The 72,089-nt window shown below is 39.2% G+C and overlaps 1 protein-coding gene across 1 annotated transcript; it reads left to right on the top strand.

Moving 5' to 3' along the window:
* The first annotated feature begins 55,565 nt into the window (after positions 1-55,565).
* Atp6v1g3 (ATPase H+ transporting V1 subunit G3) lies at positions 55,566-70,876 on the top strand. The gene is made up of 3 exons (XM_027418106.2): positions 55,566-55,647; positions 66,265-66,365; positions 70,703-70,876. Exons 1-3 carry the CDS (start codon positions 55,566-55,568, stop codon positions 70,874-70,876), a joined length of 357 nt encoding a protein of 118 aa, XP_027273907.1.
* The last annotated feature ends 1,213 nt before the right edge of the window (positions 70,877-72,089 follow it).

Below are 72,089 nucleotides of genomic sequence, written 5' to 3'. Positions count from 1 at the left end.
ATTGTTTCTAATTTAAATAAGATTTATTTAAAAAAGAAACAAAGGAAAAATAATTTTGAAAATTGATTTGCAATTGATGGTATGCAAAAAATTTAAGTAATCTAAAATGTATTTAATCCTCAGAATGGGGCAAGCAAGAAAATACATGAAGAAATAATGGATGCAAAATTTCAAATGTGATAAATGACACAAAGCAGATGTATGCAAGAAGTTTAGTGACACTCCAGCCCACCAAAGCTTGAAGAAAAATACCCTAAGTTATGTAATAATCAAACTGCCCAAAATATTTAATAGAGAAAATATTGAAAACCTCCAAAGAAAAAATAAACTGAATGTCAATGTATAGATGAACAAAAAGTAAGAATTATAGTACATAAACAATGCAAGTGAGAAAATAGCATCTCTGAAAGACAAAGGAAAAACAATGTCAGTCAAGAATTATACACCCAGTCAATATATTCTTCAAAATAAGCACTTTTCAGAAGTGCAGAACCTGAAGATGACATGATTTATCAGCAAACAGATCTGCACTATCATACCTATGTCAAAGAGCCTGATTCCACAGAAATAACATGAGAGGAGGTGAAAATTATGAACCAGCATGAAAGAAAGGAGATTGATAACAACAGATAAGTGTTATCAATAGATAAAATAGATAAAATAGATAAGTGTATGTATATTTTTCTGTTATTTGAAGTTATGTATAAGAAACTGAATAACTGAACAAAAGCAGTAATGTGGGAGTTTATAATGTATGTAAAAGTCAAGGTATGAAAAATAGAATCACACAAAAAATCACAGGTGGCTCGTGGAAGCCAGTAACGTAAGTGTTGGATATATGTATATACATACATCATAGTATTACTTGAAAGCAGAACAACTTTAAAAAACAACGCTATCAATCCTTAAAGCTCCATTACTCACACCTAAGTGGAACAGCCAATAACTTCAAAAGATATTGTATTAGAAGAAAAAATTTACTCAATAGAGAAATTAAAAAGAAACTAAATGAGAAAAGTGATGAAGAAAAAATAACAAGTAAAAAATGACATTTACTCATTCATATATGGATTCTAGACATAGTGGAAAGGGTTACCAGCCTACAATTCACACCTCCAGAGAAGCTAGGAAACAAGGAAGACCATAAAAGAGACATACACGGTCCCCAGTAAAGCAGAAAGAGACAAGAGGTGAACAAATGGGGAGAATCGGGGAGGGGGAAGGGAGGTAGGAGAAAGAGGAGAGAAGAAGAGGAGGAGAACATGGGGCATCAGGAAGATTGAGTGGGAGATGAATAGAGGAGAGCAAGAAAAGAGACACATCAATAGAGGGAACCACTATAGGTTTAAAGAGAAATCTGGCACTAGAGAATTGTACAAAGATCCACAAGGATGACCCCAACTAGGACTCTAAGCAATAGTGGAGAGTCTACCTTAAATGCCCTATCCCTATAATGAGATTGATGACTACCTTAAATGCCATCCTAGAATCTTCATCCAGTAGCTGATGGAAGCAGAAGCACAGATCCACAGCCAAGCACTGAGCCAAACTCCTGAAATCCAGGGATGAACAAAGGGGTCAAGACCATGCTGGGAAAACCCACAGAAACACCTGACCTCAGCAAGTGGGAACTCATGGACCCCAGTCTGACAGCTGGGAAACCAACATAGATCGAAACCAGGCCCCCTGAACATGGGTGTCAGATAGGAGCACTGGGAAGTCTATGGGACCTCTGGCAGTGGAACCAGCATGTATGAAAGGACTTCGGGATCCCATTTTCCATGGAGGGATCTTAGCTTAGATACACAGGGGAGGGCCTAGGCCCTGCCCCAAATGACTTGACAGATATTAATGATCCTTCATGGAAGGCCTCACCCTCCTGGGGGAGTGGATGGAGGGTGGAATGGGGGGGGGCGCTGGGGGGTATGGGAGAATGGGAGGGAGACAGAACTGGGATTGATATGTACAACAACATTACTTCTAATTTATATATAATTTTTTTAAAAAATGACTTTTTGTAATTTTTTATTAGTTCAAATTAGGAACAAGCTTGCTTCACATGTCAATCCCTCCTCCCTCTCCCTCCCCTCCCCCAACCTTTCCCCAAACCTCCCACCTGCCCCCCCATCCACCCTCCACTCCCAGGTTGGATAGGGCCCTTGATGGGGGCTCCCCAAAGTCCACCACATCATCCTGGGCCGGGCCTAGGTCCTCCCCCATGTGTCCAGGCCGAGATGTGGGATGGGCTCTCAAACTCCCTTCTTATACCAGTGAAAAATACTAATCCACTACCAGGGGCCCCCTAGAGTGCAGAGGCCTCCTCATTGACATCCATGTTCAGGGGTCTGGATCAGACCCTTGCTGGCCTCCCAGACAGCAGTCTGGGGTCGATGTGCTCCACCTTGTTCAGGCCAGCTGTTTCTGTGGGTAAAAACTGACATTTAAATCAAACAATATTAATGGTCCCGTTAAATGTAAATATTATCAGCATACAATCCCCCCTAAACAAGTATTGTCATATTGAATATAAAACAAAACACAGTTACTTACAGTCTCTTGTAATTAAACTTTAAAATGATGTACATGGGCTATCGGATGGCTCAGAGAACAAAAAGCTCTGGAGACACAAGTCAAATGACCCTAGTTTAATTCCTGGATCCCACAGTGGAAAGACAGATTAGAATCCCAGTGGTTGCCCTTTGATATCCATGTGTTCATCACACACACACACACACACACACACACACACACACACACACACACACCATATACACACATAAGTATATTTAAAAGAGGAAAATAGCTTAAAAGTAATAGACTTAAATAAGTGATACTATAGTCATGTTGATTAAGAGAAAGCTGCAATGGTTATATTAAAACCAGCAGAATTTGATTTTACAACAGGAAACAGTGCTTCAAGGAAAATGGAGATTTTGCAATGACAAAGGAGTTAATTGTTTAACATGACACAGTGTATGCATATTTGATTAGGACTTCAAAATGTATGTAGCAAAACTGATAGGATGGCAACGAGAAAGGGAAATGAGAATGTGCCCTGGAAGACTACTGTAGCACTATTTCTCAATAATGGACAGAAAATGCAGCTAGGAATCACTAAGTATACAGAATACATTTACAACATTATCATTTAATTTGATCTAAATGACAGTAGAGCGACGCTCCACCAAATAGTAGAACAGAACATGTATTCTCAAGCACAAAGAAGATACATCAAGATAAACCATAAGCTGTAAACCAAGTCTTACTGAGTTTAAGTGAACGCAACATCTACAAAGTATGTATTAAAATTACAATTAAAATAAAACAAATCATGAATGAATTACAGAAATGTACTTAGAGGATTCCTATTTAAAAAAAGCAAAATACTAAGCACAAAAGCTCATTAGTCAAAGAAAAAAAACAGCAAACAAACAAAACTGAGATGATATTAAGCCATTGAATGAGAAAAACAAACAAACAAAACAAAACAAAAAAAACCCCAACAACCTATCAAAGTCTTGTGGATTCCTTGTCTATGTGGACTCTTGAAGGTTGTAGAATTAAATACCTGCATTGAAGAAAACAGTCTCAAGCTAATAACTTCAACTTTAAATCTTCAAAAGGAGAAGCAAATCAAACCCAACATACACAAGTATTTTAATGTCAAAACAGAAATATCTACACAAGGAGAAAGGAAAACAATATAGATGGCAAGGAAGCTAGGAGCACTTTCAGCAGAGCAATACAATTTAAAAGTCAAGAAAGTATTCCTGAACAAAGAAGCAATCAAAATGAATTGCTATAAATAAAATAATATCCAATAACTGAAATTAAAAGTCATTAAATGGATGTAATGAAAACCTGCCTCTGATCAGATTTTACAAAATGCTGGAAAACTAGGAAAGAGGAAAACAAAAACAATTAAATCTGAAAAAAATATTTGTCTTAAAAGCGAATGGACCCTCAAGGACCCATGAAACACCATAATGTAATTGTATATAAATACCATGCCAGTGCCAACATGGCAAGAAATAGTGTGGACAAAAGGATGTTTAAGAAATAAGCCCACATTACCAAAAATAATGAAAGACACTAAAGTAAACATTCATGAAACTCAATGAACTCAAGTAAGGTAACCTAAAGTAGACACATATGAAATACACAACAATTTCTAAAGTTTCATACAAATAATATGCAATCAGCAAGACAGAAATGATTGTCACATACATGGAATTCTCAATATTATTACAACAGATTTCTTACAGAAACCACGAGGCAGTGGTGATAGGAAAATAATTGCCAATTAAATGTTTTATAACCAGCAGAACTGTCTTTCAAAAGAAAGTATGACACTCCCAGATTTAAAAAAAATCTGAAATTAAACCTGCAAGAAATGTGCAAGTGCTTTCCTCAGCTTGAAATGAAAGGGCACCCGATGATAACCTACAGGGATAAAGTCAACTAAGAGTCCAATAAAAGTAAATGCAAGAGGAATTAGAAAACAAAATTGTGTGTAGATTCACTTTTTGTTTTCCAGTTGATTTTTAAAAGAGTAATGCATTTAAAGGAAAATAATTATTAGCCTAAAACCTATTATTATAAGTTTGATGTATAATTTTATATCTTGTTTAATACATGACTTAAGAGCCTAATGAATTAAAACTGAAAGGTACCTAATTTATAATGATGCAATTTGTCACATGAAGAGCTTGAAAGGGTAGAAGTGGAGCTGATAATGGGGAGGAATGATAATACATTGTTTAACTCAAGGTGATAGAATATCAAATTGCAGTGCTGAAACTTTAGATTATCAACTGAAATCCTCATGGTAATTACAAAGGTAATATCCAGAGAGTACACACAGACAAAATGAAAATTAGGTTTAAAGATTTTACTTAAAAGAAAGAACTTAATATTGCAATAAATAAGGAACAAATCAGTTTTTAAAACATAGAAAACCAAAAAAACAAAAATAATAAAAGACACTTTGCCCGTAATTATTAGTTTAATAGTCGATTTATCAAACTCTGTAACCAAAAGACATTTACTGTACAATGTATAAAAGAAGCTCACTTTAGATTCTGAACTATAAATTACTGAGAAAATTTATGACAGGTGTCTTGAAAGTGAAAGGGTGGAAAAAAGATATTTCAGGTAAATAGTCACCAAAGTAGAAGTTGGGTAGTTTAACTAATCTTAGAGTCTTAATTCTAAAAACTTATGAGCAACATAAAAGAGATTACATATTATTATAAACCAAAACAGTAAGAAAGTATAACAATGCCAAATATTATAAATGGTCCTAAAAATAAATACCAAAATATATGATGCAAAGAAAGACAGATAAAGAAGGAATATAGTGCCTAATAACCATTGGAGGTTTCACCAGCCCATTCAAATTAATGTTCAGAACATCCCGGCAGAAGTTAAGCAAGGAAATGTACGCCAGAAGGAACACAAGAAACCTGTAAGACCAAACACATGCACCCAATATTCAACCAACCATGAGCATTCTTTCTACAGGCACATGGGGTGTATTTCAAAGATGACCTGTAGCTGAAGTACTAGCTTCTAGGAAGAGCATTGGGAGGAAGAATTGGAGCTGGGAGAGGGAAGAAGGAAAGAGAGGACAAAAAGAGTAAATGGACATGCTGCATGTGTGCATGGAAAAGACAAGAAACACCCATTCATCTGTATAACTGCCATGAGTTGATGATTTTAATCAATTCTGGTGTTGGTGGCACACACCTTTAATCCCAGTACTCTGGAGGAGGAGGCAGGAGGATCTCTGAGTTCCAGGCCAGCCTGGTCTATAGAGTGATTTCTGGGAGATCCAGGGTTACACAGAGAAACCCTGCCTCAAAAACACCACCACAAACAACACACAAATTTACTAAAAAGCTACTATTCAAGGTATTTCCTCCAATCATATGAGATTTCTCATCACAAAAGGAAAACTGAAAAATCACAGGTCTTGCTGAAATTAAACAATATGCTTTTAAACAATGTGTTAAAATAGAAAGAACATAAGAAATTAGAAAATAATTAGAGAAAATGAAAAATTAGCATACTAGTTGGGTGTAGTGTTGGTGCATAACTTTAATCCCAGCACTTAGGTGGCAGACACAGGCAAATCTCTGTGAATTCAAGGCTAAGTGTAGTCTACAGAACAAGATCAAGGCCAGCCAGGACTACATCATGATACCCTGTCTCATGAAACAAAAACAGACACAACAAATATAAACAGTAACAACAAACAAAAAAGCCAAATCAAAATAATGATAATAATCTGCATGAAACAAATAAAAACAAGTCTAAGAAAGAAATTATAGTTATTTACAAGTATATTAATATATCCAGAATTTTCAAAGAATTGTGCAAATTAAACATCAATTTTTAATGCTATTTAACTTTTCTGTGTCCAAAAGCCACTGTTACGATACTGAAATTAGACTAGAAGAAAGCATTTTCAACTGAGATACAGTTGTGCTTGTGCTTGTTAACATACAGATGCTTAAATCCCGAGAATATGAGCTTCCCTTGTTAAAATGTGAAGCATATGTGAAGGGACTATTGGACAGACTTTTTTGGATTGCAGAGAAACACCTTAGCACAGGTTCAGTTTAATTTGTCACTTAGAAATGCACATTAAGAAGACAGAATAAGAGTATATTCCTGTAATAATGCCCAAAATTAAATATCCTGACCATACCTGGGGTTCTTAAGAATGGAGAGACTCTGGAATTCCCATATACTAAGGATGGAAGTGTAAGAAAGTGCAGTTACTTTGCAAAATTACCTGTAACCTTTTCTAAATATAAATGTGCTAACAAATCAGCTCTTGGTTACTCAAGATAATGCAAAAGGAGTCTCTATAGCAAGGGTATTTATAGTAACACCAAATGAAAACAACACAGACATCCATCATCTGTCCAGATAAATGGACACATTTGGTCCACATCATCATGAAATACTATTGGGGAAAAATAGAAATAAGTGATATTAAATGCAACATGTGTGGACCTCAAAATACTAGACTGACTAATGAGAACTGACAAATAGGGATTGGTCATATGTCTCCACAGTTAAAGACACTTTCTGCTTTTGCAGAGGACCTACCTATGTTAGAATTCTACCTCTCACATGGGAGCTCTCAACCATCTGTAACTTCAGTTCCATGGCATCTGATACTCTCTTCTAGATTCCCTGGGCACTATATATACATGGTGCACATAAATACATGCAGGCAAAACACATAAAATATGTATGTATGGATGGATGGATGGATGGATGGATGGATGGATGGATGGATGAGAGAGAAATGGAAACATACTGAGCATTCCATTAGTATAAAACTCATGAAAATTGCTGTCTTCAGTAATGGGAGAGAGATCAATGACTTCCACTAGGTGGAATGAGATAGCATCATTCATAAGAGAGTGAAAGATGGGAGAAACTTTAGAGATGGTGGACAAATGCATTATATTGGAGGTGATAATGGTGTCACAGATATATATATATATATATATATATATATATATATATATATATGCCAGAATTTATTGAATTACACACTTTAATATGTATGATTTCTTATGTGGCAATTTTACCTCCAGAAAAAAATCTGTTCTCAGGCAGGGTTCTACAGAATCCAGGTTGTAGTTAGAGAAGTATTATGTGTAGCCACCACTTTAATGGTGAAAGTTCAGAAAATCCTGAAGAGGGATTCAAGAAGCCATGATTGCCAAAACAGTGTAAATTAGAGATTGAGTACCACAGCATATTTATCATCAACAGCTGGCATTTTACACTCTGAGTATATTAGTAAGCTTCATGTTACTATATACAATTATATGAGGCAATTAACTTAGAGAGAGGCAAAGTTTGCGCTGCTCACAATTTGAAAGTTCGAATCCAAGAACTGGCAGCTTCCTGGTGTGTCCTCTGAGTACAGTCATAGATGGAAATGGCAGAAGCACATTTGGGAAAGAGCATTTACTACATCTTGAGACACAATTCTGAGAGGAGGGGAGACGGGGAGACAGGACATGATGGACCAGATTCCCAAGAGACTCAAGAGACCCAAGCACTTTCATAAGGCCTCAGTTCTGCTTTTTTTTTTTTTAATATTTATTTATTTCTTATGTATGTAGTGTTTTGCCTGCATGTATGCCTGCTGGCCAAAAGAGGGCAACAGATCTCATTATGGATGGTTGGGAACCACCATGTGGTTCCTGGGAATTGAACTCAAGACCTCTGGAAGAGCAGCCAGTGCTCGTAACCACTGAGCCAAGGTATCAGTTCGTAAAGATTTACAACATTTCTTAACATTGTAGCCTGGACTACAGTATCTAAACTGTACATACAGTATTTTGGGAGCAGGGCCACTCACCCAAAACATAATAGGAATTATGGAACTCTGGCAACCTTTCTTATCCAATTCCATGAATTGTTGAAAAGATGTAATAGACCACATATCAATAAATGTCAGCTGATATGTTGTTTTTTAAAAAAGTATCTGAGGCCAGGTGGTGGTAGTGGCAGTTCACATCTTTAATCTCAGCATTTGGGAGGCAGAGACAGGTGGATCTCTGGGTTCGAGGTCAGCCTGGTGTACATAGTGAGTTCCAGGACAGCCAAGATTACATAGAGAAAACTTGTCTTGAAAAAATAGATAAATAAAAAGCACTTGATTGGGTCAAATTAGATTTAATCATCCAATCAAGGACGTATTTGAGTCAGACAACCAAAAACTTTGATAACTGAAGCTATAGAAGAGGACAAGATGACTCAAATGTAGAATGTAGAAGCAGAGAAAATGAAGACAGACCACTTAATGCACTTAATAGGAAAGATATGGAAGAGGAACCAGATAAGAAAACTGAGAAGTACTACAGAGGTGGGAGGACTCCAGGAAGTGACAGGGTCATGGAATGTAAAAGAAGAAGCATTTTCAAGAAAACCATTTCAGATGTTGTAGCAATGGGCTGGAAGCTTCAGTACAGGAATAGACTATAGCAGATGTGGGTTCTCTATAGAAAGAACACCTTTCCCATTAGGTGAGGAAGCTAGGCATTCGGGTTTGGGAGTGGGTGGTTCAGAAGTGTAGGCAGTCATTTCCGTTAACCTTTCTAGACCATTAGAGACGTATAGAAAAAAAAAAAGAATCATTATTAATAACTCTAACCAGAGCTCAGGAGTTTTTTCTGTATTGGAAAACACTGGAGTATGTGCTATGGGGCAGGAAACAGTGGCTATCAGTGATAGGAAACAACAGATCCCATGTGGACTGTTTAAATCCATGCTCTTCATCCATTTCAGAACCCTAAATTCTTTGACAATACTGTAAAACCACAGTAGCATGTGCTAGAAACCCAGGGGCAAACACCTTGGACAGAGTGTTTTGTCTTGTGGAGCTTCAGGGTCTATTGTGAATTTCAATCTAGCCCCAACAAGGCGTAAATTAAATATTCCTGTCACATACCCAATTGCTTGCATGTTGAATGGCTGATACTTTCTTCATCCTTAGTCTAAGGAGGCCTGAAAAGTTGTTTTAATCCAAGAAAATACTTCCCGCTCATATCAGTAGATGAGAAAAATAATTAATGTACCTGTAGTGTACATGCATGCATATTCACGTATATACAGGTACAGGTGTGTGCATGAGTACATAGGTGTGGAGGCCAATGGTTGACAGGAGGTATCCTTCTCTGTGGGTCACTCTTCACTCAGTTTTCTGAGTCAGGTTCTAGCCTGCCTTAGCTCGTCTCAGGGATCCCATTGCCACCTGCCTAGTACTGAGATCACATTTGAGCTGCCATATACTCCAGCATTTACATGGTTGCTCGGTATCTAAACTTCGGTCCTCAGGTTTGCACAGCAAAAACTTTTTCCATTGAGTCATATACCCTAGGAATTCAAACTTTCTGTAAATTACCAACATATAAATGTACCAAGGCCACTCAGCTGGCTACATGGGCCTCCTGCATTGCAGAAGCCAGAACTGTTCGGGTTTTCTGTGTCACTGCAAATGTTATGCAGAGCTTTCCTTTAAAAATAAAGTTATATCAGTTCTTTGATGGTAGTTTTCAGAGATCTTGACCCTGCATCAAGAAAACTGGGACTTTATGTAATAACAACTAGAACATGGTAATGGCATCTGAAGGTTCTGGAAGCAGAGCCTGAGTTTGAATTCTGGACCCACTGCCTATGTGACACACAGCCTAATCCTCCCCAGCTACTCTTCCTGTCATCAGCATAGCACTAGTAGACATTCTAATATGTATTTACATAAACTATGTGGTGAACAATGTCTTGGAATAGTAAGCAATAAGTTATCCTTGATAAAAGTATATTTCATTCACAGTAACTTTTTTTTCACCAATGAGCATTACTTCTGTTTGGATACTACTTTATAATGTCTTAGTCCTTAACATGAAGCACTCTAATGGTGTTCAGAGTAATAGTAGATTATACTTTTCACAGAGGGAAATCACCACTTCCCTAGTCTTGTCTTTAAAGGCATGGGGCTCTGACAGGCAAAGGAGTAACTGATGGTGCACAGCTGGCAGCCCAGCCTGAATAGCATTTGCCTATAGTAATTCCTTGTTGTTTATAAACAATCATTATATCCAGTCATATAATTTGGGGGCTTAAAGTGTTGCTCTTCTGTATCTTGAATATTTAAACAAGATACTAAAAGGTAAAACAGTTGGATGATATTCAAATTTGTCTATAAAATTGACGAGAATGATTGTTTTAAAAATAAACTTCATTTTAACTTTTAATGTAATTTTTAATGCTAAAGAGAAATCTTTACATGAAAGTAGAATCTCTAATTAGTTAGTAAACCAGTGCTTAAAATATAGTTTACATGTATATATTCCCTTTTAGTGACATGATGGTAAATAAACTTTTTTCAATTAGTTCATCAAACACAACCGGAATATCCACTATATGATAACCACTTTCCTAGATTTGCTAAAACAAAATTGACTAATGGAGAGAAAATGAAAGTGATGTCATTAGGCACTGGAAGTTAAAATGAGCTTTCATGGATCATAGAAAAGAAATGCCTTAACCTGTGAGTCTGAGGCTAAGCTAATGGGGGCTTCAGTGAGGTCCATGGGGACTGTGAAGAGTTAGTCCAGGGGACACATTAAAAAGGATACCCATAAGAGGACTTACACAGTCACAGAGGTCAGAGAAACACAGGAGGGTCAATATGTCCAGGAAAACAGTTCTCAAGACGAAAAAGTTTAGGAAAAGCACTGAGAACTCATAGGTAAATTCTCTGATTACATATGCCTCTCTCATTTAATACAGTCCTCCAAGAGGCCAGTGTCAGGAAAAGAATTTTGTGCTTCTTCCCATTTCATATATTGAAAGCATACCACACTTTGATGACATTTTAAGTTGGGAATAGCTGAGTATGGGTTGGCTTTATGTGAAGGTAAGACATTCATGATGAACTGAGTGCTCTTTTAAGAGGGATGAGGGTGGAGCTTGTTCAGTGAGCCGATACGTAAAGGCAAGCCAGCATGGTGGTTTCACCAGACATAGAATCTGTCAGCACCTTGGCCTTAGACTTTCAGCCTCCTGACATTTGAGAAATCAAAGTGTGTTGTTTAGGTGCCCAGCCCATGAAATCTTGTAATAGCACCCCAAGCTATAGGGTGGTGTTTGGAAAAAATCTCCTGAATAAAATGTGCTCTACCTTCCATTTGTGTTTCTCCCACCCAGCTTCTCTTCTCCACTCTGTGTGGGAATCAAGTTTCTAAGTATCTGCTCATGTGGAAAGATTCATGGAGAGAAAAAAAGAAGTAGACAAGGCTCTCCCAACAATTTGATACACCATGTTTGACAGCTCAGAGGTTAACTTGCAACAGTAGAATGCTACCTACAAAGGAGTTGTCAAGAAAACAAGCAGAGTGCACATGGTCTATGATTGGGGCACAGCTGTAAGATGGGAACCATAAAACTTGTCCTTCAAGTGGTCAGGTGGTCAGTGTTTTAGCTTTGGTGGGATCATTAGTTATCTACTGCAGCTACTCAATCCTGCTGCTATATCACAAAGGAACAAGTGAAGGTCCTGACTTGAAGGACAGTGCATGTAAGACTCACTACTGCATGGTGAGAAGCCTCCACAAACCTAACTAAAGTCCCTTCAGAGGCAGCCACATACCCTACAGGACCCAGCATCAAAAAACATGCAGGATTCCTTGTATACTGTTGGTAATCTTGAGACAATGAATCAGAGTCCTATGCAAGCATCAAGTTTTCCTAAATGTTGGACTTTCTTGAACTCTGTCACAAGATTGTGAGTGAGACTGTGGCTCTATCTCCACTTAGCTTGCTTTGGAGGTTGGCTAATTGCTCTTATTCTAGATACATGGTAACCATATAACGTTTAAACTTTAATCATGTTTCTTTATCCTTGTGGAAATCCAGAAAGTTTTTTTCCACCAATAATAACTTACTATGCCCCAATCTAAGAGCCTTTTAAAATGGTAGTTGTATGATCTTAACATGTGTCCACAGACAGACAACTTTTTGCTAGTATTCAAATCTGCCATTGAAAATCAATAGCAGCAAGTCAATGATTTTGGTGTATAGAACACTTGGTCTCTCCTCTCCCAACTCACATTTAAAAGGACCATATACACTCAGGGTGGGCCTTTCAACTTCTCTATATGTCATCTGACAAGAGATTTGGGGGCCCTTCTTGAAAACAATCAATACATATTGCTAGTTGTGGTAAAACAGGTCTTTAATCCCAACAACTCTGAGGCTGAGGCAAGAGGATCCAGTGTTCAAGTACAGCCTCAGCTACACAGCAATTTTAAAGCTAGCCTGTGCTATATCATAGGAGGATCCCACTGATAACGATTCATTAGAGATCTTGTCTGGGTATGTCCTAGAAGACTAACCCTATTAGGAATCTTGGATGATATTTTAGGATCAGTGAGTAGCTTCTCTGACCAGAAGTCCAGTAACACACGCTCTCTAGCTTGGCTACCAGCAGTTTGTGTCTTTCCTCAATTTACCTGACACTGTTTAGTTTATCTTGCACACTAGTGACACTGTAGGCTTGACTCTTCATCATCTAAAATTCACCTTCTATAGTTCTTTTGACGTTCTTTGGGATCTTACAGCATCTTCTAGCCTCTGCAGGCACCTGTACACATGTGTTACACATGAACTCACATATACACATGAATTCCAAAAATGAATAATTCTTAATAATGGCAATTCTTTAAAATAAAGTTAAAGGAGCTAAAAAGAAAATGAGCATTCTAAACAAAACAAGTCAAAATTAAAATTTTATCTTAGTCCCTTTCAGTGTCAATATACATGTGTCTCCATTTTCAAAGAGCGTTAGACTCTGTCTAAAGAAACATTTCTTTCTATTCAGAAAAGCAAAAGCTGGTTACTTGCATGCTGGAAATTCTTCAGAAATGTCACCTAGGATGACCATATAAAAGTGAGTATGCTGTGCGTGTTTTCAAAAATCTGGGGAACACACACACACACACACACACACACACACACACACACGTGTGTGTGTGTGTGTGTGTGTGTGTGTGTGTGTGTGTGTGTGTGTGTGTTCCTTATTTGAAACTTGAATTTCATTGGGTGCCTTGTTTGTTTAATTTGCTTAGGCTAGCAGCCTTATGCCTATATTAACTGAGTGTCTGAGGGATAAAATTTATAGACTTCGTGTTAGCCCTGAAATTATCTGAATAAACAAAGGGGGCTGAAGAGATAGATGCCTCAGGAATTAAGAGCACTGACAGCTCTTCCATAGAGCTCTTGTTCCATTCCCAGCACACATACAAAGGTTCAAAACCATCTGTAACTCCAGTTCTGGGGAATCCTTTTCTTGCCTCTGAGAGCACTGCATCCACATTGTGAACAGATACACATTCAGAAAAACACCTGTGCACATAAAATAATAAATGAATATGAAGAAAACTAAGAGCAAAGACTAGCATTTTGAGAAGAACAGTAATTTATTTGAAGAAATTTGCTAACCAAGCAGAAGGGTGAACTGCATACTCCATTGTCATACACTTACATCTCTCCATCACGAGACTAGCAGACTCAACCATGTAGCATCTGGACTCATCGTCTACAGGGCAGAGTACAATCTGCATAGGGAATCAATGCAACAGAAGGAAAGTGACAACAGGTAATAAATATGTGAAGAGAGGGAGCCAATAGCCAGCCATGAATTAATCTGAGAATGAGTCTGACCTTCTGTCTGTCAAGGAGAGGAGGGTGTCATGAGGGACCTGTGCATTTTCACAACACCAGGGGTTTGCAGAGAAGTGTGTGCATTTATTCTCTTCACTCTTAAAGAGGATGGATGATGTAAACACGTGCCTGTATGTATTTCTTGGACTTACAACAAACTGAAAAGATTCTTCTTTGCAAAGGAAGAAAAAGACCATTTACCAGACTGGAGAAAATACTGCTAACTATGCATATGAAAAGGAGTTAATATCCAGAATATGTGAGGAACTCCAAAAACTTAGTAGAAGAGCATGACCCAATTTAAAATGAAGGATTGGTGTAACTGATATAATTAACCAAAAGAAGACTTATCAATGGTCACCAGATAAATGAAGAAAATGCTCAACATGATCAAAGATCTAGAAAAAGCAGTTCACAGCTATGATGATGTCACCTCACTCTTGAAGTACCGTCCAAAAGATGAAAGATGAAATGTTTTGTTGGAGATATGAAAGGAAGCTACTATGAGATGAGATGTGAGGAAAGGAATATATTATGGAAAACGGAAAGAATGTTCCTCTAAAAAATTAAAAGTAGAACTTTAAACAATCAAGAAATCTCAATCAGTCAGATATGGAACTCTGTTCACAATAGCAAAGAAGTCAAAATAAGTTAATATCCATCAGCTGAAGAATGCATAAAGAAAATGTCATGCATATACTATAAAATAATATTGAAGAATAAGAAGAAAAGCTTGCTATTTTTAAAGAAGTTATCACTTTGTTTATGGTGATTAGTATTATTAAGTGAAATACTCCATGCACAAAAAGATAAAAATCTATTAACTTCTTTCATGGAATCTAAATAAATTGATCTTATGTAACCTGGGAGGAGAGCTGCCATTTGGAGAGGGTGGAGGAGAGAGAAAAGAGGAATGGGTACTAAGTTACACTGAAGTGGGAACCAGAAGTTCTGGTGTCTATTGCACAGTATTGCTGTTAATAATGGCTACAGCTATAAATAATGTTATTGTGCATTTCAGAAAATTAGGGGAATGCTTTCACCAAAAAGAAATTATTTGAGAAAATACCAATACTTAGCCTGATATAATTAATGCATGATATATGCATGTGTTGAAACATATGTGAGGGCTAGAATGATAGCTCAGTGTTTCAGAACATGCACTGTTCTTATAGAGGACCAGTGTTCAGTTCCCAGCACCCACATTTGACTGCTCAGAACCACCTATAACTCCAGCTCCAATGGGTTTGAAACTTCTGGCCTCTGTGTCACTTGCTTCCATGTGCACATACTCCCCACAGGAACAGAAACATACATATGATTTAAACTAATAAAAACCAATCTTTTTAAAAAAAATGGCATGATACTCCACTAATGTGTATGACCCTGCATCTGTATGTATCAGTACAGAACTAAATTTAACAAATTAAATCATAACGTTGAAAAGAAAATGGATGATTTGGTTTTAGAATGTGAAATGCCTGCGCCCCCCCCCCCTGTCCCCAGCCATAGGCTTGTCTGTTTGAACACTTGGTCCCCAGTTGGTGCATTGTTTGGGAAAGTTGTGGAATCTTCATGGTGATTTACTGGAGAAATAACAAATGTGAACAGGAGATGGAAACTGGCTATGTAGGACAAGGACACTAGAGCAGCAGTTCTGAGACCATCCTTTCTAGAGGCCAGAAATTCCAGAAGAGATCTCTGCTTCCCATCTCTTTGATGTCTCCTAAATGAGGACCTTTGTATAAAGGTCACACCTGCCTATACAGCTGAAATGGAGGGAGAGGTCTGAATACCTAGATGTGCCAACTGGACTGAACAACTGACCCACCTCCATACTCAAGCCAATGTCTTTCATAATTACCTCAAAAAGCTCTCAGAATAGCAGCTTCATGCTCCTTGTGCATCATCTGTCTGCCTATCTATCATCTATCTGTCTTACCTATCATTTATCTATCATCTGTCTATTCATCCATCTTTCTATCTCTGTTTCTTTTTGTTTCTTTTCCCCCTTAAGTTCCCGCCTTCCTACACATGAATCTATATAATAAATTATTGCTAAAACCCACCATCTGTGGTCTGTGAATTTCATTCTTTGGCTTCACAAGACAGAAACTGAAAGTCACGAGCTGGTTCTGGGCAGCTTTGGTGGCCTTTGAGTTTCCGGATTCCTGAGAAAGACTGTCATTTTCAGACACCCCAGTATTCCATTTCCAGTAGGTTACTGTTTGCAGACCTTGTGGTTTTATAGTTTAACCCCACATCCTTTTCTCTCTGTGGCCCTGACTACTAAAGCAATGTGACCAGTTGGTCTCTTGTCACTCTGCCTTCCCTCTCATGATGGACAGTATCCTCGTGGAAGTGTGTAAGCCAAAATAGACCTTTTCACTTGTAAGATGTCTTGGATATCAGGACCATAATGAGTCCATGTTAATAGAAATGCATGCTTGGTTAGTGGATGGGATTGGCAATGACTTTACCAAGCACATCTTTGTTTATATCTACAGACCTGTAGATATAACTGTGTAACTGTGAGGAGTCAAGCAAATGTCCACATCTTGCAATTACTCTTTGGGGCTTCAGCCTTGTCTGTAGACTCCTGCCCTGCCCTGCACTTGAGTAACTGATAAATCATCACCAGCTCTGTGGTTACTAAACCACTCCGAGGAATATAAAAAAGAAAAAGGGAGAGGGAATGAAGAAAATAGAGGTCCATGTGAAAGGCCTGAAAAGCATAAGCATGTTGTTTCCAATGGTCCTTTTAGACCTTACATCATATTCTGAGTCACCAAGAAACCATTCTGAGCGAGGTAACCCAATTACAGAAAGACAAATGTGGTATGTACTCACTCATACGTGGATTTTAGAAATAGAGTAAAAAATACCAGCCTATAATCCACAGTGCCAGAGAAGCTAGTAAACAAGGAGAACCCTAAGAGAGACATACATGGTCCCCTGGAGAAGGGAAAAGGGACAAGATCTCCTGAGCAAAATTGGGAGCAAGAGAGGAACACGAGGGAGCTAGGAGAATGAGAAGGGGAGAAGTGGAGGGGTGAGGAGGACATGAGGGAGCAGAAAGGTTGAGTCTGGAAAAGAATAGAAGAAAACAAGAAAGGAGATACCATAATAGAGGGAGACATTTTAGGTTTACCAAGAAATCAGGCACTAGGGAAAGGTCTGGAGATCTACAAAGATGACACCAACTAACAATCTAAGCAACAGAGGAGATGCTACCCTAAATGCCCTCCCCTGATTATGAGATTGATGACAATCTAAGCAAGAGGAGAGGCTACCCTAAATGCCCTCCCCTGATTATGAGATTGATGACTAACTTATATGCCATCCTATAGCCTTCATCCAGCAGCTGATGGAAGTAGAAGCAGACACCCACAACTAATCACTGAACTGAACTGGAATCCAGTTGCAGAGAAGGACGAGTGAAGAGCAAAGGGGTCCAGACCAGGCTGGTAAAATCCATAGAAACAGCTGGCCTGAACAACAGGGAGCTCTTAGTCCCCAGACCAAGACCAGCATGGGACTGATCCAGACCCCAGGAACATGGGTTTCAGTGAGGAGACCTCGGAAATCTATGGGACCTCCTGTAGTAGTTCAGTACTTATCCCTAGCATAGGTATGGACTTTGGGAGCCTAATCCACATAGAGGGATACTCCCTGAACCAAGACACACGAGGGTGGGCATAGGCCCTATCCCAAAGGATATGATAGACTCTGATGACCCCCTATGGAAGGCCTCACTCTCCCTGGGTAGCAGAAAGGATATGGGATAGGTAGGGTTTTAGTTGTGGGGAGGGTGGTAGGAGAGGAGAGGGGGGAGTGGGGACTGGGATTGACATGTAAAACAATCTTGTTTCTAATTCAAATAAAAAATAATAGCAAAAATAAAGAAATATTCTTTGCTCTTGCAACAGATCAAGTCTCCTGGTGGTCTTTGGGGGTCCAGACACTGGACACAACAAAACCATGTTTTGAGGAAATTTTATGATACTAAAAAATACATCAAAAAACAAGAAAGCATGAAAATTAATGACAGGTTTCATTAGCCTAAGAATCCATTGAAAAAGAACAAGTTAACACAATAAAAGTTGAACAAAATAAATAATAACAGTAAAATTGGAATGGAAATAAATACAAGATAAATGATCAAGCTTAAATATTTCCTTAAGAAAAGACTTTAAAGCCACATGAAACTATGACAACTAAAATTAATGATATTAAGATTTTAAAATATCAGAATGGGCTTCATAGGGAAAGACCAAAACAGTTCACCCCATATTAAAGAAAAACGTTATGTGAGCATTTCAGTAGAAAATACACATTGGATAAAACTCAACATCTGCGCTTCACAATCTGGAGCTGAGAGGAATTCCTAATTTCATTTTAATTTGAGTAGAGTAAAATTAAGAATTATACAGGAACAGGGACATAGTCCACATTGTAGAGTATTCACCTACTATGCGTGAAGCCCTAGCTTCAGCCCCCCAGGACCACATACATCAGTTCTCAGGAGGTGGTGGCATAAAGATCAGAAGTTATCCTTGGCTACATGTTATTCATGTATATTATATAATTACAATTATATATAAAATAACATTTAAATATTTCCACATATATTATACAAGAATGTTATGCAGTTCTTTTCAAATTAGAGTAGTGTGATCATTCATTGTTTCTCAACAGAAACTAGAGTTTTCTGGGAAGAAGGAAATTCAACTAAGAGAATGTCTCCATCAGATTGGCCTACAGGTAGGTTAGTCAATGGGGATTTTCTTGATTAATGATTGATAAACAAGCCAGAAGGATCAAGCCAATAAGCATCATCCCCTCATGGTCTCTGCTTCAATTCCTGAATCCAGGTTCCTGCATTGAGTTCCTGCTCTGATTTCCCTTCATGATGGACTGTAACCATACGATGAAATAACCCTTTTCTTCCTCCAGTTGGTTTTGGCCATGATGTTTATCACAGTATCAGAAAGTAAGTTAACACAAGCTAGAAAGTCAGAATCACACAATGTGAGCATCGTATGTCGATCTCACATGTCTGGACCTGTCTTTTCCAAGGAGGGTGGAAGAAAGGAAAGAGGGAGAAAAGGAAAGTAATCACACCTCTCCCAGCTTTCCTTATCCTCCCCACTTTCTTAGGAAAAGACATTTAAAAGACAGCAAATCTAGGTAGCAGCAGTATTAAAATACACATGCTGCTGGTGTGAAAGAAAGAAAGAGAACATGGCAGAAAGCCAAGGCACTTGGGCAATTTAAAGGAAGAAAAGCAGTCTAGAGCCTGGGAAATGAAACACTTGCAGACTGAAGAAGCCGAGTGGTGGAATGCTCCTGTGTTTTATGTCTTACTTCTGCTTCATTATTTTGTTGTTGTTGCACTGCAATAAATGTCCCCAAATACTAGTACAAATTAGATTATTTGCATTTTACTGACACAGAAATTATCTCTTTTGACTAGTAAGGGGAAAGTTATTAAATAAGTAAATAAAATGGTATCCTAAGATCTTGATTGCTTTCAAAGCTCTCCTGAAATAAAATCCAAACTTCCCTTCTTTTATGGCCCCAAAAGAGACTCAGTCATACCCGAAATTTAGTAGAGGTCTATACCAGTAATTACAAAGTACACCAGTAGCAAAAGCTAACTGTTCAGTGACAATCTGCAAAGTCCCATTTTCAACTCTAACAACCCATATGGTAATAAGCAGTAATGAAACTCTTATTCCACATAAACATAATACTCTGGTTTCAAATAAAGGAGATGAATATTATTCCCTGTAGTATTTCTTACATGTTAAGTATTCCTTAAATAGAACCCGCACACTGGACAGCTGTTATCTATGTTCAGTCTCTGTGCTAAACCAATAGACTTCCTTTTAGAATGAACCAACTCCATAATTTTTCATACAGACAAAATAGCAAGTGTATCACATGTTCACTTGGACATGTAATTATCATTTGGACATGACTAGATAAGCTTGATTAATGCCCTGAGGTACAAAACAGGCCAGTAGTATAAGACTCTGAAATTTTGCACTCAATCATAAAATGGGCCATTAAAGACTAGCTTTATAGAATTAAATAAATTATAAATAAAATCACCGGAATCTGTTGGCTGAGTTTTGCCAGCACACGGAGGACTGAACTGCAGCAGCCCTGTGTAATCAGGACTGTAAACTGCTTGCTATTGAATTGTTTTTCCTCTGGTAAGCAAACAAAGATACAATGAGGCCAGTCAGGTAACCGCATTAGCTCCTGATTTACTCTGCAGACTTCATGGAGCCAAATTGTATGTTGCCAATCAATATGGAGCCGCACAGTTGTTTTTAGATGTCTTGCCATGGAGTTGGCTGGCAGCCATGCAGCAGGGTGGTATGAAGAAGCTGATATGGAAGAAACTAGCAAACACCTTTTCCTTTCTAGAGTCTGTGCATTTGTAGGTTTTTCCTATGCAATCAGTGTTTTTTTGTTTTGTTTTGTTTTGTTTTGTTTTTTAAAGAAAGCTATAAATTTGGAGCCCTTAAGGTCAGGATGCCTAGAATACCATTTTATTCTCCAAGGCAATTCCAATAAATCCTTTAATGAAGTCCTCACACCCCCTACTTGTACATCACAAGCTTTAAAGTCCTACAGTCCCTATTGTGACTTTTTAGATTTGATTCATGGACTTTAATATTTTCATTGTATTCTATATTTTTGAATTCCTGCACTTTGATAACTTTCCAGCATGTGCAATAAGAATAGCTAAAAGGGTCCAGGGGTTAGATATCAGTAGTCCAGAAAAAATGAAGATAATGCAACCGAGATGATAATGAAAAAAAATAGTTCGCAGCCTCTGAAGGAGTCCCTCCTTTGTCTGTCTTCTGCTCCTGCTATTTTCCCAAGAATGTTCTCATTATTTTACAATGCTGTTTGCTATAAACAAGTTCAACCGTGTTACACAGATATCTTTTAGTAATGGGAAACTGGATTTATCCAGAAGGCCATTCCAGGTAGCAGTAGGAAGTAAAATGTTTATATATGATAATTACATTTGGAGATAAGTTCATAAAACAGAAAGCCAGTGTCCTGAGAACTCTATCCCCTATAAATAATATGCCATTTCCTGTCTGACTCTTGCTGTATGTAATAGAAATCCCTCAGTAGTGCAATCAAAAAATGCATCGATAGTTCCTATTGTGTTTTTATGCCTTTGTTATAACTCAGTCTGCTGCAAGGTTGAGCAGGTGTATCTAGGAGTCAAGTAACATGAAACTTTGCCTTCCTCCCTTACCTTTTCTCATTTCAGTTATGCAAGCACTTATTATTTTTCCTCCTCTAGGGAATATTATGTGTTCCAAGTATTTTCCATAAATCTCATAGCCTTACACAGGAGGTCCATTAGTTACCAAGGAGAGGAGAGAATGGGTTATGGCTACATATCCAGTTGCATTAGGAAAAGGTTTTTGCCTTCTAAGATGTAAAATGTCTTTAAAGCATATGAAGACATCATCATAAGACATCAGAACCCAGGGAGCTGCAATGCTGATCAGTTCGTGCACAATGGAAATAGGGGATGCTTAGTGAAGCTTGAGCTGCTCACTCCACTCATTGATATGCAAACAGCATCACTGTCATATCCTTCCTTCTGGAGATGGTTGAGTGCCCCAGCAGGTCATGCTTCTGTAGAGTGTGTTCAATGGCAGATCCCTTACCCTGCAGGGTGGTGATTTCTGACCTCTATATGTGTGCACCTCTACTCATACACATACATTATATACCACACACACAATAATAATGCAAATGAGCTCCCTTTGTCAACTGGAAAGGAAACAAAAGCACACACTTTTAATTTATTCTTTTATTTACCAGACAGTTATTGAAGACTTGCTATGGACAAGGATGTCTTAAGTATGATTCTTTTCTTCACAGACAAAGGAGATGTAAAGGTTTTAATCATTTCTGAACAATTCACAGAAGCCAGTGAGATGTTTGTTGCAAGTCCAATGAAGACCTCTGAGGACATAAAACTGAAGGATCATCAAAAACAGCTCAAGAAAGATCCTGGGGCCAAAGGAAGACTGGAAACACAGAGTTAGGAATATATCTACTTTATCTGAGAAATATCAGGCTCCAAAAGCAGGATTCTAAGCATAGTAATATTTTCCTTTTCTCTAAAAGTGTTTGCCACTTAATGAAACAGTGGCTGGTCACTTAAAGGGGTCCCAAAAGGGGATTTGAATGTAGAAGCAAACAAGTGACTTGATGGAAGGATCATGGACTCTCTGGAATGACTCAAGGAGACCACTGAGAGAGGATGAGTAAGGTGGTGGAGGGAGAATGGAAAATATAGAGCACTACTGAGTACATGCTACAGGATGACGAGGGCTAGACACAGGGAAACAGAAAGAAGAGCAGAGGAGAGCAAAAAGCATCATGTGCAACATCATCCTGGTTTTGTAAAACCAAACACTTGGAAGAACACAGAAAAATGGTAATGTGGTTACTGCAGGTTGACAGACTTATGAGCCCATTTGATTTTATTTTCCTGTCTTCTGTATTTCCTAAGTTTTCTTCATGGAATATATATTGCTTTAGTAATTGACAGAAAATTAAAAACAGATGTGGCAGAAATATGGAAGTAAAACCAAGCAGGTAATTAAAGACAATCATTCCCAGACCTTGAGAATAGAGAGTGATATCCGGCACCCTGGAAGCATCAACAACTGCCTCCAAGGAGGGCTGAATTACCACATCCACAACTCCCTCACTCACAACTCTCTCCCTGCATGGAAACACATATAGAAACTCACACACACAGTGAGAAACCTCCAAAGCAAGAGGGTGCACACACACACACACACACACACACACACACACACACACACACACACACACTTCTGTACTTCCTTTTTGTGACAGGAAGCACTCCATACCACTAACCTCAGGAGCCACACCCATGTGACTCTGACCTTCTGCTCAGCTCTCAATAGCTTTGCCTGTACCCATTGATGTCTGTAGTGGGCAGTGGCATGTGTTGAGATATTGGGAAGAATGATGGAAGCCAAGAACATTCCCTGTTGACTAATTTTAGTGTCTACCTGCTTCTATCATCCACTTCCACTCTTGTTTACAATAAAACACCTAGGAGAGAGACATTCCCAGTCCTATTCTGGAGCTGGAGCTTAACAAACCAGTAACAGGTGATCGATCCCTTAACCAAACTTCCATATGTTTCTCCAAGTAATTGACCAATATCACTATTCAGGTGTGGTGTGACAAAATTTTCTTGGGGAGATGCTATTCATACACACACACACACACACAGAGAGAGAGAGAGAGAGAGAGAGAGAGAGAGAGAGAGAGAGAGAGAGAGGCAGAGACAGAGACAGAGATGCACGCATGCATGCATTCACGCACATGCGCACCTATTTACCCCTTATAAGGAGTCCACAACAGACCAAACTATGAATGCTACCAAAGTCTAACTTGGTGAACCAATGGGTCTTACTGAGAGCAGAAATGATTCACAGATAGCTGTATCACCAAAGCCTACCCCAGCATGGGTGACTGCTCACAAAAGTTGGGAACCTGGAGTATGCTGAACAGCCAGCAGGCACCTCAACAGGTTGGAGAGCATCCTTTCCAACTGATTCATTTATCTAAACCTCTTCCAGGCAGTTCTATTGGTTTCTGCTTCCTATAGGCTGGTCTCAGAGTCTTCTTTGCAGTTTGGTTTGTTTGAGAGTGAATATTAGCAGTTTGGCTTATTTAGATCTTTGGATAAGGGGTCTAGTGAATCTGGTCAGTTTCAGGGACTTCCTGAGGCTACTTTAAGTTGTTTACCTTCTTGCCTTAAGGAGCTTCCCTGCAGGAGGAAAGGTTCATTCTAATCTAAGAGGTAACTGTTATATAACACCAGGCAACTGCATGTTTCCCTTCTAAAGACCACCTTCCTGAATTTATAAACTCTTATTTCACACTCCTTCACAATTCCTCTCTATATACACACAGTATAGCACACAAAATTAGCAAATTTAGAAATGGTTAATAAATTCAAAGGATTACAATGCATAGATCATTCAATCTCTTTGATCTTCATTCACCTATGGTTCCTAAGTATTGGTTTAGGGAGGACTTATTCCATGAAATCTCAGGGCATTTTTTTCTTTAGTTGCATGCTGGTCCCTAGAAAGAGAAAATTGATTTGTTTGAGGTATACATCCTAATTTCAGGTCTAGCTTGGATAGAGTACACTTTAACTGGAGGGGATGGATCTCTAGGCCCAGTTCTGGTTATGCTGTGCTAAACTACCAACACTGAATTACATGGCTCCTTACATTCTTGCATCTGGAAAATGCAGTTCACAGAAGTTTTAAAAGTGTGTAACGTATAGAAAACTAAGCAGATAAGAGAGAAGGTACTTGCTAAGCAAGTGTCAGCATGACCAACAGAAACTGCTTTTGATCAAAAAACATGTAGTTAGGCTAGAGAGATGGCTCAGCAGTTAAGAGCACTGACTGTTGTTCTTCCAGAGGTCCTGAGTTCAATTCCCAGCAACCACATGGTGGCTCATGACCACCTTGAATGAGATCTGGTGCCCTCTGCTGGCAAGCAGGCAGAAGAGTGTATACATAATAAAATCTTACAAAAATAACAAAAAAATGTAGTCAGTCAAATCCCTCCAGTGATTTTGTGTGGTGTGTGTGTGTGTGTGTGTGTATTGCATTCTCATGTGTATGTGCAAGCATGTGCACCAACTGTACACATGCAGAAGCCAGAATATGTTCAATATGTTCTGTCACTCTCTACCTTACTCCTTTGCTATCCAAGAGAGAGCACACTGTCTTGGCCAGACCGGCTAGTCAGCAGTACACACCTGCTTCCTGCCTCTGTTCTCCACTGAACTGTGATTATAGGTATGCACATAGCCATTCTAGGCTGCTAAATGGGTGCTGGGGCATCAGAGCTTGGCACTTTAGTCACTGAGCAATCTCTTCAACCCCTCCAGTAACAGTTTTTTTTTAAAGGATACTATTTGGAAAATTAAGCACTGTTTTCCAAAACAACTAAAAATGAATGTTTTGAATGGTTTCAGGACTCAGACTGGGCACAGTTCCCAGCACAGTAGCTGTCAAGCAGCAGGGAGCAGCTTTCTCCCTTACCCTATCCCTTCCATTTACACATCTTTCAGATTAGCTAAATCATATCAGCAAACTATGTTCAAATAAGGCTCAAAGCAAACATTACTTGAGGGAGAAATATGGTTATGCCTTTTAAGAGTTGAGAAAAGTTGGGATAACCACATTTCTTAGAATAACTTAAGACAAACTTGATGGATGATCCAAATAATTTGATCCTAAAAATCAGCCCAATGTTGTTCAGTAGAGAAAGTCTTGAACTACATTTCATTCCCAGATAGTAATCCTGGAACTGAACAGAGGGTGGGGAGGGTAGAAATTAAGATAGAGGAGGCAGAGCTAGAGGTCATAGAGATAGATATGGACACAGAATTGATAACAGAGAGAGAGAGAGAGAGAGAGAGAGAGAGAGAGAGAGAGAGAGAGGCGAAGTAGCTTAGCTGAATTAAAAGGTATCCTTTCCTCCTGTCTTATGCATCCAATGAGCCTATTGATCCACAGAGGCACAAATCCCTAAACAAAAGAACTTTTTCACCTATTTAATTTAAACCCCATTAGTCTTTCAGAATTTTCAATATTAAATTATTTCTGGTTGAGCTATACAAGCAGTAGATGCCTCTGAATAAATGTTTCAGTTTTAACTGCTCTGCCCTCAGTGACCATTTCTAGCTTAAAAAAGCAGAATTTCTGCCAGAAGAAATTCACTTCAGAAATTGCCCCTAATATTGGCTTGTACATAATACATGAAGGAGAAGAGTTAGAAAGGTAAAGGTACAATGTGTTTGCCTTTAGACCTGGTTCTTTCTAATTTGCTGCTTTAGAAAAGTACTGAGTTTGTTTAAGGTCTTGGGTTTTGATCTTGGACACATTGGATTTTCCAGACTAGGTGAAGAGGGGTGAACTGTGCTTCAGTTTGTCTCCTGGTCCTTGTCAGGACTAAGGTAAAAGAACCTGAAAATAAATTAAAGACCATCTGGCAATAGAAGGAGTCTCAGAAGAAGAGGAGACATGAATCAAAAGCTCTGGGGATTGGTCTTCTTCTTCTTCTTCTTCTTCTTCTTCTTCTTCTTCTTCTTCTTCTTCTTCTTCTTCTTCTTCTTCTTTGGTTTTTAGAGACAGGATTTCTCTGTGGCTTTGGAGCCTGACCTGGCACTCGCTCTGGAGACCAGGCGGGCCTCGAACTCACAGAGATCCGCCTGCCTCTGTCTCCCAAGTGCTAGGATTAAAGGCGTGCGCCATCATCTCCGGGCTGGTTTTCTTCTTGTTAAATATTTGTCTTTCTTTAATGAATCTAAGTTAAAAATAAATAGAAGTCTGTAGAAATGGCTACTGTATTTTTTCTGAGTATTTCCCCAGGAGCCTATGCTAGGAACATCAGAAAAGAAGCTGTCTACAGTCAGGAGGTAGGCTATGTCCCACCAATCCTTCAGAAGCAGTGGCCTCCCCTGCACTTTGTCTTGCACTGTTTGCTTGCCCAGAACAGAGTCCAGGAAAAATGGTGTCCTGGGAATGAGAGTCAGCATCACAGTCAGGCCACCTTACCTAAATATTTAGTCTGTTATGACAGTGGCATGCAAGTGCAGGTCAGAAGACAACTTGTGGGAGTTTGATCTCCTTCCATCATGTGGGTTTCAGAGGTGGAATTCAGGCTCTCGGGCTTGGCAACAAGTGCTTTGACCCATGAACCATCTCACTGTTATATTCTTTTTTTTCTTTTATTGAAAACAAATTTTTAATACAATATATTCTGACTACTGTTTCCTCTTCCCCAGCTCCTCCCAGTTTCTCCCCACCTCCCCTCCCACCTGGGTCCACATCATATCCATCTCTTGTCAGAAAACAAGCAGGCATGTAAGGAATAATAATAGAACAAAATAAGATAAACAAAAACAAAACAAGTCAGAATAGGACAAAACAAACAGAAGAAAAAGAGCCTGAGGAAAAGCATGAGAAACATGTAGAGACAGACAGACAGACAGACAGACAGACACACACACACACACACACACACACACAAATCCCAGAAAAACACAAGGCCTCAAATTATTTTTCATTTCCAGTTTTCCCTCAGTTTGGGTTTTTTTTATTGATTCTATCTCTACTTTCATATCTTGAACTGTTTTTGTCACTTCATTCTACCATTTGTGTTTTCATATATTTCATTACTGGATTTATTTATCATCCTTAAGGAACTTTTATATTCATAAAGGCTATTTCAAGGTCATTGTTCAGTGTTTCAGCCATATTGTGTTGCATTTTGCAGTGACTACTGTAGTAGGGTTGTTGGGTTCTAGATAGATAGATAGATAGACAGACAGACAGACAGACATACTTTCTGTCCTGACTGTTATTAATTGTATTTTGAATGTATTTTTATGCTGGCATCTATGCATGTTGGTTTTGGATTATTGTTATTCTAGGTGCTGATATCTAGCTTTGTCTTTGTGGGGTGGGATCTCTGTTCCTTGGTTTCTGTTGCCCACTCAGATTGTTAGGAAACTGGTGGCTGTGTGTTCCTGGTAGAGAATGCCTCTGTGATCCTACCAGATGTGGCCACTGGGGGTTCTGGGTAGAATGTGTTTCTAGGTTTGGGGAGCTGACACTTAAGAATAGGAATAGGCTTCAATGGGGGGGGGGACACCAAGGGAGTCCACAGGAGGGAAGAAAGCAGAGTGTTCCACCAGAATCTGGGTGATCTCCTGAGAATTGAGTCAGAGAGGGAGGAGAATCCACAGCAGGTGATTGGCTACAGAGTCTAGGATGTGATCGGGAGGAGAGAGAAAATAAAGATCACCTACCTGCCTCCACAGATGGAGTGGCTGGCAGGTTACCAGGGAATGACTGTGGTAGTAAGAGTTTGAGGCTATTATAGTCTCTTTTTTCTGGTAGGTAACAATTTTTATTGAGAAATAATATGCATTTTGTACATAAGAAACTCCAACTTACAGAGATTAAATTTTTTCAATATAATGTTTTTATTGATTATTTGGGAATTTCATAATGCACCCCAATCACTATCACACTCACTTCCCAGTCCTCCCTAGTCTATTCCCCACCCTTGTAAGTCCCCCCCTCCAGAAAAAAGAAAAAACATATACCAAAACCAATTTGTGCTGCCCATATACTGCCTGAAGCATGGTCAAACTCTCAGAGGCCAGCCCCTTAAAGAAAATTGAGCCCTTCCCCACCCCTACAAGAAGCCATCAACTGTGAAAAGCTACGCCGTTAGCATCCCTAACACAAACGTTAAGAGTTCTCTTCAATAGCTTCCCGTCTAGACAGTTTCTTTGGAGGGGGAGGTTATCCCAGTAGCCTTCTATGTCTCTCATTCTCAACTGTGAGGCTGCAGTCATCCATACCATTGCAAAAGAAGCTTCCTTGCCCTTTACAGTCTGTGGTAGTAGCACGGATCATGGACTTCCACATGGTTTCTGGAGACAGCATGGACCACAGACATCCACATGGTCTCGGGCAGTAGCCAGGACCTCAGAAGTCTCTGAAATACTTGCTGAATGAATGAGAATAGTGCCTACACTGGAATCTATTCAGCTGAGTGATTTTCTGAAAATTCACTACACTGAGTTTTAAAGTGTGTTGTCACCCTATAATGTGGATACTACACTCCCTATTTTAAAGATAAGAAAAGTCTCAAAAGTTATGCCACTTTCCTAAGCAAGAAACAGAATGATTTGATTCTAAAACCCCATAGTTCTGCACAATTGCCACCTCCCTTCTTAGAATGGGGACTAGCTTTGAAGGAAGTATTTGATAATGACCCTGGAGATATCTGTGCTATGTTTATTCTTGAATTCATGTGCCAGATAGTATTCAGCATTTATTTGTTTAAGCCAAAGACATCATCAAGTACTGGGATAATACAGGTAAAGAAGGCAGAAAAACATTCCTTAAAGAGTTAACATCCCTAGAGAAATTAAAGATACAATACACAGGTCAGAGAATCATTTTAGAGACCTACAGATAGAACTATGGACATACATGGAAAGATCTACAAAAGCCACAGATGAAGAAGGTGTGAGGATGAAAGTGTCCTGGTGGTTTCTCAGGCCAAGTTTAAAATGAGATCATCATTAGATAATGTGTTTATGTGATACTCATCACTTCCGTCTTAGCTGTTATTTACGATTTTCAAGAATTATCACTCTTTTGGGTTAAAAACTGTGTGGTTCTGTTCCAGGTTAAAGTTTAGTACTGAATCCCTGGTTCTGAACTATCAAATTCTCCAAACCTGTGATCGTCTTCATATTCATTACATCCACCTAAAATTGTGAAACCTTTAAAGTCATTAAAAACCTTTCTAGCAAGCATTGGAATAATAACAGCTGACCCAATAAAAAGAAACCTCCCCACTAGTCTGCTCTTGCCCATGCCTCCAGCAACATGTGGATGGGTCTTCATTTCTACAAGCAATCCTTGACTAACACACAAATTTCTTTTTAAAAATACTCTATTTACATGTTCATATGTGTGTAGGTGTGTGTACATATCTCTCTGTCTCTGTTTTTCTCTCTCTATTTGTGGGGTTTGGGGGCAGAGGCTGCAATGTCCGGCTCCTGTGTGTGGGTCCCAGGGATCTGACTCAGGTTCTAATGCTTGTTAGGCAAGCAGTTTCTGACTGTGCTCTCTCTGCAGCTGACATAACATTCCAGGTGCCTTAAGTCCATAATATAAGCACACTATGTGAAATTTTTAAATCCCTTTTTTAATAACTGTCATTCAATTCCACAACAGGTTTTCATTTTCCTGTCTTTATGTGTGTTTATGAGTTATAAGCTTCAGGTTCAATTCTAAGATAATTAAAGGAAGTTTAGCAGAATAAATTAATAAAAGAAAACACACACAAACAAGCATCAGAGTCTAATTAATTAAGCTGCTCACATTAGTGTATTTTCTTATTTACAAGAAACAACCAGAGATGTATATCTGTTTAGATGGTGTGTGCCTACCCACTGGGTCCTGAATTGTGCCTTTTCTGTCACAAGTGTTATAGTGTAAAGATTTTTCTAAGGAATTCACAGAGTTCTAAATGACTGTGATGCTAGCTTGAGAACAATTGAATTATTATTTCAAATGGTCGGTAAAGTACGTCAAAGGCTTTTGGTAGCTACAGGGGTTGGATGGGAATACAGAAAGACCCCTAGTTCACTCTGAATTCACTAACTACTTGTAATTGTAAATAATCAAAGTATTTTTGCTAAAACAGAAAGGAATAAAAAATTCTTATGAAGATGTTTTATGGTAATCAGTACTTTTCTGTGACATTTTGGCGCTCTGTAACATCTTTGTCACAGCTATAGCTTGCACAGCTGTGATCAATTATGTGTATCAATAGATAAGTGAAAGATAGATAGATAGATAGATAGATAGATAGATAGATAGATAGATAGGAAGGATAGATAGTAACAACTAACTTTCTATATCCATGATATTTTCTAGGTGTTTTCATATGTCATATTTCATCACCAAATACTATTAGGCTTCAGTAGAGGAATCCTGGGAAAGTTAAATAGCTTTGCCCAGGATTCATGGTAAAAAAAAAAACAAAGAATTATATTCAATGCTAATAATGCCCACTATAAAGATAATATATGACACACAGGTTTAACCAAATCTATAGGCCAATGACATCATTACATTCTGCAAAGAAGATAGGAATTTCTGTCCTGAAAAAGGAAAGGACCACATATTCATTGATGATCACAGTACTGAAGTCTGGGCATGACTTTTGAGTGCTGTACAGATCTTGAAATAGCAGTTTAATTTTAAAAATAGAGAGTATGGAGAGATAGCTCAGCACTTGTTGCTGTTGCAGATGTGTGGTGCTCAATTCCCCATGATGTTCACAACTATTTGTATCTCCAGTTCCAGGAGCTCCAGTGCCATCTTTTAACCTCTGCATGTATCAGCTGCACACATGGTGCACATGCATAGATGCAGGCAAAACATTCATACACAAAACAACAACAAAATAAATCTAAAATAGTAAATATATGAAGTGAGTCAAATTCTAATTAACTTTATTTAATCCAGTATTCCCAAATACTACTATTTTATCTTATAATCAATTTAAATGATTTATTTTGATGTTTTGAACGTTCGGTGTATAGTTACATTGTTAGGTGATTTCACTTTGCACTAGCAAGTTACTTTCCAAGAGCTACAGGTATGGCTACCAGCTACTGTATTATGGGCTGTAGCTTCCAAGGTGGGTGGGTTTGTTTGGTTTGGTTTTTAGTGTCTGATTATTAGCAATCTCTGGATTTATAATGGCAATATAGCTGATTAGATTGGTAGGTTACAGATTCTATGAGAATGCCATGGGCTTAAAGAATAGCGTAAGTATTTAATGTAGGAAAGAGAGGGGTGAATTGTCTAATTACGGCAAGATTGGGAAGCCATTCATGAAGATGGGCCCAGCCCTACATTATGTGCCCATTTTGCACCATGAACACCAGTTCTACACTGTACCATCGAGTTTCCTACTGCCTCCTTCCTCTGCCACTGCCTGTATCCATCTGCATGGCTGGAAAGCTTCTTTTGGTCCTGACAGTCCTTTTACTATTGTTGTCTGTTAGTCAACCTTTTATGGCTGTGGCAAATACTGGAGATAACACAGGAAAAGGAAAGGATTATTTTGGTCCATGGTGGTCCTGTTACCTTTGAGCCTGTGCTCAAACAGCACAGCATGCAGGAGAGTGTGTGATAGAGCAAAGTTGCTCTTTTCATGGCTGCCAGGAAGAAAAGAGAGGGAGAAATGAGCTTGAGTCTCTGCACCCATTCAAAACCATATTCTTGATGACCTTTGACCAAAGAGACCCCACTCTTGAAGGGTCCCCCATCTCCCCATAGTGCTACAGGTTAGTGACCAAGCCTTTATATATGGGACTTTGTGGAACAGTTAACATCCAAACCACAGTCCCAGAGAGAGACAGAGAAGGAGACACAGAGAAAAAGACAGACCAAACAGAAAGATATAAAGACTTTTTCTGAAAAATTCCAGGTCTCATGTAGCTCAGGCTGGCCTCAAAATACATCTACTATGGAAGATGTCCTTCGACTTCTGATCCCTCTATCTTGTCCTCTTTCTTAGAGATATATGCCAGCTTGCTATATTCATACAGTGTTGAGGATCAAACTCAGGACTTCATACATGCCAAGCAAACACTCTCCCAACTCATCTATATCCCCAACCCCTCCCTAATATTTTTCAACACTCTTATGGCATGTTCTTCCAACAACTATGGTATGTGTTTGTTTAATCCAAAGGAGATGAGGACTAAGAAAACAGGCAGAGCACACAGAGGCAGGTAAAGGTTGCTCTACTGTCCTCTTGTCAAGATTTCCTGAGCATCCTCCATGGTCACCAGTAGATAGAATTACTTGGTGTTCTTCCTTCTCTCTCCCACATACCCATAAAAGGGACTCAATAAAGAAAGCATTTAGGACTACTTCATAAGATTAAGAGGTTCATAAAATAGTATTCTGGAGGGGGACGTGGGAAGAAAGAGGAACACACCCTCTGTTTTCCTCCACAAGAGTTTCTAGCGAGGGACGTTATGGGAGGTTATGGGCCAATGGCATGTAAAGCAGTCTCAGTTCTCTTTCAAGACAAACTGGGAAACACCCATTCCTCCCCAAACTTGTGATGTCCTAAGTCACGAAGGAACAACTGTTACCCCTAGCTGAGAACATGTTGCTTCACTAAACTGCCAAAAGGATTCCTTATCAGTATTCCAGCAGTGAGAAGTCCCAATCCCAGTTAGCATGAAAGAACCCTTCAGATTCTGTGTCAAGTTTATTGCAGCTTTCTTGACTGAAATGAATGGAGAATGGCAGGAAGAGGGAATTCCAGTTGCTAATGATGCCAGATGCACATAGAAAAGTATAGATACCTCCAAACACAACTCTGCAGAATAGTTGGGCATTCTTTTTTTATCTTTATTTTTATTGAAAAATCTTTTTCTAGACCCACAGCCAAACATTAGGCAGAGCTTTGTGAATCCTGGGGAAGAAGGGAAAAAAGGATTGTAGGAGCCAGAGGGGTCAAGGACACTACAAGAAAACCCACAGAATCAACTAACCTGGGGCTTATAGGGGCTCACAGAGACTGAATCAACAATCAGGGAGTATGCATGGAACTGACCTAGGCCCTCTGCATGTATCTTATAGTAGTGTAGCTTGGTCTTCTTATGGGACTCCTAAGAGTGGGAGCAAGGGCTGTCTCTGACTCTTTTGTAAAATAATAATAATAAATCATTTTAAAATTGCAAAACAAGGAATTAAAAAATGTCTTTCATACAATATATTCTGATCATGGTTTCCTCTCTTCCAACTCCTCCCAGATCCTCTCCACCTTGCTACCCACCATCCAACTCCAACCATCTTCCTCTCTCTCTTTAGTAAATAGAGATGGAAATAAACAAAGAAATCAAAATTTAAAAAATAAAGCTCAAGAAACACACATGCACAGAGACACAAACACACACACACACACACACACACACACACACACACACACACACACAACTTAATAAATTCATAAAATTGTAAGACATAATATACAAGCAAAAGACCAGTAAGACCCAAAAACAAGTGCCCAAACAAAGCTATATGAGACAAAAAGTCTACAAAAATACCATTGAGTTCATTATGTGTTTTCCATCTACTGCTGGGCATAGGGCCTGCCATTAAGTGGTTAATATAAACTAATTTTTTCTTTACAAGTAGATCTCAGTTGATAGTAGCTTTTTAGTTAGGGACAGGGGCTTGTGTACACTTTCCAATCTCAAACTGACTTGAACATATACAGGCCCTGTGCATTCTGCCACAGTTTCTTTGGATTCATATGTACATCAGTCTTGTGTCAGGAAGATACTATTTCCTTGGTGTCTTCCATCCCCTCTCCTGATTACTCTCCCACATAGCTCCCTGAGCTCTGAGGGGAAGGGTTTGATGAAGACATCCCATTTAGTACTGACTGCTTCAAAGTCTCTCACACTCTGTACATTGTCCATTTGTGAGTCTCTGTGTTAATTTCTATCTATGGTAAGAAGAAGCTTCTCTTATTATAGTTGAGCAAATCACTGCTCTATGGGTATGGAAGACTATCACTACAATAATTTTATTGCAATTTTCTTTTAGAAGAACACTAGTATTTGATTTTCTCCCAAGTCTGAGGCATATTAGTCTCAGGTTTTTGGCCACCAAAGCAGTGCTGGGCAAAGATTCCATCAAGAGGCGTGGGTCTCCAATCCAATCAGAGAAAATGGTTGAATTACTCCCAAAGTATTCATGCCTCTATTGTACTAGCATATTATACATGCAGGTCACCATTGTAGACTGAAGGGTTTGTTGATAGATTGGGTGGTTGTCTTTCTCCCCTGGTAGCATGCAGAGTACCTTCTAGTACATGAACACTAGTCAGTAGGGGAAAAGGTTCTAACTAGGCACCAACTCAACTTCTCTGTGATTAATGAGCTGTGTGTCTTCAGCAATAGGCTCTTACCATCAGTTTGTTGAGAGGAACCAATAGCCTTAGCACTATCCTGAGTAGTGTGGGATACCTTTGACTAACTCAACTAGACATAACCCATTCTTGGCACTAGAAGTTTTACTTGATGGTGGGAAATGTATAGTTTGGATGTCATCTCCACTGTTCTTAGTGGCTTCATTTATATTTATTACATATTTGTAAATATTTAAAGAAAATTCCACAGTAGGTTACCATATGACCCCTCAAATGGCACTTAGTTTCAGCTTTGCCTTCATGTTTCCTCCTTTCTTTCTCTTTTTAATGTTTTATTCGACCACTCCAGTCTCCCTCGTTGTGTAAATTTACATTTTCATTGTCAGTTCACTTTGATGACTATCTAGGCTGTTTCCAGATTTTGAATATTGTGGGTAGAGGATCAATGGACATGCATACATAAGTGTCTCTGAAGTAAGATGTAGAGTCCTTTGGCTATAGGCACAAGAGTGGGATAGCTGGATTTTGAGATAGATATGTTTCCTAGCTGGGTATTCTTTATACCAGTCCTCAAATGTATTATTCTTAAGCCTCTTATGAGCACAACATGCATAGAAGAAAGAATAATCAGATTCCAAGTAAACACCAAATCCTGATCCTAAGGACTCAGGAAATCAAAGGGATTCTAGAGAATTACGTGTTTCTTCGTTTGCATTTCTTCATGTATATAACTAGTGAATTTATAATTTTCCTGTCTACCTCTCAGTGTTTTTTTTTTATACTCAACTGGATGATATATCTTTGATTTACAAGGTATCAAATGCTATACTGGTACATTGCTACCATGCCAAGTACTGCTCGATAATTTTGAGATTATGTGAGGACATGTTTTCCATGGCTACTTCTGTCATGCAGTTGCCAACACCATGTAACATTTATGAATACTCAGTTCAACTACTTTGTATCTCAAAATGTGATATGGGAAAAATGATTTTCTGGCACATATTTATAAACTTCAGATTGACCTAAAATATTTCAAATAGAAAAATACATTTCCTGTTATTTTCTCATGATGATATAGAAATCCCAAAGATAAAGGGTGAATTTTAAACATAAGTCTATCACATTAACTCCATCATTTTGTTTAATCTTCAAAATAAAGAAACCTGGCACTACCGAAATTCTCAGGATTCCACAAGGATGGTCCCAGCTAAGACCCTAAGCATTAGTGGAGAAGGTGCCTGAACTGGCCTTCCCCTGTAATCATATTGATGACTATTTTAATCATCATCATAGAACCTTCATCCAGCAACTGATGGAAGCAGATGCAGAAATCCACACCTACCCACTGGGCTGAGATCCCAGAGTCCAGTTGAAGAGAGGGAGGAGTGATAATATGAGCAAAGCAAGCAAAACCATTTTGGGGATACTCACAGAAACAACTGACCTGAGTTAGTGGGAGCTCACTGACTCTGGACTGACAGCTGGAGAACATGCACAGGACCAAACTAGGCCCTCTGAATGTGGGTGACAGTTGTAGGGTGTGGGCAGTCTTCAGGGCCATTGGCAACCAGGATTTATTACTAGTGATTGAACTGCCTTTTTGAAGCCCATTCTTTTTTGGAAGGATACCTTGTTCAGCATAGATATAGGGGGCATGGCTTGGTCCTGCCTCAAAGTGATAGTGATGTGCCAGACTTTGTTGATTCCCCAAGGGAAGGCTTACCCTCTGTGAAGAGTGGAGATGGGGGTAGGTGGGGAGAAGGTGCAAGAACAGGAGGAGGAGGAGAGAATGGGAATTGGGATTAGTATGCAAAATGAGAAAAGACTGTTTTAAAATCAAAAATGACAAAAAAGAAGTATATATAATACCTTAAGTAATGGCTTGAGAAGAATAGCAAAACCCAGTGAACTGTGACCAGAAGATATGGATTTCTCAGAATGTACCCATAATTTTCCTATTGCTCTTTCATTTGATTTATGAAACTGCTCCCAAACGCCGGGCTTCATAAAATTTTTGGCCACAGAGGTGGTTGTTGTTTTCTGACAACTTCATATATGTACATAATACATTATAAACAGTCTATTCCCAACCTTGTCTCATCTCCCTCCCAGACGTCCACCATAACAAACCCTTTCCAAGATTTGTGGTTTAATTCTGTCTTGTGGTGTATTTAATTTAGCCTGGGCAATCTCAATCGTCACATTTTGAATAAACAAATTCAAGACTACCAAACCTTATAAGGCTTGAAAAATACTCACTCGTTCATATCTCAATGCAGACAAGTTATAGATTTTAAAACCTACAGCAATTTCATAAGCTGCAAGTCCACCTCAGTCATCTCTGGGTGCCACCATTGCCCCTTCATTTCTACCATTTGAACAATTTACATTCATAATTACTGCTTGTTCAGAATTCTCAACACACCAGATATTATAACAGGTACAATTTACCTGTTATCACTGATAACACAAAAGATGAAAAATATGCAGCCCTGAAGATGAAGGAGAATTTCAGTAAATTTAAGTGTCACCAAAAACAAAAACTAATTCTAATGTGGAGCGTGTGTGTGTGTGTGTGTGTGTGTGTGTGTGTGTGTGTGTGTGATGCTTATAGATTGGATATATGTGTGTGTGTGTGTGAGAGAGAGAGAGAGAGAGAGAGAGAGAGAAAGAGAGAGAGAAAAGGGTGTGTGTGTATGCACACATATATGTTTAACTGTAGCATAACAAAATAATCACTGAGTATTTATTCAAGGAAAATCTCTTCTATGTTAGACAGATCTAGATATGGACAATGGCCACATGGCTTTTCTTGGTTTTGTTTGCTTGCTGATTGAAGAGATTTAATTTAAAGATATGCTTTATATCTTTTTACTTATCACAAACATATATCCCTGAGTAGTCACTCCATTGCTTAAGACAGAGCAGTTGTTTTTATCCACTTGTGTTTCATCCACCATTATCCCAAAAAGGCAGAGTCCCTGACAGCCTAGACATTAGTAATAGGGCCCAAAGACCATGAGACTGAGCTCCAATTCCCCCTCCCCATCACTGTGTGATCTTGGACAAGTTATGTGGCCTCAACTATGAAATGCTATAGAGAGCATATTGTCCCACTCATAATACTATCTTGAAGATTGAATTGGATCAAGTTTGAAAAATGCTTGTTATACAGCAAGCTCAATAAATCTTCACTGTTGTTAACTGGAAGTCACTGGAAGAGACAGAGATGATACCAGAAGTTTATATAACCTTGATATAGCATAAGTTATTGCAGTGATCTCAGCTCTCACACATCTGAACTTTGCAATTTTTCTCCTGAGTTAACATCACACAGTCTGATGTAATTTGTTTAATGTTGTGTCTTGTAAAGCAGAAGAGACTGTGTACATTAAACTGTCTTTGTTTCTACTGATCATGGAACTTCCTAAATAGACCAAAACTTTATGCTGTCATAGAATGTAGTAGTCTATGAGGGGACAGACTGAGGAAATAAATACAATAGAATGTCAGATGATGATAATAGCTACAAAGTAAACTTAACAAAGAATCAAAATAGTGACTTTTCAGGGTTGGGCACAATGAGAGGAAGAGCTTGCAGTCTTGAATGGAATGGTAGGAACATTTCTGAATCAGGATTTGAAAATGGAGAGAAAGCAATCCATGTGGACACTATGAAATATGTTTGTGTGCCTGATATGTTAGAGACAGAGCAAGGAGCATGGCTTGAGTGGGATGACCAGTGAGGATCTTTGATGCCTTAGTAAGGAAATATTTGACTGTCATGGGCCAGAGAGTCATTATTAGGCCCTGAGCAGAGGTAGGAATGCATGTGAATAGATTTAGTAGGTTTATTCTCACAACGTCACTGAAAACAGCACTAGAATGAAAGTAGAGACTGCTTAGGAGACTTGGTATTCCTACTCCAGAGGCCAGGGGTGTTCTGACAGGGTGGCAGTGAGAAAGGTGGGAAGTCAGGTTTGACTTTGTTTTAAAAGGAGATTCAACAGGTTTGGGTGTTTTGTTGTTATTATTGTTTTGGTTTTTTTTTAATTGGATACAGGAAGGAAGAGAAATATGATTCGAAGAAGTTTGGCCTGAAGAAAAGTAAAAAAAAAAAAATGAAAATCCACCATGTTCTAAAACAAATGGACAGTGAGCAGTCATGCTGATGTTTAGATGTCATATTGGTCATATAAGTCTGTAGTGCTTTCTAATGTCCAAGTAGATGTGAGATTGACACAGAGATACAAAGTGGGGATTTAATTTCTTAAGTTCAAGGATATAGATGCATCTAAACACACAGGAACATGTAAGTTCTTTCAGGGAGTAAATTCAGAAACAAAACAAAACAACAACAAAAGTAACAACAACAGCATAGGATTGCTCCAAAGATGGAGTCCGGGGCAACTCCAAATGTTGTAGAAGAAATAAAAAGGGAAAAGAATCAGAAAAGGAAGCTGCCAAGAAGGAAAACAACAGGTCCAATAAAAAGTCATGATTTCAGAATCCTGAAAGGCACAAGAGTGGCGTCTTTTAGATCATTCAGTTGGGAGTGGACACATTGCAATCAGAGCCAACAGGATCCTGCTTGCCTAGCTTGCAAACACCTAGACTCTGTAAGATCATAGCCTCTTTCCTCTTGCCTCAGCAGATACCTCAGTAGAACTTAGGTAACAGTGTAGCAGAACCAGGATTATGAAACACTAGGAAATTATGTAAAAATCCCTAAATAATGCTGGGCCAGTAAAATTGCTAAGATTTTCCATCACTCCACGTCCCTAGGATTAAAATGGAGCTTCACTGGGCATATAGGAGCCTATATACAGAGGTGCCTAACTGGGGCCAGAAATGATGGATCCACCTGTCACTTAATGGGAACAACAAGGAAACTGTTCAAATGAATCTATTTATTAACTTCAATCACCTAGCAACTCTACATGTGAAATTTCTCTTGGAATCCTGGTGTTCCATTTTATATTGCAGTCATTTCTGTAAGAGGTAATGCTGCATTCCTTTTACCTTCTCTTTTGGATAGTTTTTCCTGTCTATTACACCAAGTACTTCAAATGATCTTCCTCCCACTGAACAACTTTGTAACATCCGTATCTACTGTGTCAACTGTTCAGAATAACAACCCTCCAACTCTGCTTTCATTTAGAGACCAACCACTCCCTTTTTGACTCTAAAGCTACTTCTCAGCCTGTTTGTCTGTCTAAATGTCTTCATCTTCTCAACTGAAGTCTGGGTCTTCCAACTCTACAAATACTGGGGTGACAAGGTAGCAATTCTCATTCCACTTAGCAAAAGAGAAGAGCTTCAAGTAAACTACCCAGAAAGCCCAATAAGCTACTCTCAGAGACAGGAGCCAGAGTCTGAAGTCAAAAGGCATAGTCAATGCTGAGGATGCCCTTGCCTCTACAGCAAGCTAGAAGCAGGCTTCTTGTCTTTCAATGCAGATGAAATCTTCCTTAGAGTTATCTTCAACCCACAGAACAGTAGTAGGCTGTCACATGCACTGCTTCTACAGTCGAAACAAAGTGACTAATTGGGAGACTGGTTCCCAGAGAGGAAACAGAGAGAGCAAACTGAAATGGAGAATATACCTAAGGGTTCTTTGAGAAAGCTACCAATGAACCCCCAAGGAGGGAATAGGACCATTCATCCTGTAATTAATAATTAAAAGAAGAGTTGATGCTGAAGGAAGGAGCAGGAGCTTTGCAAGCACTGGGTGATATAGCAGGCAGGCAAGTATTTAAAACATCAATAAATAGAAGTATCAATGAGTGTTATGCTTTGTAGGCATCAGGGGAAAACAGAAAAGCAATGACTTCTAGAAACACACACACACACACACACACACACACACACACACACACACACACACACACACACACACACACACATTCCAATTCTGAGAACTGATCATGCTGGATCTAGTTAGGAGTTTGTGTAACTTCAACATAGCTGGGGCACTTCCTTTAAGCTCTGAGAACCTAACAAACTTAACTAAGCCTTTGATACATTTTTCTGTATTAATTGTTAAACGTGTGCTGATCATTTTGGTCTATACAGAGTGTCCTGTTTCCCCAAGGGGCAGTTTGACAAGAAGCCCGTTTAAGGGTGTGATAAGAAATGCAGTTCTTTGGAGTTCTCACCTGAATGACAGTGTCAATAGAATTCTTTCAAATGGTTTTTTACAAAGAGTCCTTCCAGGGCATTCCCAATCACTTCATCACAGAGTTCGTAGCTTATAAGTGGAAGTTCAAATACACCCTACAACACATAAAATGTTGCAATATCCATGGGATGAATAAGGGACCAATTTGGATGAAGAGAAACTGGAAATACCATTCTTTAAACTGGTCATCAAAACTAGGTTCTCAGTGATTTATCCAGAGGTAAATAAGAATGAGGAAAGTATTCAAGGTAGCAGGAAGATTCAGAGTAGAGATGAAGGAACGATCACAGTTTGGTAGAAAAGTACAATGGACAAAGTGGAGAACAAAATCAGAGCAGGAGACAGAAATGGTAGCCATCTTTTCCTCATCTTATTATAGAAATATGAAAATAGTAACTCATCAATATCTTATTTGCATATTTTCATATATTCCTACACAACTACAGTAAGGAAGGGAAGTGAGAGAAGGGAGCTGGGCTCTGCAGGAACACCACACCGAGTCTTAGAGTTGTGTTTAAAGAGTGAAGTTCAGTCATGAGATACCTAGATGGTTCAGACCTTTGACAAAGCAGAAATCAACACCATTTTCACAATTAATCCAACTCAAGGGTCAAACTGATGTAGTGAGAGGAAGCACCGTAAGACAAACTGAAACATATACAGAAGAGATAATAAGAGGAAGTCTGATTAGAAATGAAACTTTAATGGAAACTAGATCTATACTGAGCAGTTGCTAAATTTATGATTACCGCTATTCAGAACATTCAGGGATAAGTTTCCAAGGTGAATATGAACACAAATAAGAGGTATTTCACAACAAATCCTTCAAGATTCAATTCATTTTCCAACATTAGGGCATGGACTTTGTTATAGCACCACTTCTTGCATTTTACATTAACAAGTTAAAGTATGAAAAGATTTAGAAAAGTAGATCAATGAACAAGGGCCTAAATGCACAGTATACTGATACACTTCCGACAAAGTGGCTGTGACTGATATACCTATTTCTGTATCTACTAAAAATAGTTCCCACCCAAAAACAAGCTAGGCAGTGGTGGCATATGACTTTAATCCAAGCACTCAGGAGGCAGAGTCAGGCAGATCTCTGTGAGTTTGAGGGTCAGCCTGGTTTGCAGACAGAGTAAGTTCCAGGACAGCCAGGACTACACAGAGAAACCCTATCTTGAAAAACAAAAGCAAACAAACAGACAGTCCCTCCTACTTCTTTGGTTTGTTACAAAAAATGTACTGCTAACACTCATTCATCACTTCAGATAATGAAAAACACAACACAAAGAGGAAAAAATAACAGCACTAAAAATAAATAATAACGTGTGTTTTTAAAATACTCTAACACAGAACCCAACATTCATGTTAATGCCGAATCCAGAAATTACTAATACCAGCTCAAGTAAAGAAACTATTATTACTTAGCTTAATTTCTCTGCATAATAGAAGAAGATACAATGTAGCCAGCATCAAGAGAAATGCTGGTCAAGTAAACAAAGAGGAAGACTTGCAAGTACTTCAAGTGTGACCCTAGAGGAGGGACAGTTAAGAATTGGGCACTTACATGAAGCCAAATATAATTTTGTGTGACAGTTTATTATCAATCACTCAAAACTGCTAATGATTCTATCTGGAATGTTTTGCAAAAGTGCAGGTGTTAAAAATTTGGTCTCCCATGTTGGGGAAACCCACAGATACAGCTGACCTGAGCAAGTGGGTGCTCAGGGACTCCAGAATGACAGCTGGGGAAGCTGCATAAGACTGAACCAGGCCCCCTGAAGAAGGGTGGCAGTTGCTGGGCTTGGGCAGTCTATGGGGCTGCTGGTGGTAGAACCAGTATTTATCCATAGTGCATGAATGGGCTTTTTGGAGGTCAATCCCTATGGTGGGATACTCTCTCAGCCTAGATACATGGGGGAGTCCTAGGTCCTGGCCCAAATGATGTGACAAACTTTCATCATCCCCCATGGGAGGCCTCACACTCTCTGAGGCATGGATAGGAGTTGAGAAGGGGCGATGGTTCGGGGAGTGGGAAGACAGGAGGGAGAGGGAACTGGGATTGATACGTACAATAAGATTGTTTTTAATTTAAATTTAAAAGTGCAAAAAAGTTTCGTCTCTGTCTTTGTACTATTGAGAGGCAGTAGAATTTTAAGAGGTAGAGTCTATGGGGAGACAACTTTAAGTTCTACTGTAGGACCTTGAAGGTGAGAGCAGGCTTGGCTTTCTCTTTCTTATTTCTTCCCAGCCACGTGGAAAACAGTTTTGCTACATCATGGTATCACTCCATGTCATGCCATCAAAGGCCCCAAAGCAATGGGCCAGCTGATAGACAGAAACCTCTAAATGAAGTCATTGCCTAGTTCATAGTGACAGAAGCTGCTAGCACAGCACACCCAATTTTAATGAGTGTACACTTTAAGTAGTTTACCCAAAGTAAAATTCTTTTCATGTTTCCCATCAGAAAAAGAAAGTTACAGAAGAAAATCATTCTGAGGAAGTGAGTAGACCACATGTAGTGACAAAATCGTTCTCCACAAGACAGTTCTGTCATTCAGGAGCTCCCTGGTTTGGGCCTCTCAGTCAGATTTTCTATAACATAATTTCCACATCATTAATAATTGTGTGTTTTATAAATTATTATGCTTTACACATAATTTTCCCCTATAGGCTACTGTGTTTCAGCTTGGTCCCTAGCTGGTGGGGCTGAGAGTTTCTAGAAGCTGTAAGAAGTGGGACCCAGATAAAGGACTAGGCCAGCCCTTCTGCCTGCCACAACTCTCTCTATTCCCTTGTGCCACCACAATATGAAGATCACTAAGTGTCTGTCACCACAGCCAACATACCTTCCCTTTGTGACAATGGTGTGACTGAGACAATATATGAGACCACTGGCGGTGGGTCCAAGATCTAACTCTAATGCATAAAAGGCACTCAGAGAACTTGTTACTTAAAATTTTAATTTATTTTTGTGTAGAAAGAATGTTACCCTGTAGATTTCTAATACTCAGATTTATTTGATGTGTATACATATCAAGTACATGAATACTAAGGAATAGCTTTCCTCTAGGTAAAGTGATTGCTTATGATTTTAAAAGGACCACGTTCAAAGTTCAGACTTGTTTATTTACTTAGATAACTTGTAGAATTGTATAGAAAATGATGAGGGAGGGGTGAAGAGATGGCTCAGAGGTTAAGAGCACTGACTGCTCTTCCAGAGGTCCTGAGTTCAATTCCTGGCAACCACATGGTGGCTCACAACCATCCATTACGAGATCTGGTGCTCTCTTCTGGTGTGCAGATATACATGGAAGCAGAATGTTGTATACATAATAAATAAAATCTTTAAAAAAAAAGAAAGTGATGAGGGAAAGTTACACAGTAATAAGATTCCACATTTGTCAGACCTGAGTCCGTGATTTTTCACTAACTTGGATCAGCTGATTCTGATCCAAGTTTCCCCATCATGGTCTTGACTCCTTTGTTCATATTTTTGCTCCTCCCTCACTTTGATTGTACTCCAGGAGCTTGGCCCAGTGGTTAGTTGTAGATTTCTGCATTTGCTTCCATCTGTTTCTGGAAGAGGATTCTAGCTTCTCTGGGGTTTTGGATTGTAGGCTGTGTATCTTTTGCTTTATTTATGGTATCCACTTATGAGTGAGTACATACTATATTTGTCTTTCTGGTTTTGGGTTACCTCACTTAGGATGGTTTTTTCTAGTTCTGCCCATTTGCCTGCGATTTTTGGATGCCATTGATTCTTGTTGCTGAGTAGTACTCCATGTGTAAATATACCACATTTTTTTTCCATTCTTCAATTGAGAGGAATATAGGCTGTTTCCAAAATCTGGCTATTACAAATAATGTTGCTATGAACATAGTTGAACAAAAGTCCTTGTGGTGTGAATGTGCCTCCTTCTGGTAGAAGCCCAACAGTGATATTGCAGGGTCTTGAGAAAGGTTGAATCCTAATTTTCTGAGAAATTGCCATACTAAATTCCACAGTGGCTGCACAAGATTGCACTTCCACCAGCAATGGAGGAGTGTTCCCCTTTCTCCACATCCTCTCCAGCAAAAATTGTCACTGGTGTTTTTGATTTTAGCCATTCTGATTGGTGTAAAATGGTATCTCAGAGTGGTTTTGATTTGTATTCCCCTGATGACTAAGGATACTGAACATTTCCTTAAGTGTCTTTCTGTCATTTGAGATTGTCCTGTTGAGAATTCTCTATTTAGATCTGTACCCCATTTTTTAATTGGAGTATTTGGTAGTTTGATTTCTAGTTTCTTGAGTTCTTTGTATATTTTGGAGATCGGGTCTCTGTCAGATGTGGGGTTGGTGAAGATCTTTTCCCATTCTGTAGGAAGCCATTTTGTTTTGTTGACCATGTTCTTTGCTTTACAGAAGCTTCGCAGTTTCAGGAGGTCCCATTTATTAATTGTTGCTCTCAGAGTCTGTGTTACTGGTGTTCTATTTAGGAAGTGGACTCCTGTGCCTATGTGTTCAAATGTATTTCTCACTTTCTCTTCTATGAGGTTCAGTGTGGATGGATTTATATCAAAGTCTTTGATCCACTTGGACTTGAGTTTTGTGCATGGTAATAGATATGGATCTATTTGCATTCTTCTACATGTTGAGAGCCAGTTATACCAGCACCATTTGTTGAATATATTTTCCTTTCTCCATTTTATATTTTTAGCTTCTTTGTCAAAAATTAGGTTTTCATAGGTGTGTGGGTTGATATAGGGGTCATCAATTTGATTCAATTGGTCCACCTGTCTGTTTTAATTCCAATACCGAGCTGTTTTCATTACTATAGCTCTATAGTAGAGCTAAAAGTCTGGGATGGTGATGCCCCCAGATGATCCTTTATTGTATGGGATAGTTTTAGCTATCCTGGGTTTTTTGTTTTTCCATATAAAGTTGAGTATTACTCTTTTAAGGTCTGTGAAAAAATGTGCTGGGATTTTGATGGGAATTGCATTGAATCTGTGGATTACTTTTGGTAGGATTGCCATTTTTACTATGTTGATCCTACCTATCCAAGATCTTGGGAGATCTTTCCATTTTCTGATATCTTCTTTAATTTCTTTTTTAAGACTTGAAGTGCTTGTCATACAGGTGTTTGGTTTGTTTGGTTAGAGCTACCCCAAGATATTTTATGTTGCTTGTGGCTATTGTGAAGGGTGACATTTCTCTGATTTCCTTCTCAGCCCATTTGTTATCTGTATATAGAAGGGCTACTGATTTTTTTGAGTTAATATTGTATCCTGCCACTTTGCTGAAGGTGTTTATCAGCTGGAGGAGTTCTCTAGTAGAATTTTTGGGGTCACTTACGAATATTATTATATCATAAGAAAATAGTGAGAGTTTGACTTCTTCTTTTCCAATTTGTATACCTTTGATCTCCTTTTGTTGTCTTATTGCTATAGCTAAAACTTCAAGTACTATGTTGAATAGATATGGAGAGAGTAGACAGCCTTGTCTTGTTCCTGATTTCAGTGGGATTGCTTTGAGTTTCTCTCCATTTAGTTGGCTGTTGGGTTACTGTATATTGCCTTTATTATGTTTAGGTATGTTCCTTGTATCCTTATTCTCCCCAAGACCTTTATCATGAAGGGGTGTTGAATTTTGTCAAAAGCTTTTTCAGCATCTAGTGAAATGATCATGTGATTTTTCTTTCAGTTTGTTTATACGGTGGATTACATTGACAGATTTTCATATGTTGAACCATCTTTGCATCTCTGGGATGAATCCTACTTGGTCATGGTGGATGATTTTTCTGATGTGTTCTTGAATTCAGTTTGCTAGTATTTTATTGAGTATTTTTGCAGTTATGTTCATGAAGGAAATTGGTCTGTAATTCTGTTTCTTAGTTGTGTCTTTGTGTGGTTTGGGTATCAGTATCCACTGATTCTTTACAAATTGAAGATACTCAAATAACACAATCAAACTTCAAGTCATGGGCAGTTGACACTTTTATGGTATTTATGAAAAGATTTGATTTTGCAAGTGTAAAACACATCAAGAATAAGTGAAGTGTGATGGTACATAACTGTGCTCCCCCAAATTAGTAGGCTTTAGCAGGAAGTTTGGAGGTTCAAGTTTGATTACAGTATAAAATCCAGACTTTAAAAAGGGGGGTGTTTAAGTCTTGTATTTAAAAAAGAGGCTCAGTTATAGTAGCCCATTGTGTATATATATATATATATATATATATTATATATATATATATATATGATATATATACATATATATATATATATATATATGTGTGTGTGTGTGTGTGTGTGTGTGTGTGTATTTATATATTATTGTTCAATTTTTTTAGCCAGCCATCTGTTTACACTATCAGTACATTGTCCACTTCTCCTCAATTTTACTTTCTCATTTGTCAGTTTGAATGAGTGTGGTTTTATCTATAGAATATTCTGAAAGTAGCACTTTAAACCCACATGGTACTGGCCCTGTGATTTCTTTTGGCTTTCTCCAAGAGCTCTGGTTGAGATGCTAGGCTTGCTGGCCTTCTTCCTCTGTTCCTAAGTGAACTGCTCCACCAGCCCCCACACCTTCTTATAATTGAGGGGATCTGACAGGAGGAAGGCCTAGCTTCCTGTTTTGACTGGGCCCTTTTTCTCTTTGCTGGTGGATCACAAATTTCCCCCTTTGCATTTTTCTGAACAAGGGATCATTCAGTGTTGTCTATACTTCTGGACCAGAAGACTCTTCTACTAAATAAACAAGAAAGAAGCATACCTCTTCTATCAAAAAGCTAAAACTGCTTATGAGACCTTAAAGGGGGCACACTTTGCAATTCCTGTCATGCATGTGTTCTCTTTGAAAGGACCTGATAATTGACCTTAAAATTCCTTCTTTCTAATTTAACAGATAAGTTTGAAGTATTGTTACTACTACTACCAGAGCTTAAGTATAGAATACTGATTGAGGTTTGACAAGTTTGTCAGACCAACATTTAATTATGTCAATGCTGAATTCTCCTGGTTCAAATTCATTCATGGTATAATTAACCCCAAAGTAAGTAACTCATGGACATCACCTTGTGGGAGGGGTGGGAAGTGGTCTTACTGTAAGTGAGGGCACAGTGAAAGCACTGAATGAGGCCACTTCATGGGTGGAAAGGTTTATTTTGGAAATTTCAAAGCTGCTGTGGCTACCTTTTGGGGAAGACAGAATAGCCAAAGACCTTTCAGGTAGTCCGAAACTGTCATGGCTACCTCTTAGAAGCATGGACGATAGCAAATAGGCATAGAAAGCCTTGCCAGTTATAAAACAAACAGGTGTGTACAGGTGTGTGCCGATAAGGATTCAGAAACCCCATTCTCTAAAAGTAGGCAAGATAAGAAAGCAGTGGCCCTTCCTGGGAGGCAGAAACAATTTGCAGCCATTTCTGAGGAACATTGAGTGTTAGCATTTATCTACTTGCCAGCAATCCTGCTTACCGTGTCAGAGTCTAGCCTCCTCCCAGACTGTCATTTAAGACATTTTGAGGGCTGCAACCTAGCACTTAAGTGTCTTTTGTATGTCCTTCGTAAACTCTCTTGTATATGAACGTATAAGATCCCCTGAAATCATTAAAATGCACAACCACTTATGTTATATTTTATGCAGATTTGCTTCAGAGAATGGAGCAAAGCACCATAGAAAGGGTCAGGGTTGGGCCAGCAAGGAGTTTATTGAGGTCTAGAGAAGCCTTGGAAACACAACATCACAACATGGACAATCATTTTCCTGAACTCCTTTCTACTGAACCCTCTGACTTAACGTCAATCCCTAGGAATTACCTTTTCTCTGTAAGGCTGAGATCATCAATAAAATTGCCATCACAAGAGCAGAACAGCTTTCTCCTAACAATAGCCACTTAACAGTTCACAGAATAACTAATAATTTCCAGCACTTCAGCTAAGGAAAAGTGCCACTGTCTAAGACCGCAGAAATTCAGTTGAAATGTGTGTTGACCAAGAGCCATGGTCATTTACAAATCAATTGTCCCAGTTGTACTACTTATTAAGCAATAAAATTAAACAGTGTAGAAGTTGATTCGAGGGACTATCGACGTGGCTGGGTTGGCAAAGTGCTTGACTAGAACACACAAACTCTGGTCTCAATCCAAAACAGGCATTAAGCAAGTGTAGCTGTGCATGTGTACAATACAAGTACTCAGGAGCCAGAGACATCAAAACCTCAAAGTTCAGACCCCTGAACATGGATGTCAATAAGGAGGCTTCTGCACTCCAGGGAGCCTCTGATGGTGGATTAGTATTTTTCCCTGGTGCAAGAAGGGACTTTGAGAGCCCATCCCATGTGAAGGGTTACACTCTGGCCCTGGACACATGGGGAAGGGCCCAGGACCAGCACAGGAAGATTTGGTGGACTTTGCAGAGCCCCCGTTGAGGGCCCTACCCTGCCTGGGGAGTGGTGGGTGGATGGGGTGGGGGTAGGCTGGGGTGGGGGAGGAGGAATGGGGGTGAGGGGAAGGAGAGGGAGAAGGGACTTACATGTGAAACAAGTGTGTTCCCTAACTAGAACTAATAAATAAATTTAAAAAAAAACCTCAAAGTTAAACCTACATAGTGAGCCCCAGGCCAGTCTGGCCTACATGACACCTTGGGGTTTTTTTGTGGGGAGGGTTAGAAAAAAATCAGAGATACATCACCCTTTACAATAGCCACAAACAACATAAAATATCTTGGAGTAACACTAATCAAACAAGTGACAGACCTGTATAACAAGAACTTTGAGTCTTTAAAAGAAGAAATTAAAGAAGATACTAGAAAATGGAAACATCTCCCATGCTCTCGGATAGGCAGGATCAACATAGTAAAAGTGGCAATCTTGCCAAAAGCAGATTCATTGCAACCCACATCAAAATACCAGCACAATTCTTCATAGACTTTGAAAGAACAATACTCAACTTCATATGGAAAAACAAAAGATGCAGGATAGCCAAAACAATCTTGTACAATAAGAACATCCCTGACTGCAAGATTTATTATAGAGCTATAATTCTGAAAACAGCTTGGTATTGGCATAAAAATAGACAGGTAGAACAATGGAATCAAATTGAAAACCCTGATATTAACTCAAACACCTGTGAACACCTGATTTTTGACAAAGAAGCTAAAATTATACAATGGAAAAAAGAAAGTATCTTCAACAAATGGTGTTGGCATAACTGGATGCTGGCATGTAGAAGACTGCAGATAGATCCATGTCTATTGCCATTCACAAAACTTAAACCCAAATGAATCAAAGACCTCAACATAAATCCAGCCACACTTAACCTCTTAGAAGAGAAAGTGGGAGGTATGCTCTAGCAAACTGGTACAGGAGACTGCTTCCTGAACATAACACCAGTAGCACAGACACTGAGATTGACAATTAATAAATGGGACCTCCTGAAACGGGGAAGCTTCTGTACGGCAAAGGACACAGTCAAAAAGACAAAATGGCAGCCCACAGAAAGGGAAAAGATCTTCACCAACCCCACATAGGACTAATTCCCAAAATATACAAAGAACTTACGAAGCTAGTCACCAAAACACCAAACAATCCAATTAAAAAGTGGGGTACAGAACTGAATTGAGAATTTTCAACAGAGGAGTCCAAAATAGCTGAAAGGCACTTAAGAAAGTGCTCAACATCCTTAGCCATCAGGGAAATGCAAATCAAAACAACTCAGAGATACCATCTTGCACCTGTCAGAATGGCTAAAATCAAAAGCACCAATGACAATTTTTGCTGGACAGGATGTAGAGAAAGGGGAACACTCCTCAACTGCTGGTGGGAGTGCAAACTTGTACAGCCACTTTGGAAATCAGTATTGTGATTCCTCAGGATTTTGGCAATCAGTCTACCTCAAGATCCAGCAATTCCACTCTTATACATATACCCAAAGGATCCACATTCATACAACAAGGACATCTGTTCAACTATGTTCATAGCAGCATTATTTAAAATATCCAAAACCTGGAAGCAACCTAGATGCCCCTCAACTGAAGAAAGGATAAAGAAAATGTGGTACATTTACACAATGGAGTATTACTCATTGGGAAAAATAATGAAACCTTGAAATTCACAGGCAAATGGATGGAACTAGAAGAAACCATCCTGAGTGAGGTAACCCAGTCACAAAAAGACAAACATGGTATGTACTCACTCATCTATGGATATTAGACATAGAGAAAAAAAATTACCAACCTACAATCCCCACATCTCCAGAGAAGCTAGGAAACAAAGAGGACCCTAAGAGAGACATACACAGTCCCCCAGAGAAGGGGAAAGGGACAAGATCTCCTGAGCATATTGGGAGGGGGGAGGGCAGAGGGAGTTAGGAGACAGAGAAGGGGAGAAGAGGAGGGGAGAGTAGGACATGAGGGACCAGAAAGAGTTGGGGGAAGAATAGAGGAAAGCAAGAAAAGATACCTTAATTGAGGTAGCCATTATATGTTTAAAGAGAAATCTGGCACTAGGGAAATGTCCAGATATCTACAAGGATGACCCCAGCTAAGAATCTAAGCAATAGAGGAAAGGCAGTCTTAAATGTCCTTCCACTATAATGAGATTGATGTCTACCTTATATACCATCATAGAGCCTTCATCCAGTTGCTGATGGAAGCAGAAGCAGAGACCCACAGCTAAGTACTGAGCTGAATTCCTGGAGTCCAGTTCTAGAGAGGGAGGTGTGATGAGCAAAGTGGTCAAGATCATGCTGGGGAAACCCACAGAAACAGCTGAGCTGAACAAGGGAGAGCTTATGGATCCCAGACAGACAGCTTGCAAACCAGCATAGGACAGAACCAGGTCCCCTGCACGTGGGTGTCAGGAGGCCTGGGAAGTCTTGGGGGTCATTGGTGATGGCACAGCTTTTATCCCTAGTGTACAAATGGACATTGGGAGCTCATTCCCTATAAAGGGATACTGTCTCATCCTAGACACATGGGGGAGGACCTAGACCCTGCCACAAATGATGTGACAGACTTTGATGATCTCCATAGAAGACCTTTCTATGGAACCAAAGTGGGATGGGGGGGTCGGTGCAGGGCAGGGGAGAATGGGAGGGAGAGGGAACTGGGATTGATATATAAAATAAGGTTGTTTCCAATTTAAATTTTAAAAAGGAGAAAAAAAAGATCATGTGGGGAAAAAAGCTTAACACCTTGGAAAGATTTGCCAAGGCTGATACACACACACACACACACACACACACACACACACACACACACACACACTGCAAAGCCGCTGGTGTAAATGTGACACTTTGAAAGATTAGGAAAAAAAAATCTTTAAAACCTGAAAAGGGCCCAGCCTTTGTCCTCACAGTCTGGGCGGCTGAAGACATCCACAGGCCTTCCTGGTACCACTCACCTGAGGTGAAAGACATCCAAAATCCAAAGGCCATCCCAGGTCCAGTCCTGGCTGGCTGAAGGCATCCACAGGCCTCCACAGGAAGGTGCCATTACGAAGAGCAAATATATGGTGCAGAAATGAGAGAGAAAGAGAAACAGAATGGTGCATGAGCTCTGGAAAGAGGCAGAATTGACAAAGTGAAGTCAGTGAGTAAAAGACTGATGTGGGTGCTGGTTTGCCACCTGATGCCATGGTGACAGACAAGCCTGAGCTGCTGCCAAGTACCATGTCTGAGTCCATAGTTCTATAGCATCCAGGACCTGAATTGATGTCCATGACTTCAGTGACCATTGAAGGCCATGCTGATGTGTGGGATCTGGTCAGCCATTTGAGAGCCATGTTTATGTCCAAGAGCCATGCGACCTCTGGGGCAAACTGATCTGGATGGCCTGTGCTGTCACCAGGGCCATGGTGATATCCAGCCCGACCTGCTTCCAAGTGTTGTCTGGATCCATGATCCTTTTGCAACTCGGGTCTATGTTGATGTCCATAGCATGTGTTACCACAGGGAGCCACAGGAATGGTGCTTGCTGAAATCTGAGGGCTATGCTGAGCCGACCCTACCCTTCACTGGTGCTGTGATAGCTGGCTGTGCCCTTGAGTCGACACTGAAGCAGGAGAGCTTATCCCACCCCTCATGGGACCACTGAACCCCTCACTTGGGAGATATAGCTCCACCCCTTACCTTGGGCATAGCAGAGCTGGCTCTGACCCTTGCATGATGGGGGGGTGGTCCTGGAGGCCTAGACTGACCTGCTCAGCTACTACCCAGGCCTACATCCTGGCCCTTGGGTTGGCCCACCCTAACAGCTACTCCATTTATTGTTGTAATTTTAAAAAGCAGTGTGCTAGAGAAAGACGCCATGGAACAGAGCTTGGGTGGAGGGTATTTTATTGGGGGGGGGAATGAATGGGAAAAGGGGGAAGGGAGAGGAAAGACCGGCCTCTGGGGACAGGAGCAGCAGAAGAGGAGGGAGGGAGGGGGAGAGAGAGAGAGAGAGAGAGAGAGAGAGAGAGAGAGAGAGAGAGGTGGAGAGAGAGGAGGGGGAGGGGAAAGGAAGGGAGGGGAGACAGAGAGACAGGCAGAGAAGCAGAGAGAAGAGGGGGAGGGGAGGGGAGAGGAGAGGGAGGGAAGGGAGAAAGAGGGAGAAGGAGAGGGGAGGTGGGCAGGGCCCTTTTAAAAGGGAATGTAGTGAATATGCACAGGTGGTGCTCTTAGTGGCTGCAGCTGAGGGCGAATCCTGTCAGAATCCCAAGGACAGGCCAGTACAGATGCCTGAATATTAACATCTGTGACCTGCTGGAGTGTGTGATGGGACTGATCCTGCTGGAAGATAGCTGCAGGATCTCCATGACTCAGGACAACAGCAGGAGAGCTGAGATGAGTTTCAGTGAATGCCCAACGATGATGGTATACAAGAAGCCAGAGGCCAGAGGCCTTGAACCACACCAAGCCTCATTACAATGAACTTTTGCAGGTGGGGCTGATTGACAAAAGGGTATACTGTACAATATAGCAAAACTCCCAGCGCCACTAGGAAAGATGAAAAGGAAGGAAACATGAAGAGTGAGGTGGATTTCTTGTTTGTTTTGTTTTGAGTTCATTTGGGGGCGTTCTTTGGGGGATGATGCTGCAGAGGTGAGGGGCAGATATAAAGAGACTGTGAAGTAAGCAGGACTGAGGTGCATGAGGTGAAATCCCCAAAGAGTCAATAAAGAATTAGAAGATGTATGTATGTATGTATGTATGTATGTATGTATGTATGTATGTATGTATACACACACACACACACACACACACACACACACACACACACACACACATATATGTATTTCAACAAGGAAAAACTGGCCTTTAAAGTTTAGCTCTTAGTTTGTTTCAAAATTATTTCTAAATCTAGGAGCCCATTGAAAGAAAGTGACCCTTACAGACCAGGTGACAAGTGTGTTGCTTATGAAGCCAAAGGCCATGAAAAGCCAATCTGTAGATCACAGTCTGAGCTAAAAAGAAATTTACCCCTCCTTTCCAATAAAAGTGGGGGATATATATATATAAATGTTACATTGTATTGTTTGCTATGAGTGGCTTTCTCATTTGTCTGTTACTGGCCAGAATCAGAAGAAATATGAGGACATTATTGTCCACTATACATAGGTGTGCATAGACACCAAGAAATAGAAAAGGTACACTTAAATTAATCTCAAGTGCATGGGAATAAATCCTCTTATTGTTGATTTAGACACTGTAGTAAGATCATCTTGAACCACAACAAAGCATCACAGGAGAAGGACACAATATGTCCCATTTACTCTTTCTTTCCTGTCACCTGAGGCCTAGAACATGAAAATAATAGGTCCTCTCCAACAAAGCCAGAAAAATCTGCCCCCTCAAAGAAGGAAAATCAATTTCCCTCAAGCAAATATTTCCTCAAGCAGAGACAGAGAAAGGCCTGAGCCAAGTATTACAGGCACAAGGATCAGGGGAATGCTGCAACCTGGAATGTAATCCAGCAACGGCTCAGTATTTGGGGATATATGATAGACTAGTGTACATAAAGATGTCTTACCCATTCCTTTGAAGTAAACTGAACAGCCCATTAGAATTGCCTTGTTTAAGGGAGTTGGTGGCGCACACCTTTAATCCCAGCACTCGGGAGGCAGAGGCAGGTGGATCTCTGTGAGTTTGAGACCAGCGGTCTACAAAAGCTAGTTCCAGGACAGCCTCCAAAGCCACAGAGAAACCCTGTCTCGAAAAACAAAAACAAAAACAAAAACAAAAACCAAACAACAACAACAAAAAAGTTGCCTTGTTTATTTAGAGTTGATGTCAGAGACAAAAGGAATTTTCAGCCTCTTGGAGTGACTGCCTTGTTTTTCTGGGTTCCTCCTTGAGCTCACCTTGACACATAACTCTCTGGTCCAATCAGGAAAGTTTGGAACAAACAACTGTGTTGGGACAAACGTTCACTGTTGACAAAACAAGCTGAGTTCTGTTGTGCTCCATTAGAGGATAAAAGGGCCTGTGTGTCCCAGCTTCCAGAGAAGTCACCTTCCTTGGAGCAAGGCACCATGACCAGCCAGTCTCAAGGGATCCAACAGCTCCTGCAAGCAGAGAAAAGGGCCAAGGACAAGCTAGAGGAAGCAAAGAAGAGTAAGTGTCACCTGTGAGGGTTTGGTCAAAACCTACAGAGGGACGAAGGAGAGGACTATAAGCTTCTTTTTCAGGCAGACCTGCATTTATTTATTTTTTTTTTATTAGAAACAAGCTTGTTTTACATGTCAATCCCAGTTCTCTCTCCCTCCCTCTCCTCCCCCGCCCCAACCCCTTTCTGCTCCCCAAGGAGGGTGAGGCCTTCCATGGGGATCTTCAAAGTCTGTCATATCATTTGGAGCAGGGCCTAGACCCTATGTGTCTAGGCTGAGAGAGTATCCCTCTATGTGGAGGGGACTCCCAAAGTCCATTTGTATACTGGGGATAAATACTGATCCACTACCAGAGGCCCCATAGATTGCTTAGACCTCCAAACTTTATATCCATGTTCACGGGGTCTGGAACAGTTCTATGCTGGTTTCCCAACTATCAGTCTAGGGTCCATGAGCTCCCCCTTGTTCAGGTCAGCTGTCCCTGTGGGTTTCTGTAGTCTAGTTCTGACCCATTTGCTCATGACTCCTCCCTCTCTGCAGCTGGATTCCAGAGTTCAGTTCAGTGTTTAGCTATGGGTGTCTGCTTCTGCTTCCATCAGCTACTGGATGGAGGCTCTAGGATGACATATAAGGTAGTCAGCAATCTCATTATTGGAGAAGGGCAGTTAGAATGCTTAGAATGCTACTTGGGGTCAAACTCATAAATCTCTGGACATTTCCCTAGTGCCAGAATTCTCTTTAAACCTATAATGGCTCCCTCTATTGCTGTATCTGCATTTGAAGTGTGATGTTACCACTTTCCCTGTGAAAGCTTCAGGCATTCTCAGGAACTACCCAGCCATACATTCCACACTGCCACAGCAGGGATGGGGTTCTTGTTAATTGGGATGTTTCTGAGAGGCCATGGGCTAAATGTACAGCTCCAGGTTAGTAAGTTTATGGATGTGGACTTAAGCCTGTCTCTGCATCTTCCTTTACAATTCCACACCTCAATTTGTATAATAGTGTGAAATGGCTAAGAGACAGGCATCTTTCAGATCAAGTCCATCACTAGACAGTAACTAGAGCAGATTACCGATGTTTTTTAAGCAGTCATTTACTGTTTCATTAAATTGGGATAATTTTTAATAGCTTGTTTTATCTACTCTTGGTACATTTTTGTTTATTTTGAGACAGGGTTTCTCTGAGGCTTTGGAGGCTGTCCTGGAACTAGCTCTTGTAGAGCAGGCTGGTCTCGAACTCACAGAGATCCTCCTGCCTTTGCCTCCCGAGTGCTGGGATTAAAGGCATGTGCCACCCACCGCTGGGCCTCTCTGGGTACATTTTACATCCTTATATTTTAAATGTTTCTGCTTTATTCTCCACTGCCTTTGTATTTAATCATACATCTATATGTTTGCATGTGAGTGTCTTCAATAAACTTCAGTTTTTTCCTACTGTCATTGACATTCACAGTATGAGTAAGGTATCAATATTATTCCCATTTCATGAATGAAAAAAGAGGTTTTGTGATTTGTTCAAGGTAATATTTTAAAAATTGAAAATATGGTGTCAGCCACTTTGCTCAGTGTTTGTTTTGTTTATTCTTTCACAATGATCTTTGTATAAAGAGAGGAGATAATGCTAAGAGGCACTTTATGGCATGCTCAGGGTCACATGGAGAAGGCTTGTTGGATAAGGTCTGAGTCTGCAGCCAGTATAGAAAGTTTATCTCATTTTTATACAAGACCGACTTCTGGAGTTCTGGTTCCCTAAACCAAGATTTATGCTTTTCCAAGATTCTAGCTAATATCATGTACTATCTAATTAATAACAATTCGAGGTGCCTTTCATCTTCATGATGATTTTTCCTTCTGTGTCTGCAAATAGATTCAATGTTGCTTAGGTAACTTTTTTGGATGACAGAAAGGAAGCAGGTAGGCAGTGTTTATTCCTTCCTCTGATGTTTACAGTGATGGTAACTCCATTTCCCTTTGTTATGGAGAACTCGTTTCTGAACACTCAGCCATGTGAGCACCAAGAAATGAGAAGACTCTAGTGGGGTTGACAGCAAAGGCAGGGGAGGAGGAAGCTATGTGAAATCATTACTGACATCTCTACATCCTCTTCCTATGACAAAACCAGGAATGCAATCACAGGATGGCATGAATGCAGTAATTCTGTAGAAAGCCAAACAGTCTAGAAAATTCTTGTGCCTTCTATTCAAATTTCTCTACTCACATTTAAAATGTCTGAAAGATCAAAATATTACAAGATACAATAGTTATGCTGTCTTTGCTTCAAGGATGGTATTGGGAACATGCCCGGTCAGTCTTTTTCTGTGATTCCCACAAACCTTGTCAACTACCTTCTCTATTCAAAGTATTTAAAGAAGAAATATTACTAATTATGCAAGTTGTTTATGGGTAAGCGCCACTGAGGGCATTGTGCCTTTGAGTTCCTAATGAAGATAGATAAAAGCCCAACTTCCTTCTCTTTTTTCAGTGACTATGCTGACCTTGGGTAACCATTTCTCAGAAATCATATTAAAATACTTATTTTATTATCCATGCTCCAAACAGCCATTTTATTAGCTGACAGTTTCGTGTGTGTATATGTACACCAATTTGTTTTATATGCTATGTCTTAGTTCATGAATAATAATACAAATGATATAGCTATAATAGAAAATAATAATAATAAACTAAACAACCTATAATAGTAAGTAGTTCAAATTTTAAAATATTTAAAAAATATGTTGACTCTCAGCACTGGTGATCTAAGATTTATAGAGTGTGTCAGTGTGTCCTCCTTGTGTCATGAAGAGGCCTGGGGACAGGTTGCCCCTGACGTGGCTCACCCCTCATGGTCAGCAGGTGGTAGTTTCATTCCAGCAGCACTGAGTTTTTAAGTGATCTGTGGCAAAGAGAAATACCACTTTATACACGTGGTATGTTGACCCTCCTCTCAAGTTCCCATAGTTTCTATTTCCTCCACTGGGTTGGGTGAGAATGCTTGTGGTGCTCACTGGTTCTAAGCTCTGTTGATGGAACTTCAGGAGTAGACATCCATTCCTCCTTATTGAACTACTTGGTGAGCTACATGCTCAGTGAATACAGATCCAAATGAGACAAGGGAATGGTAGAGGCACGTATGGTCGCCATTTTAACAAATACCTTTACTTCATTTTTTCCATAAAAGTGTTCCTCTGAAAATGTGAATTTTATGAAGAATGAAGATTCAGAATAAGGGTGATAATAAATCACCACCTCATTCTTAAATTCACTTATTTGAAAGTCAGTATCTCAGAAGTTGATTCCATGGGGTAGGTGAGTGTACATTTACAAGAAAGAGAAACAGAGGCATGGGAGAGAGGGAAGGGAGGAAATAAAGTAGGAGATGTAGACCCTCCTACAGAAAAAAAAGTAATCAGTATAGTTTGCTGTGTTAGGAAAAACCAAGAGCAAAGAGGTATGTATGTTAAGCTGGAAAAAATTCATCTGGTCCATTAAGGAGGGCTGCCTGAGATCTCAGCAAAGCTGTTAAATAATAGAATTATAAACACTTGGAGGAGTACAGATAAAGGGCTGTAGAAATGATGCACCAGGAATTCTCCCAAAGTTGGTGAGGACTGTAGCAACCAGCTCTCAAGGCCCTCAATGGTGACTGACAGAGATGGTTTGAGGAGAGTAGATGGGACTTCAGATCAGCTGGAAAAGCCGGATTATGAAGCAACAGAGAAGAAAATCCATCCACTCTAGTGAAACATCTGTTATTCTTCATATAAATTATTTTGCATCTCTAAGCTTCAGTCATTGAAAACATAGATGTTGTATGGCTATATTTGTCTCTATAATCTGACTAGTAACCAAAATATTTGAAGAAGAAAAATATGTGTGTGTGTGTGTGTGTGTGTGTGTGTGTGTGTGTGTGTGTGTGTGTATGACTGCAAACTAAATACATAGAATTATTTTTTAATACCCATTCTTGTTGTATAGTGCTGAAGTAGAAAAAAAACGGTATAGAGTAGAGGAAAGCAGTCTGATTATTCTAGTTTAGTCCTGCTGCCAGGTCTGAGTCTACATCTCCTATGCAGGGAAACCTTGACAGAGAAGCTTAAGCTGATTGTAAGACTCTCACACATATTCTTACCTGATAAGCAGCCATGGTGCTTATACAGGGACTAACAGGCTTACTGTTCTTTGTCATACTTTGAGTCAGCATTCTCTTTATATGTTGCTCATTAATCAAAACAGAAGTGATATATTGCTCCAAGACAAGTTACACTTTTACAAGGGAACATCATAGCCTGTCCCCAGAGATTCAGATCTGGGCATTGAGCTGAGACTTTGCTCAGAATTAGATTAGAAATCCAAGGTATCAGCATCAACAGCAGGGCTGGAGACTTGTCCTTCTGTGAAATGCATGGTGGTTTGGTGAGGCTGGCTCTGTTGATGTGTTCACACGTATGAAGCTCAACATCATACAAAGAGCTTGTATTTTTAAGCTGTCTTATAACATGTGCCATGACCTTTCACAAACACTTCGGTCACTTTCTTTTCAAGCTATAGAGAATATTTGGTGTGCTGCATCATAGGATGTACACCAAAAGCTATGATAATCTCTTAAATATTCACATCTGGATATGAGAAAAACTGAACAAGCAAGAATTTGAAGAGTTCCTTGGAGCTACAGACGATTAGAATGAGTAAAGGACACACCCTATGGCTCTCTACCAAGCTCAGTCCTCCCTACCCAGAGTTGCCCTGCCTGCTACAAATCCGACTTCTGCTTCTTAATGTCTGCAGGGGCCCAGCTGGTCACCTCCTCACCTGACTGTGGCCACTTCCTCCATCTCACAGAATAGTTCTGCGAATAAAACCACCTCAGGACATGATCTTCAGTAGCTGAGGTTAACACAAAATTTTGGTGCTTTGTTCTACATAACAAGAGCCCAGGAAATCTCATCTATTCATATTCCTCCAAAGAATAGACAGAATTGCCTTTCAAAGAACATCAAAATGCTGCTCTATAAGCATGATCTTCTGTCCTCTGAGCCTACCATTGAATCATTTTATTGCAAAATATACTCATGAAACACCTCTGCTTCCTACTTAGCTAATGTCAACTCACAGAGTCCTTCAGTCTTGTGTTTGTGGGGGTATTACCTTTCGTTTCTTGTAAGGCACCAATTCACCCATTTGTTTCCAGATCTGAAGATAATCAGGTTATTTGAGCAAGCCCCTTTATTTAATCAAATCTTCACTCGGCAACTAGACGTTTTGCTTCATGTATATGTGACTTTTAATAAACTAATAACAAAAAGCCTTGTATAAAATTTCATGGCCCTGTCTTATATACTTTGCAGGCCTGTAAATATGTCCCCTTTCTTTATAATCACAAGCCAACAGAGTATTTCTTGAGTATATTGTGCTCTCACGTCTTTGAGTAGGTCATATAAAACTACAGGACATTTTTGTCTAGGAACAGCATTTAATCCAGGATATATGGAGTTTTCTTGTCATTTTAAAACAGGAGATATAACTGAAAGAAAAGCACATTAGGACATCAAGGAGCATACATGTTAAGGGAAAGAATCGCTTGGTAGCAATCATGGCCACCAAAGATAGCATTGCTCTTAGTTATGTTTTGTTCTTCTTCCTGATGACTTGTTTATTTTTCCATTGATTTTTTAACAATTGTGAAAACTAAATCAAGAAGGATTTATCATCATTTTAACAAGAACCCCAAACCAAGAATATTCTTCTAGGTAGACTATCTCCTCCTTAGCACACCATATTTTCTACCTCAGGACCCATTGAGCTTAGTGTCCCCTCTACCTGGATGAAGCTTTTCCTTCAGGTAGCTACAGGACCATTTGTCTTATCCATATGCTCACTTGCCATTTCATCTGAGAAACCTCATCACAACCTGTCACAATTTCTCTCTACCCTTAGACTCCTTTATTCTTCATGTGCTCAATATCCCTGTCATGTTAATATACATATTATCTACTCACTGTCTCCTAGATTGCATTCAGAATACAGACTGATAACAAGGTGTGTGACCTTCCACTGCTGTAACCAAAGATCTAGACTAGTGCATGACACACACTAGCTATTCAGCAATACTAACTGACCAGGGGTCTCACTTCAGTTCTCTATGATGTGTATACTGTTAGTTATACCCTTCTCTATCTTTTAGTTTTACTTACTTCTCTACCATATGCCTTTTTTTGAAGATTAAGTGTTGTTATTTCCCCCACCTTACATCCACAGCTCTCTTTTACATCTTGTATACACTCATTTGATTTTTATCTAAACACCATTGCCACAATTAGCATATACAAAGACCTGTATGACTGACATGCAAATCTTCTTCCCTCGTAATCCATCCTCCTGATTGCAGACTTAGATGTCCAACTGTATTATCAGCCCTTGAACTTTCTCAGGGACACCTTCAGGAATCTCTCTAGTGACACCCAGGACCTGTCCTTGTATCAGCGTGTCCCACCTAAAAGTATTTGGAATCATTAATTCTTAGCACTTCCTTAATATCATTTGCTAATCTTCAAGATGACTCTCTGTATTAGACGTACTACACAAGTCTATCTAGTAGACTTCTGTCTGGATGAGAAGAGAGACTCAGAAACTCTAAGTAACTGGCTCATACTTTCAAAGTTTTTATTATCTTCTACATGATATCTACTATGTAATTCTGATTCCCATCTAAGCTGATAAAAAAAGAAACCTCATTTACCCCATACAGAAAATAGCAGTCCAAGCAACAGAGAGTTGTATTTGTGTCTCCAGTACTTATTTGGATCTTAGGACACTCAGTTCCTTGGCCTGGTCTAGGCATGCAGCTAAGGAGTCTGCCTTTGAGCAATGCCTCCCATTTCCTACACAAAACCACTTTTAGCTTGTCCCCAGTAATTTTTTTTTAATTCTTTCCCGACACATTGGAACATTGCTTCAAATACTTCCACCTCCTTTTTCTTCTCCAGAAAAGAACATTACAAAATACCTCTAAGTAATGACTGATTAAATGTGGAACAGTTTTGTCTGAACATCAGGTCATACATGTAAAATTGACTGATTTTATTCAGTGGAGTTGTTTACAATGTCTCTCAAACTGGCTTAGAATGGTCTTTTGTCCTTTACCAATTCCCTGTTTGCCCCATCCATCCTTACAGCTGTCTAGGCTCCCTCCACAGTTCTTCTGAAGCTCTCCCAACAGTCTTCTTGGAGCCCATGCTGTAGCTATCCGTTCATATCATATCCCTGGCATATAATATCAGCATAAAGACACAGGATGATGGAATGAGGTTAGGGTGAAGCCCCTATGTTCCATAAGCTTAAAGTTAGAAGTTTCTCTCTATAAATGTGATTTTTTCAATTATTGCAGAGCAAATAGAATCAATATTTATGTGTCCTTATTTTCCTAGTAGGATCTTGTATATTCTTTAAGATTTTGTGTGTTTGATAATGCTCTTCTTGGAAGCTAGGACAGGATGTACATAATTCCAAACTATGTTGAATTAATACCACCTTTTCCATGGCAAGGACTAAATCTACATGTCCATTCTCTGTGTCTGGCTCTATGCTTGTAGAAGAGGTAGTCAAAAATCACTGAACAAATAATAGGAACAAATAATAGGAGACTAAAGGAAAACCATTCCTTCTGGAACTACTCTGCAGCACCCTTTTGAACATTATTTAAAATCATGATGCATACAGTGAATACATTTTCTGAGCCAAAAATCAGAACTCTTGGTCTTATTAGTCTGTATATCCTTATAAGTGTTATGTATGCATAAATTCCACTGTTATATATTGGGAATAAAAAAGTAGGAATTTCTTTTGTTTCATAGTAACTGTGTTTTAATGCTTAAGAACTAGGTATACTTTCAAACATTGGCACTCTTCCCATACATAGAGAGGAGTGAGCTAGAGGTTAATATGAATGGATTTGATGCATGCATTTTGCTTCACCTCTAACTAAACCATCAGCTTTAGGATTCCATTTTTTACACTGGGTTAAATCAGGTGTAGCATGTGCAGGCTCTCACACAGCAGCAGCTGCTGAGTCTATCCAGAAAATTGCTGCACCAGCAGTGATTTCCTGTGGCTCTCCTCTGTAATTGAATGAGAACCAGCGGGTGACTGGTGCCTTGACAGTGGAATCACAGACAGGCTCTAAGCCTGTCACTGTGTGGTGGAGCCTTACTCAGGGATAGGGCACAGAGAGCTTTTCCTTCGATTAACTTTTCAATAAATGTACCAGAGTCATAACTTTGAAACCAGTCATTTTACATATTATGAGATCAAAATAGGGAAAAAGGATGTTTTACCCCATTCATTTTGTAAAATAATTAAGTATCAAGTCATTATCACTAAGAAAATAGTAAGATAAGTTTGTATTTTTATCCTGATGCTTATGACAAGAGATTCTCTGTGAATAGGGTATGTTTGTTGCCATGAAGTAGATAGAGACATAATGTCCTGAAGCATGCAGAGTATACAGTTGGCAGTAAGCATTAAGTAGGCAGATGGAAAGCTTGCTGTTAGTGTTTTCCTAAGGCCAAAGAATCTCAAAATTAGTGTCCATCAGACTTTGTATTTAAAGAAAGTAAAAACAAGGTTAGTTATCTATTCTGAAAAGTGTTACCAAGTTCTACCTAGGTGAATCTGTCTTTATTCTAAGCACATATTCAATAACTACTGAAACAACTTGTTCCCAGCCAGGAGAGAAATGTAGAAACAATCTCCACGTGACACAAATGCCACAAAGATACAGGTGACAAATAAATGTTTATATTAAGACTTTTTCTTCTTGTTTCAGTGAGATGGCTTAAGGGCTAAAAGCTCTTATCTGGGGAGGGCTGAATTTGAGTTTGATCTTACAGAAAGGTACAAGGAAAGAGCCCACTCTACAGAGTGAGTTGTCTTCTGGCAGCTATACATGTCTTGACATGAGAACGCACACTCTCATATCCACCCACATACATACACACAAAAAGTAATTATATTAAATACAATTAAAATTGTTTTAAATCCCTTCTTGCTACTTAATGTGGCCTACTTATCTAGTTCAGCCATGTACAGTATAACAGCAAAATTTGTAACCTAAACTTGAGACATGATCAGAGAATAAAATGTGTCACATAAATGAAGAATACAGTCATTGAAAGGCAATAGATTCCAAGAGAGAAAATAATAAAGTTCAGAGTTTCTTGAAAGTTTTAATGCTACAGAGTATTCATGCCTGTCCCCTAGAAAGTGGAGGCTGGTGGGGACACAGCAGTCATTATGATCAGTCTGTTGTCAAAAGAGCCCATTGCATGTGCATGACTAATGATGCCCACTGCAGTGTTTGTCTAAGACTTTCATCTTACCTTGTCTTGTGGCTTAAGGCTTACACCTTTGCTCTTAATAAAAAGAAAGGGGGTACTTAGCTAAATCTCCCAACCATTAAAAACAATTGGTTTTACAGCCTCTTTCAAGTCCCCCTCAGAGAAAGCTACCATAAGAAAAACTACTTTGATGTGTTGTTGAGCTTAATCAGACATTCCCTAGTAGCAAATGGGAAGAAAAAAACTCCCAATAAAATGCCTTAAAAATTGAAAGTCATTTGATAGAGTCTGAGCTGCAGTCTGCAATGATTCTGGAGGTCTGCCAGCACTAAATAGGATCCAGTTGGTGTGGACTGAAGGATGCCTGGCAACCAGTCAGGACAGAAAAATCTGACCAAATAATGTCTTTTTTTGAGTAAGTGACAGCTAAAAGCTGTTCTCTGGCTGTTACTGCTGTGAGTATATAGGTAGATTTTTTTTTAAGGTATACATGTGAAAGAGAATTGTTACTCCATGTTCTAAAGGACCCAATTGAAGAAAAGAAACTAAAAAGTTGAATATTATTTTAATGAAGTTTTACATAATAGAATATATATATTTATAGAACATACACACACACATATATATATATATGTATATATATATACATATATATATATATATATATATATATGAAGGAGTATTCATCAATGTACTTTTAAAGTCAGTTGCTGGGAATCAAACTTGTATTCTTTAGAAGATAAATGAGCGGCCTTCAATGACTAAGCTATCTCTCCAGCAAAATATTTATTTTTATTATTATTTTTAAATGTGTTAATGTGTGTGAACCTGTGCACATGATGACTGCACTTACAGATTTACGCCTGTGCACATGATGTGTGCACTCACAGGGTTACACCTGTGCACATGATGTGTGCACTCACAGGGTTACACCTGTGCACAGGATGTGTGCACTCAGAGTTACACCTGTGCACATGATGTGTGCACTCAGAGTTGCAGGCAGTTGTGAGCCACTGGAAATGGGGGCTGGGAGATCCTCTACAGGAGCAGTGCTAGCTTGTAACTGAATGCTACAGGTGTGTTGGCGCACACCTTAAATCTCAACACTCAGGTGGCAGGGCTAGGCAGATCTCCGTGAGTTTGAGGCTAGTCTGGTCTACAAAGCAAGTCACCAGCCAGCTAAGGCTAAATAATGAGACCCTATATCAGAAGAAAACAATTTTTTCAACCATTTGCACTGTTAAAAGTGGTAAAAAGAAATCTGTTACTTCTGCTGCTGTTAATTCTCAGGAAAGGGGAAGCGACTGAAGCAAGCTAAGGAAGAGGCCATGGCCGAGACTGACCAGTACAGAATGCAGAGGGAGAAGGAGTTCCACCTGAAGCAGTCAAAGGTGAGGAAGAGGCCGGCACTGACTTCCAGGTGCTCTGATGAGTGTTCCTGTGTGTAAGGGTTAAGGCAGAATACTAGAATAATCTGCTTGGGATTCAGCAAGCACCGTCTAGCCAAGGTTGAACATACAACCAAATCTTTTTGCTAATTTCACTTTCATGCATTTTTGTCATATAGGAAGGCCATTCGGTTGCTGGCTGATGTATAGTGGGTATTCACATTCATATCAATAAAGAGATACCTGAAAGGACTGCTTGAAGTAATTCTTACCATAGAAATGTGTGTTTTGTGGCTTGATGCTTACTAACAGAGTTCAAGCTAAGGTGCAAACTGCATTCGTTAGGCCAGCTCTCTTTTAGCACATTTATGTAGATACCAGTCCTCGGGCTTTGGTGCCACACCTGCTTGTAATCGCAGACACACAGGAAGTGGAAGTAAGAGGCTGGAGCTCAAGGCCTCCTGACCCTGTTTCAAAAACTAAGAAACAAAGAAAGCTCTTGGGATTTCCTTATGATTCCTTGGCAACTAGATACATTAATTCAGTAAAATTTTCATTTAAATAAAGAAAGAAGCCTGGACGGTTTTCATCCTATCATTTTTGAAGTGTATGAAGTTTGCAGTGAAAGTTAAGTGCACGATAATGCTGGAGAGATAGCTCAGTAGTCAAGTCTTATTGCCCTTCCAGAAGACCTTGGTTCAATTCCCAGCACCTATATCTGGCTGCTCAAACCACCTGCAACTTCAGCTCCAGGAGATCCAACACGTTTTTCTGGCCTCTGCATGTACATGCACAAAAACCTATAAATAAATAACAAAATAAAATAATAAATAAAAAATAAGAGCATAACATTTTCAGAAAGGACAATATGCCATGTTGCAAACAGCCTTAAAAGAAAGCATTAACTTCTATATATCATAGTAACTTCATGTAGCACATTTTGTCCCATTAAAATATGAATATAATACTATTAAGAAGCCTGCCATTGCAAAATGAAGCACAAGAGTTTAGAAATTAATTTACAACCCTTTAGTTATTTTTTCCTTTTTTATTTAAAACAAGATGGTTTTACATGCCAATCCCCGTTCCCATTCCCTGCCCCCCACCAACCTTTGTTTTTTAAGTGGGAAATACGTGAAGATCTCACAACTCACAAAGATATAAAAGTTGGACCTAATTGTAAAAAGAAAAATAAACCTTTGCTAAGTAAGTTCTTTGTTCCAATAATTTTCCTTCTTAGGCTAAGACTATAGCTCAGTGACAGAGCATTTACCTAGCAAGTGTTAGGCCCTGAATTGGATTCTCAGCACACACACACACCACATACATCTTGGCATACAGTGGTTCATTCAGAAAAATTAATTCTTCCTGTAAGTGTTTAGAAGCCAAAATTCTGAACTCTTTCTTATCCATACATACCAGTACAAAGTTCATGATTGGTGCTTATGCAGATCTTTAAACTTTTCTATTCAAATTGTACTGACTCTTTTTTTCCTAAGGACACAAAGAATCCCAATGCCATAGGGTCTTTACTTATACTGTTCTTGGCTTTGTAATCCTCTTCTATTTAGACATTCTCTTCTTTCTTTATCCATGTTCAACTGTTAGCCTCTTTTTCTGACTATCTTATCTGAAATAACCTCTTGGGAAAATAATATTATCCTTGCTTTTTTCATAGCATTTATCACTATATGATACTTTGTATATTTGCATTTATTGTGGTTGCTATCATTCTTTCTAGACAATAAGTCTAGAAATTATGTGTTCTTGTTGTGTTTTCTGTTGTTTCCCTAGATTTCCTACTATTGCTTCAAAGTGGACATTCAATAGACCCTTGTTGAATTAACAAATCAGTGACCATTTCTCTGTGTCCCCATCCTTGCTAGCAAGGTCTGTCATGAGAATGACTTACTAGAACAGAAAGGACAGCCCTCATCAGCAATAGCCAGCTTTGATCATCTTCTGTAGGTGCTTAGGGAATGGCAACTACATCTAATTTTTAAGTAAAAACAAAACTGACCACAGTTTTAGAAAGTGCTTGGTTTAAAGCCCATGAAACCTTTTTTTTTTTTTTCCCTGGGAAGGATTCAATCCAATGTAAGTCTGACTGGAGATTTGCTCTCTACTTTGAACAATAATTAAAACTCCTCATCACTCTAGAATAGCCTCCCAATCTGATTTTACAGTTAAGTGATCAAAGGTGGTACATATATGAAAGGAACCAGAGCCTGTGCTACATCAAGCATAGTATAAAACCATCATTGCAGGTCTTCCCTGGCATGGTCTCCTGGTGTCAGCACCTTGTCCTATCCCTTTGCCTGAAATACTTAAATTAGAAAGGATAGTGTCAAGTATTGAAAGCTCTTAACTCAGCATCAATACCAGGATATAAGGCTATACAAAGGGTTGCAAAAAAGGTTTGAAAATGAGCACATAAAAGTTAAGTGACAACACTCTTAGCCGACATGTATCATGGCATGTTAAGGAATGATCAACTTCCAATTTTAAAATGCACCTTGGAAAATGTGAATTGTAGAATACAGGAACTGAGTTATTTGTAAGACCTGGGGAGCCTCTCACTTCAGTAATATGTACCAAGCATAGGCAATAGTTTGACAAGTATTTGCCTTTCAAATTTTTTTAGCACATAAGACTTTTAGTTGAATCTTTGGTTCAATTTTGTAGACTTCCACTTATGACACTGGATTTAAAATTTTAAAAATGCATTTTGTGGAACTATTTTGTTAAGTAGCCTCAAATACTTTTAAACACGGAATTGTCTCTATGCATATCTATTTCTGGGACACTCAGTTACCATAATCCCTTTTAGTTAAGGTTATCTTGGCTCTTAGGGACTGAAGCTTCACAGAGTCACATTCTTTGATTTGTTCTCCTGATGCCTGGAGTATAAACAGGAAAGAACTTAGACCCACTAGCTGGGATTGTGTTTCATCCCAAGCTTAAGAACCAAAAAGGTTCTAGACTCTAGAGTTATAGTGACCTAACAACTCTACAACAGAAGTTACTGATACATACCTGGGGTTGCATTAAATACATAGCTACTAAAACAGAAAATGAAAACCCTCAATAGTCTTGCCTTAACAGACCCATGTTTAAGAAAGGTCAAGTAGGCAGTGGTGGCACAAGCCTTTAATCCAAGCAGTGGAGAGGCAGAGGCAGGTGGATTTCTGTGAGTCCGAGACAGCCCTGGTCTACAGAGTGAGTGCCAGGACAGGCTCCAAAGCTACAGAGAAACACTGTCTCGAAACACACCCCCCCAAAAAAAGAAGAAGAAGAAAGTATCTTAGTTGGTAGCATGTTTGCATCACAGGAATGAAGTCCTGGGTTCAATCTGCAGAACCAATAGATGGGACATAGTGACACAGTACTCTAATTCAGCACTAAAGAGCTAAGAGGATGAAGAAGTCAAGGTCATTATCAGATACATAGTGAGTTTGTGGCAAATATGGGCTACCTGAGATCCCTCCTCCAATAGAAGAGGAGGAAGAGAAGGAAGTAAAGGAGAGAGAAGAGGAAGACAAGGATGAGAGACTGAGTTGAGAGAGAGAAAATGTGAGCAAACTTAACTGCAGCATTGCTTTCAATTGATGTCTTTCTTTGTTAGATTATATTTTAGACAATGACTTGATGAAGATGCTAATAGGATCAGAAAAATGAAAAAAAGGAATCACTACTTAATAAAGAGCAATAGGAAAAATTTAACTGCCTAAAATTTAAAAGTGACTAAATGAACAAGCGTAATTTAAGTAAAATTCCATCTGAATGAAAACCAGTTTATGAAAAAATTCTCAGTACTATACCTGTTATTCTACATCATATATATATGAATTACCTTAGACAACATATTTTAGTTACATCTTCCTTTAAAATTATTATATTTTTTTGCTCTGTAAAGTCAGGAAAACATGAGCTTAGTATTGCCTTTCTACTCCACTTTCCAAAATTGGAATTCAGAAAATAAACAACAGGAAATTTGAGAATAGAATTGAAATTATTGCATATACTTTAAATGTGATATGAAAGCGTGTGTAAGGCATAAAGATTAGAAACTCAAGTTTAGTCTATGGAATGAGCCCACTGTGTCTTTAGGGAAGTTCATCCTTCACAATCAGGCTCTTCATAACCTTGTCTGTTCCCAAAAGAAAGAATTCTGGCATGTGTGTGTGTGTGCACACGTACACACACACACACACACACACACACACACACACACACACATTCACACCATAGAACAATCATCAAAAATATGCTTAAGTTTATAAAATAATTTAATTTAAAATGGCATATGTTAAAACAAATCTCATCTTTTGCTTTCACAGATGATGGGCTCCCAGAGCCACCTCTCAGATGAAATAGAAGAGCAAACACTAGAGAAGATAAAAGAGTTGAACAGAAGCTACAACAATTGTATGGAAAGCGTAATTAAGCAGCTGTTGAGCATGGTGTGTGACCTGAAAGCTGAAGTCCATGTGAACTACAGAGCCACTGACTGAATGTTCTTCGTGCTTCCAAGTAAATAGAGTGGGGGATGAGTTCTGTCAATATTAGAGATTCAAATTCTGCATCCGAAGTTTATTGGACACCTAAAAATGTTCATGTCACATATTACATGTATGGTACTGAATTAAAAAATAAAATTCATATATAATGATTTTAAAGGGAGAACACAGTTATGATCCTTACAAGCACCTAAAATAAATATGCCAAGACTGATTAGTAAATGAGAAAAAAACATAGGATTTCATTGTTAGTTCAAAAACAACATTTCTAAAATCTTTGTGAGAGCAGAGAAAAATAATGTTCAGGTCACCTTAGAAAAAAACGGATCCCATAACTGCTATATTTACCTAACTGCAAGCCACACAGTTATTCTCATTTAAGCACATTTTTTGAAAGAAAAAGTGATAATATGACAGTGTAGATACCTGGATAAATTTCATAGTTTGTAAAGAAGTGAACCTCCAATATCATGAATTAGTATGCCTTTGTATTAAATGTATTAAATTAGTATGTCTCTGTATTAAATGAGCTAAATTCCTGATAGCTGAGTACTTTGCTAGTTCAATGTATAAATTACCTTAGTCCTGGTGTGGAGAAATTGTTAGTTACATTTGCATAATGGCCATTAGAGCCTTGAGACTTTACCTGGAGTTGCCTGGGAAACAGTGGCACCTGGCTTCACCCTGGAAATGTGGCAGCTGTGTCTAACCCTGTCATTTACTACAAAGCTCCCTCCCAGGAAGGTTTCTAGATAAACACCTTTGAGGATATTGGATGCTAGCAGAACTGGGTTTTGTTTTCGTTTTTGTTTTTTAGACAAGCTCTCACTGTATAGCTCTGGCTGTCCTGGAACTTGCTCTGGCTTCAAACTTACTGAGATCCTGCCTCTGCCTCCTGAGTGATAAGATTAAGATACTCATCATTACTTTTACTAGTAGTGGATTTTCAAACACTGTATTCGAAAATTTGTAATTCTGGTGCAAGCTGAAGTAAGTAGACAGTATTATCATGTTTACACATTTTAGAATCTCAGAAACAGCCAACTTTATATTCAACTTTGATAGGCAGGAGAAAATTGAAATTCCATTTCACTCCTTACTTTTTCAACTTTATGAATAAGGAAAACCAATCAAGTTAGTTTCTGGGCTTTATGTGATATTTTTCTCCATAAAAACAGCTTATTCCTTAATAAACAGGAAAGTCAAA

The sequence above is a fragment of the Cricetulus griseus genome, chromosome 5 (assembly GCF_003668045.3).
Source record: "Cricetulus griseus strain 17A/GY chromosome 5, alternate assembly CriGri-PICRH-1.0, whole genome shotgun sequence".
NCBI lineage: Eukaryota > Metazoa > Chordata > Mammalia > Rodentia > Cricetidae > Cricetulus > Cricetulus griseus.
Note: the sequence above shows the minus strand (reverse complement) of the source record. Positions and strands in the feature narration are given on the sequence as shown.

What these genes read in the sequence shown, in the direction of transcription:
- Atp6v1g3 (XM_027418106.2), top strand. Translation starts at nt 55,566, where the DNA reads ATGACCAGCCAGTCTCAAGGGATCCAACAGCTCCTGCAAGCAGAGAAA. An exon ending in GCTAGAGGAAGCAAAGAAGA is followed by an intron (nt 55,648 to 66,264) that starts GTAAGTGTCACC and finishes GTTAATTCTCAG; the next exon opens with GAAAGGGGAAGCGACTGAAG. An exon ending in TCCACCTGAAGCAGTCAAAG is followed by an intron (nt 66,366 to 70,702) that starts GTGAGGAAGAGG and finishes TTGCTTTCACAG; the next exon opens with ATGATGGGCTCCCAGAGCCA.